General features: G+C 40.4%; 4 protein-coding genes and 1 long non-coding RNA gene across 5 annotated transcripts; all 5 read right to left on the bottom strand.

Annotated features, from left to right (window-relative positions):
* Nucleotides 1-23,707: 23,707 nt before the first annotated feature.
* On the bottom strand, nt 23,708-27,696 carry LOC112178844 (protein SAR DEFICIENT 1). The gene is made up of 7 exons (XM_024317089.2): nt 27,466-27,696; nt 27,248-27,323; nt 26,550-27,111; nt 24,873-25,033; nt 24,588-24,785; nt 24,354-24,450; nt 23,708-24,263 (listed from the first exon to the last, which is right to left on the bottom strand). The coding sequence occupies exons 1-7, from the start codon at nt 27,555-27,557 to the stop codon at nt 23,971-23,973; spliced, it is 1,479 nt and encodes a 492-aa protein (XP_024172857.1). The 5' UTR covers nt 27,558-27,696; the 3' UTR covers nt 23,708-23,970.
* Nucleotides 27,697-28,963: 1,267 nt separating this feature from the next.
* LOC112176293 (glycosyltransferase BC10) lies at nt 28,964-39,125 on the bottom strand. Its single transcript, XM_024314135.2, has 2 exons — nt 38,422-39,125; nt 28,964-29,797 (listed from the first exon to the last, which is right to left on the bottom strand). Exons 1-2 carry the CDS (start codon nt 39,055-39,057, stop codon nt 29,156-29,158), a joined length of 1,278 nt encoding a protein of 425 aa, XP_024169903.1. The 5' UTR covers nt 39,058-39,125; the 3' UTR covers nt 28,964-29,155.
* Nucleotides 39,126-42,548: 3,423 nt separating this feature from the next.
* On the bottom strand, nt 42,549-44,715 carry LOC112180122 (glycosyltransferase BC10). Its single transcript, XM_024318627.2, has 2 exons — nt 43,948-44,715; nt 42,549-43,545 (listed from the first exon to the last, which is right to left on the bottom strand). The coding sequence occupies exons 1-2, from the start codon at nt 44,503-44,505 to the stop codon at nt 42,889-42,891; spliced, it is 1,215 nt and encodes a 404-aa protein (XP_024174395.1). The 5' UTR covers nt 44,506-44,715; the 3' UTR covers nt 42,549-42,888.
* Nucleotides 44,716-54,379: 9,664 nt separating this feature from the next.
* On the bottom strand, nt 54,380-56,333 carry LOC112175476. Its single transcript, XR_002926461.1, has 2 exons — nt 56,274-56,333; nt 54,380-55,334 (listed from the first exon to the last, which is right to left on the bottom strand). It is a non-coding gene; the product is annotated as an uncharacterized LOC112175476 (long non-coding RNA).
* A 12,683-nt stretch (nt 56,334-69,016) lies between these two features.
* On the bottom strand, nt 69,017-71,721 carry LOC121050587. The gene is made up of 4 exons (XM_040511261.1): nt 71,684-71,721; nt 69,413-70,884; nt 69,226-69,298; nt 69,017-69,111 (listed from the first exon to the last, which is right to left on the bottom strand). Exons 2-4 carry the CDS (start codon nt 70,424-70,426, stop codon nt 69,017-69,019), a joined length of 1,182 nt encoding a protein of 393 aa, XP_040367195.1. The 5' UTR covers nt 70,427-70,884; nt 71,684-71,721.
* Nucleotides 71,722-72,089: the final 368 nt, after the last annotated feature.

Here is a 72,089-nt window from a genome sequence, read left to right as displayed (position 1 = left end):
GCATTCCAAGATATTTTCCCAAGTCTTGAGCCAAAGGAGCACCACAAACTCTACTGATTTTCCTAGCATGCCTTTTCTTAATATTGGAGGAACAATAAAGTAGTGATTTCTCAAAGCTCACCGATTGTCCAGCCAAGTTGCAGAAGATATCCATGCATTTTTTTCAAGTCACGAGCTTGAGAGGCGAAAGCTTCAGCAAAGAGAACCAAGTCATCTGCAAAAAAAAGATGAGAAATAGCTAGACCAGATTGTGAGGACTTAATAGGTTTCCACTCACCAACATCTACAGCAGAGCATATAAGATGAGATAGTTTTTCCATACAAAGCACAAAAAGATAGGGAGATAAGGGATCTCCCTGCCTTATACCTCTTTGAGCTGTAAAAGATTTAGATAAATCACCATTTAGAACAACTTGGAAAGAAGTCGAGGTAACACAACTCATGATCAAGTGAACTAAATTCTCAGGTAGCTGAATTTCAATTAAAACTTTCTCAATGAATTGCCAGGATAGTTTATCATAGGCTTTAGAGAGGTCAACCTTCCAAATCATGTATCCCTTCCGAATCTTAGTATTTCTGCACTTATGAAGAAGCTCCTGGGCTATCATTATATTGTCTGAAATGTGGCGACCTGGCACAAACTAACTTGGTGAGGACTGATAAGATCGGGTAGAAGAGGCCTCAATCTTGCAACAATCACTTTGTAAATAATATAACAAAGGCTAATAGGTCTAAAAAGGTGCATGAATTGAGGACAGGTGGATTTTGGAACTAGTGTAATAAGGGTATTGTACATACTGGGGAGTCTCAACTAAGTTTAGCACTAGCCTCTGAGCCCCATCGATACTCCCAGGTACTATGCCATGGGCCGGGTTCACAACCCACCATGGCGGGCCTCACATGGGATGCCACCCAGGGCACCCAGGGCCAGGGGCAAGGCCATATCAGCCCATCTATTTACACAACAAGAAGGCTGATATGACATCAGAAGAACAACCTGTGTCCCACATCGAGGATAGGGGAGACCCCTTTCCCATGCTTGAGTATAAAGACATTAGCACAACCACCTTTTACGGGTAATAACTCCTTTATCCACAATTTACTCTATACACCTCTATTAGTTTCTCACTCAGACATTGGAGAGGCATAAACCGTCCGGTACGGTTTATCCCTCTAACGTTGTGTCCTTGATACAGGATTTAGGAGTTGGATCGGTGCCCCAGACGGTATAGCATTCTGTGTGAGGTACCCGAAGAAAGCCACCAGAAACATTGGCGCGCCAGATAGGGGATACGGACATGAATGAGCCAGAAGTGACAGGAGAGGGGAGAAGTGTCGCCCGGGCACTGGTATTCTCTCCGGGAACTTCGTCAGTAGCGGTGCCAACTGTTCAGGGAGAAATCCATGGTCTCGGATCCTTGGACCCGATAGTCCCGGATCAGGTGACTCCGGTATCGGAATTGGAGTCTATGCGAGCTGAGATCGCAGCCTTCAACGAACAATCCAGGATCGATCGGGAACGACAGAGTACCGATAGGGAAACAAACCGCCTCACGCAACAGAGAATGCAGGATTTGGAAGATGAAAACACGGCGCTGGCCCGAGCACTGGACAGAAGGCACCAGCACAACGAGGCACTCACTCAGGCCCTGGCTAGAGCATCCCAGCTAGCAGGCGTGAACGCTGCCCCGATAACAGGAGACACCAGCACCGCCCCAGCACCTCCTACGGAGGGCAGTCAAAGGTTAATCCAGGTACCGGTAGACTTGTTCCCGGAAAGCTTGAGGTATCTACCACCACCACCGTTACCACAACCAGTTCACAATATCCCACAGGTAACTGACGCAAACACGGCATTACTCGTACAAATGAGCAACTCCTTACATGCCCTGCAGGCAAGGGTACAGGCCACAGAAAATAGAGACACCTGGAGAGCTATGAACAGTTACGAGGACCGCCCGGGGCCTTTCACCCAACAGGTTAAAGGAGCCATTAGAGCGAATACATCGAAACCACTGAAGATTGACTATACGGGAGTTGGAGACCCCTACCAGCATCTACAAGCTTTCTGATCGCAAACAAACGCCAAGGGATATACGGACGAAGTGTGTTGTAATATGTTCCAGGAAACCCTATCAGGGGAGGCTTTAAGTTGGTTCTACGAACTGCCGGTCGGTTCTGTAGGGAACTTCAAGGAGTTGGCTGAAAAATTTGTCGCTCGATTCATCTTACGCACTGATGGGATACACACACCAAAGGGCCTGTTAAAAGTCTAGCAGGGAGAAGATGAAACTTTGAAGTCTTTTGTAAATCGATGGCAAGCGGCTACCGCTAAGTGCCGGGACCTGAACAAGGAACTGGCTAAGCTGGCTTTCAGGAGGGGCTTAAGGCGCGGAGAATTCCTCGACGGGATCAACCATAATCCTCCAGCTAGCTACGACGAGCTGATGGCCACTGCCATCAGACACGCTCAGGCCGAATTCGAAACATATGGGGACACCCCCAGACCAGAGCTAAGGTTTTCCACACCGGCCTCGACAATTAGGGATGAGCCACGAAAGAGGGAGTGGGTCCACACTCATGACAGGTCACCCCATACCTAGAACAAAAGAGGCAAAGAGTCCTCGTCCTGGTCAAACAGTTACGAGACAACCCACCCTCACCGGGAGCCGAGGGCACAACAGGTCCCAAGGACACCACCACCACCCCGGTATGAGGTGTTCACAATCCTGAACGCTTCATACGAGACAATCTGGAACGAAAACAGGGATGAGATCCCCGGCCCACCCCCAAGGAAATTCCCGAAGAGCAAACTTACCCAGCAGGACACCGGAAAATTTTGCACTTATCATGAGGATGTCGGGCACAATACCAATCTGTGTGTTGCTTTGAAAAATACTATCGAGTCCCTCATCTAGAGGGGCAAGCTTCAACGATACCTACCTGCTAAGGAGATAGGAGCCGTAGATATGTACGGCCAGATCTTCACGATCCATGTAGGGGGCCCGAAGGAGTTGCCTCCACAGGGGAAGAAACGAAATTCTAATTTCGGCCGTCCGGAAGTTTTCAACTTCCACAAAGCCCCGCAGCAAAACAGTGGCACCAAGTGGACATCGGTGACATTCCTGCAGGAGGAGGAAGCCGATGTGAGTATGCCCCATGATGATCCCTTCCTAATCACACTCCAAATGGACCACTATATAATGTCCAGGGTGCTCGTAGACACTGGGGCCTCAGTTAGTGTATTATTTCGCGATGCATACAAAGCTTTGAACAGAGGTAGAGCTAAGCTGTCACAGGATAATGAGCCCCTCATTAGTTTTTCAGGAGATATCGTCCAACCACTCGGATCAGATTACCTATCGATCACGATAGGGGAAAGTCCGAATTGTTCAACCATCAAAACAGAATTCATCATAGTGGACTGCGTCTCGTCCTATAATGCTATCCTGGGCCGTCCGGCACTTTGGCATCTGAAAACCTTCATAGCAGGTCACATGTTGATGATGAAAGTGCCGACCCCGGCCGGCACAGCTACGATCCGGGGTGACCAGGCCGCTGCAAGGAAATGATATTCTCTAACTGTATCTCGCGGCAAGGGAAAGTCTGAAATGTTGCACGTAGCTACTAACCCTCTGATTGGTAGGTACGAGGATCCCAGGGCCGATACCGACTCGGACGAAGAACGGCCCGGTGCCGTAGAAGACATTGAAGAAGTGGTGCTATCAGAGCAGTTCCCGGACAGGACTGTTAGGATTGGTACAAGGCTGTCTCCGGTTATCAGGGAGGGATTGATCTCGTTTCTCCGCTCTAACGCATCTGCATTCGCCTGGTCCTATGAGGACATGCCCGGTATACCGCCAGAGATAGCCACGCACAACCTTAGTATTGTTCCTTACTCAACACCGGTACGACAAAAGCGAAGGGCCTTCACACACGATAAGTACCGGGCTATCCAAGTTGAGGTAGAGAAGTTGATCGCCATCAACTTTGTCAGGGAAGTAACATACCCCCGGTGGTTATCCAACGTGGTAATGGTACCAAAGAAATCTCCGGGATCATGGCGCATGTGTGTGGACTATACAAACCTCAATCGGGCATGCCCTAAGGATAGCTTCCTGCTCCCGCGAATTGATCAATTGATTGATTCCACTTCTGGGTACCGGTTACTCAGCTTCATGGATGCGTTCAGCGGGTACAACCAGATTCGAATGAACCCGGCAGACGAGGAGCACACTGCCTTCACTACAGACAAAGGTCTCTATTGCTACCATGTCATGCCTTTCGGGTTAAAGAATGCAGGTGCCACTTATCAGCGACTTGTCAACTCCATGTTTGAGAAAGTTATCGGTACTATCATGGAGGTATACGTGGACGACATGCTGGTAAAAAGTTTAACTCTGGAGGATCATGTAGCCAACTTGTCAATCGTCTTCACCATCATATTGCGCAACGGGATGCGGCTTAACCCATAAAAATGCATCTTCGGGATCGAGGCAGGAAGGTTTCTCGGGTACATCATTAGCCACAGGGGAATTAAGGCCAATCCAGAGAATGTGCAAGCTATATTAGACATGGTATCCCCAACCTACCGGAACGAGGTCCAATCTCTTATAGGCAAGGTGGCCGCCTTGTCAAGATTCATCTCCAGGCTGACGGACAAGTGTACTCCTTTCTTCAAATTGCTAAAAACTCAGCACGTCGAGATGATAGCCTGGACAGCGGAGCACGAGGCTGCTTTCTTTGGCTTGAAGTCGTACTTGTCAGAGGTACCTCTACTCTACAAACCTGTTCCCGGAGAAATGCTCTACGTATATCTGGCGGTATCGTCAACTGCTGTGAGCTCAGTCCTGATTAGGAAAGACTCCGATTGCGAGTACCCAGTGTACTACGCTGGAAAAGGTTACACTGGTGCAGAATCCAAGTACCTGGACATTGAAAAAGTAGCACTGGCTCTCCTGGTATCAGCCCGGAAGCTCAGACATTACTTCCAAGCACATTCTATCACCGTTTTCACTAATCACCCATTGAGGCAGGTTTTGCAGAAACCAGAGACATCGGGCAGGTTAATTAAATGGGCCATCGAGCTTGGGGAGTTTGATATCAAGTACCAGCCCCGGACAGCCATCAAAGGCCAGGCAGCGGCAGATTTTATTTTCGAATCAATCCCTTCCCATGACTCAAACAAGGAACCACCTGAACCACTAGCCGCGGATCCACCTCCGCCAAGCACTTGGCGATTATACGTTGACGGAGCATCCAACAAGAAAACTAGCGGAGCCGGCATCCTGCTAATTAGCCTGGAAGATCAAGTCTACGAGTACGCCGTCAAATTTGCCTTCAAAGCATCTAACAACACCGCAGAATACGAGGCACTCATAGCCGGCCTGCAGATCGCCCGGGAACTAGGGGTCCACCACCTTCATATCTTCAGTGATTCTCAGTTGGTCGTAAACCAGGTGAGCGGTAACTTCGAGGCAAAGGAGCCCCATATGTCATCCTACCAGGCCTTGGCCCGGGCTTTAGTTCAGAGGTTCACCTCCTACATTTTTACCCAAATACCGAGGGCAGAAAACGACAAGGCAGACGCCCTTGCTAAGCTCGCATCAACTTCTCCAAACCCTACCTATGGGGCCACTAAAGTCGAAATACTCGAGGGACCTAGCACTTCCAAAACGGTGTCAGAAATATTTTCTGTGGATCACACAGCTTCATGGATGGACCCAATTTTGAAATACATGGTTGACGGCCTAGCACTAGAAGATAAGGTCGAGGCCAGAAGACTACAGCTAAGGTCAGCTCGATACAGGATCATGAATGGCCCGGTACTCTGAGACCCACCGGCACCAGACTTGGTCGCCGCCTCCCGATCCTTCTTCTTTTTCTCCAGAAGACCCCGCTTGAATTTAGCTTCATCTAAATATCCGGCCGCCACCCACTCCTTGAACTTCATGATGACAGCCTTATCTTGGGCAGCAGCCAGCATAGAGATGAGCTCTTCCGAGGACTTGTACTCCTCCACGGCCTCGTGCTTCTCCGCGGGCAGGCAATCCTCCAGGTGGTCTGCCTTCTCCTTCCATGAGACGGCAGACTCTACAGCCTTTTTCTCAGAGTCCCGGGCGTTTTTTACCTCTTCCCGGGCCTCAACAACTTCGCCCTCAAGCCCCTTGATCCGCTGCTTAGCGGCGGCCAGCTCCGCCCTCAATGCGTCCCGCTCCTTCTCCAGCTTGGCCTTCTCGCCATGAAGATACTTCACCTGCCCGGAGAGATTGCTGACCTCCTCCTTCAGATGAGTATCCTCCTCGCTGGCATCAATGGCGTACACATTGAAGAGTGCCTGCAGATACACCGATTAGAACGTATATAACAAATAAAAATAGTGAAAACGAAACAAGATGTACCCGCATCATTGATTCCCGGGCAAGACGGCGATTCTCCTGGGGAGTATTATCCTTGGCCCGAACCCGGTCGAGGACGATATCCTTCAGATCCCCAAGCATGGACCGCACGAACTTTTCATCGGCAACCCCATACTCACTCAGCAGCTGCTTGATGGGCTTCTTGGGGATTACCGGAATGGCAGGAGATAACAGGCCAAGAGAAGGTGACGACTCTGGTCCCGGGTGATCTTTCTTCTGCCTTTTCGCACCAGTACCTTGGACATCCCGGCCAGTGTACGTCACCTCCTTATCAGGTCGATGCCGGTGCCTATGGGATCTCTTCTTCTCACCAGGGAGTAGAGCCTCATCGCTCCCAGTGGAACGAGAGGAGATAGGCACCGGGGCCGGTACTTTTCCCATCCCGGTGTCATCTATCGTTATAACATCGGCCATGGAGGGCTGCGCGACGTGGGTCACGGGCGCGTCGGAGTCAGGTTCACCATATCCCTCGTCGATGATCTCCAGAAGGGTTTCTTTAATTGACCGACTCGTACCCTTCGACCCTAGGTCGACGTCGATGTGGAGGGCGTTTTCTCGCTGGCCCATCAGCATATCCATCAGTTGGGCATCATCCATTCTGTCCTCCTCCTTGCCTTTCCGGGGTTTCCTCTTCGGCGCTTTCACTGCAATCAGTTCAAGGATTAGTCGAAAGTAAGAAGGACGAGTGACACAAAACAAAAAAAAAAAACAAAAACTATATGTATATTATTTTAATCCCTTACCGGGGAGCCACCCTAGCCCTAGCCTATAAAGTATAGAGTGCCGGATGAATCTATAAGAGCTCCTCTCTTTCTCTGACCAAACGGCGTATACCCGGGCTATCCTCTTCCTTTCTACTTCGGATAGAGTATAGGACTGGTCCCCGATAGCTTGGAAGGTACCGGTCAGCTGATGCGCCTAAAGCAAGCGCATAATTTAACCCTGAAAATATCGTTAGTAGTATAAGCAAATAGGGATCGTTCTATCCGGGGATTGAGGGTACACTTGTAATTGTGAAACAAATAAAGAAAAGTATTATTTACAAAATAAAATAAAGAATATAAATATATACAATTGTATAAACAAATAAAGAATTAAAATAATAAAGTATTATTTACAAAAATAAAATAAAGAATAGAAATATATACAAGTAACAAAATAAAAAGGGAGGGGGGTTTAAGAATTATAGAATTGAAAATTAAGATAAATAAAATAAAGAAAATGTAAAAACATATATACAAGGCTGGATCGCAAGGAACAAAGATCAAAACCACATCCATATGTAAGAAATCCAATTACAATTCCTATAGTTGATTTTAAATGTCATGAGAGAGGAGTTGATCATGTGAAACATTCGAAAGCAAATGATTTCCCATATTTTACTTTTCAATGCTAATTAACCTAAGCGAAAACACCTAGATTAATCCTATCAAACATGCAATCAAGCCCTAGAAAGCTAGTCAATCATGGCATGTTCAACGCATTAGACATAGAGAAAGGCTATCAACTCAAGTGTACAACTTAGTTATGGAAAAGTCCACCTAATTGCAATCCTCTTCAATTAAATTCGATTCTTGTCCAGAACCTTTACTACTTTTGATTCAAGTTACACAAAACGAAAAGTCGATTTCATGTTCTTAAACCTAGCACCAATTACATGCAAATCCTATAAGTGTCGACCCAAATAAGATAAACATATAAAAGTTTTCTGTAAAGCAAATTTAATCGAACAAACTCACATAAGCAACTTAGAATCACAATTATAGAATTCGAAAACTTTATTTAAACATAGAAATTGGGCTTAAACTTTGCCCTAAACGTTAGGTTAACTAGAAACAAGTTCATACGAAATCAAACAAGGAAACCAAAAAGGTTACAAGGAAAAGGAACGAATTACACCGTGAGTGGAGATGGAGATGGAGAGCTAGATGGTTGGATCTTGAATCTTGGAAGCAAGCCTTCAAGGTATCCGATGGAGGGTATGATCTTCACGGCTCCTTCTTCTTCTTCCTCTCCTTGCTTGAAAACGCAGAACTTTGCAACTAGAGAATGGAGAAGGAAAATGGAAAGGAAATGGAGAGACAAAGAAGATGAAATGGATGAAGAAATTGGTAGGGAAAATGGAAAGGAAAATGGAAAGGAAATGGAGAGACAAAGAAGATGGAATGGATGAAGGAATGTGTGACTAAGGAAAATGGAGAGGAAATGGTGAGACAAGGAGATGAAATGGATGAAGGAATTTTGTGTTGGAAATGGTGACTAAGGAAAATGGAGAGGAAATGGTGAGACAAAGAAGATGGAATGGATGAAGGAATTGGTAGGAAATGGTGACTAAGGAAAATGGAGAGGAAATGGTGAGACAAGGAGATGGAATGGATGAAGGAAATGTTTTAGAATGAGAGGAGAAGGTGTTTATATAGGGAAGAAAAAGAAGAGTGAAATGATGAGTGGAAGAAAAATAATGAAAGTGGAGTATGAAAGTGATTTGTAAAATATGGAAAAGAAAGAGAAATGATGAAATGAAAGCAAAGCATGAAGGTGCAACAACATGGAAGTGATGATGATCTATTAAAGAGATTGTAGAAAAAATATATCCAAGGAAAAAGAGAAAAGCATCTAGCTTTCTTCATGTGGGTGGGAAACATGAATATGTGGTGTTGAGCTGTTTTCAGGTCAGTTTCTTCCCCTTTATTCCTTCAATTATTTCTCCAACAAGACTTCATTATATGCCTTCGACTTCTTCATATGAAATGTTCCACTATGAGTGTAGATCATCCTGACAAATTTTCAGAGCTTCAATCCATGTGGTTGGGCCGAAAATGCTACTGGACCTCTTACAGGTCCAGTTTTCCGGTTTTGCTTCTGTAGAAAATTGGGCTGATTGTTTGAAGGCCTTCCACTCATATTTTTCTCTGGAACTCTTCATAAGAAATGATCCTTTGGGTGTCTAGAATGGATCTGGAAGGTTTCAGCTCATTTGAAGTTCATTTGGTCAGGCGGCCGCTCCTTCTTCTTTGCTTGGCTTGGTTTCTCCTAGCCGGAGTAGGAATATGTGTAAAATTGATCTTTTAGTACATTTCCATTTTTCTCCATCATTTCCAGGTAATTATGGACCTAACGCTCATTTCACCTTCATTTAATCCAATGTACCTAAAAATAGAAATTGAATTAAAAATCGATTCAGTTAAGGAATTAACTAAGCAAAATGTGAGGAATTAACTATTAAAATACCGCATTAAAATGCTCCTATCATCAGCTGCCACTTCTTATTTTTAATCTGCCACCGCCCCCCAGCTAGGAAAACCTTGTTCCTCCACCTTTTGCTCATCGAGGTAGGCATGTCGGTAACTAGTGGCTCGAAATCCCTAGCGGCGAAGGTAACCGTACCCGCACAAGACTGCTTCCTTGAGTACAGTACCCGGTGTACCGCGCGGAACTCGTTTACGGAAGGCCACCCTTGTTGGCACAAGTCCCACATAGCCATCATACTGTATATCTGGCGAACAGCATTCGGGGTCAGCTGCCCCAGTGACAGGTTCAGCATCCGCAGCAGATACTGTAGGCACCGGGGCAACGGTAGCGATAAGCCTTGGTGGAATTGATTCTCGTGCAGCGCCACCCACCCCGAGGCAGGATTTGCGGCCATCTCTCCATCCCTAAGAGGCCTAACCTCCACCGCGTCCGATATCCCCCACTTCAGTCCCATGTCGATGATCTCCTTCATCGTCATACTTCTCGCGGGTTCGTCGCATACGGTCCCGTCCGCAAGTGTGTACCTCGGCTTCGGAATGCCCTCGGGAATGGCCACTGTGACTACCGGGGCCTCCGCGGATCCACCCTCGCTCTCACCCTCGTCGGACTCCTCACTACTCTCCGAGAACACCCCAGTTTTAGACCCCGTGTTCTCTGCTAATTGATCTACCCGGGCTAAGTACCGGTCGATATCTACCTCAGCTTGCCTGGCAGAAGACTGGTACGACGATCCCGTATCCCCACCCCTGGCTTCTGATTCCATCCTAACTACGGTACCGGGGACCTCAAATCTTGCTATATCTGGAACCAGAAGCACAAGGGTTAGCCTAGCCAAAACCCAGAAATTCAAGCCAAAACCCAGAAACTTCAAGCAAAAAACCCAGAAACTTCAAGCCAAAACCCAGAAATTCAAACCAAAACCACTTCGAAGCACGGATTACCCCCCCCCCCCCCCACTTCAAAGAAAAACCCAGAAAATGAAACAAACCTAAAAAATCTAAAGCAAAAAGACAACGACACTAGCATTGTTCGTTTCTATCTTTATGCAAACAGGAGGAACAAAAACACAAACTGCCATGGCGGAAAACAGAAACAGTAGACCTAGCAAATAAATAAGTAAAATCGCACAAACAGAGCGAGAGATCTAACCTTTTCTTCGGCAGACGGTCTATCTATCACTCCACAGGCACGCACACTTCTCCCTTGGCTCTCCCTTTCTCCTCGCTGCAAATCTTCCAAGTCTTCTGAGTTTCTTTTTCATGAAAGTGAGGGAAAACAGTCGATTTCCCTCTTAAATTCAGTCTCCAATGCATCAGCGCCGTCGAAACCGAAAAGCCCTCAGCCATAGGATCGCTACACGTGTCCCACGCATTCCCCCATTTCTTGAAGCCTTGGAAGGTGAAGGGACGGCCATATTTATTGCACAACCCAGTCTGCCCCACGTGGCCGACATGCACCGCCTACCCCATCGGGTATCAGAGCCAAGCCCTCTCTTTGCCCCATTGGGTACCGGAGGCTCAAAATGTCTACCCCATCGGGTACCGGAGGCTCATATTTTCTACCCCATAGGGTATCAGAGCCCAGCCTTCTCTTTGTCCCATTGGGTACCGGAGGCTCAAAATGTCTACCCCATCGGGTACCGGAGGCTCATATTTTCTACCCCATAGGGTATCAGAGCCAAGCCCTCTCTTTGCCCCATTGGGTACCGGAGGCTCAAAATATCTACCCCATCGGGTACCGGAGGCTCATATTTTCTACCCCATAGGGTATCAGAGCCCAGCCCTCTCTTTGCCCCATTGGGTACCGGAGGCTCAAAATCTCTACCCCATCGGGTACCGGATGCTCATATTTTCTACCCCACAGGGTATCAGAGCCAAGCCCACTCTTTGCCCCATTGGGTACCGGAGGCTCAAAATATCTACCCCATCGGGTACCGGAGGCTCATATTTTCTACCCCATAGGGTATCAGAGCCCAGCCTTCTCTTTGCCCCATTGGGTACCAGAGGCTCAAAATGTCTACCCCATCGGGTACCGGAGGCTCATATTTTCTACCCCATAGGGTATCAGAGCCAAGCCCTCTCTTTGCCCCATTGGGTACCGGAGGCTCAAAATATCTACCCCATCGGGTACCGGATGCTCATATTTTCTACCCCATAGGGTATCAGAGCCCAGCCCTCTCTTTTCCCTATTGGGTACCGGAGGCTCAAAATGTCTACCCCATCGGGTACCGGAGGCTCATATTTTCTACCCCATAGGGTATCAGAGCCAAACCCTCTCTTTGCCCCATTGGGTACCGGAGGCTCAAAATATCTTCCCCATCGGGTACCGGAGGCTCATATTTTCTACCCAATAGGGTATCAAAGCCCAGCCCTCTCTTTGCCCCATTGGGTACCGGAGGCTCAAAATCTCTACCCCATCGGGTACCGGAGGCTCATATTTTCTACCCTATAGGGTATCAGAGTCAAGCCCTCTCTTTGCCCCATTGGGTACCGGAGGCTCAAATTCTCCACCCCATCCAGTCCCAGGGACCCAACCTCATCTTGTCCCAGGGAGGTGGCTTACCTACAGCGTAGCCCGCTCAAGATTTCTCTTCTGAGGGAACTTGGGGGACTACCTATAGGCACACTAGTGCCAAACCTTGAGACTAAATAATAATAATAAGTCCCCACCCAAGAAATATCTTGAACGGGAACTTGGGGGACTTGTACATACTGGGAAGTCTCAACTAAGTTTAGCACTAGCCTCTGAGCCCCATCGGTACTCCCAGGTACTACGCCATGGGCCGAGTTCACAACCTACCATGGCGGGCATCACATGGGATGCCACCCTGGGCACCCAGGGCCCGGGGCAAGGCCATATCAGCCCATCTATTTACACAACAAGAAGGCTGATATGACATCAGAAGAACAACCTGTGTCCCACATCGAGGATATGGGAGACCCCTTTCCCATTCTTGAGTATAAAGACATTAGCACAACCACCTTTTACTAGTAATAACTCCTTTATCCACAATTTACTCTATACACCTCTATTAGTTTCTCACTCAGGCATCGGAGAGGCATAAACCGTCCGGTACGGTTTATCCCTCTAACGTTGTGTCCTTGATACAGGATTTAGGAGTTGGATTGGTGCCCCAGACGGTATAGCATTCTGTGTGAGGTACCCGGAGAAAGCCACCAGAAACAGGTATGATTTAGGCCCTCAGGAATTTTACCAGAGTGAAAGGCACCAGACACAATAGCAAAGACATCGTTAGCAACAAGACTCTAGTGCTTCTGATAAAAACTAGTAGGAAACCCATCAAAACCAGGCGCTTTGAGTCCTCCAATACTAAACAAGGCCTTTTTTACTTCATCAGGGGTCACACAATTACCCATGAGTTGCAACTCCAAAGAATCAATGCATGGAAAGAGCATAGGAATGTGAAATCTCATATCATCCCAGTTCGGAACAGAGAAGTGATTTTTGAAAAAATCAACAGCAATTGATTTCATAGAAATAGGGTCAACACATTCATTACGTCCACTTGAAAGCTATACTAGCATTCCTTCATCTATAAAAGGAATGCCTCCTCCCACAACTCAACACATTCATTACATCTCTTGTAATCTTGTTAGGCCGCAAGGCTCGACATACTAGTATAGCTTTCAAGTGGACGTAGTCTCCCGCTCATGCGGAGGCGAACCACTATACATCTTGTGTCACTCTCTCTCTCTCTCTCTCTAAAGCTAACTAGAGTCCCCTCGGATTCTAACGTTAACATTGGCGCCGTCTGTGGGAAGCCGACACGCAAAGGCTTCGTCACCTACCACGAACTTCGACCCGAAAGTATCGAGTCAACGCTCATTCAACATCAAATAGGGGTCGGTCAACGCCCGGCGGAAGCGGTCAACGCCCAACATGGTCGGTCAACGCCCGGCGGAAGCGGTCAACGCCCAACATGGCTGGTCAACGCCCGGCGGAAGCGGTCAACGCCCATCAGGGCCGGTCAACGTTTGGTCAACGCTGACCAAGGTTAGTCAACGCTGAACCTTAAAAAAAAAAAAAAAAAAAAACTGGGCGGCAAAAATTTCTCTGGGCACCCAGACATTTTTTCTGGACACCCATCTTCTTCTTCGCTGGGTTCTCCTTCCTCCGCTAGCCAGTTCCGCGTAGCCCTGCTCCGCTGAACTTGGAGCTCCGCTCCGCCGAAATCAAAGTGCCGCTCCGCCGGACTTCGAACTCGGTCCGCTGCAGACGCAGCTCCGCCCCGCTACGGAAAACCTCCGCTGAGCAGCACCTCCCTGAGCATCAGGCCTCCGCTGAGCTTCGAGCTCCGCCGAACTCAAAACCTCCGCCGAACACGCTCAACTTAGAGCACACTTCACTCATCGCCCACTCTTCGGCGACCACTGCAGTTCCAGTTGATCAAAATGAACTTTGAGGTCTTCGCAATTGATTGATCGGCCCTCAATTACCTACGCAAATATCCAGTCCAAAGATAAGCTCCCCTTAGCTCTGACTGGTTTCTTATTGGTTTATATGCATAAGTCACCACGTGCTATGGTATAACTTGAGCACCTAACACACGTGCCCACCCCTACAAGCATGCATCTCACCTTGGCATGCATAGCTACGTACATAACCTACACAATGTCCGCTAGCCACATTGTTTGCTTAGTTACTTGCTTACACATATGTTTAATTGCTTGCTGACAGGTGGTGTATATAGCCATCTCTACTCCACATATATACATTCATCAATTCTATAATCTCAAATACCTAATCAACTTCATGATATATGTGTGCCCCCACCGCCCAGGAGCCATTGAAATCTCATGCTTCTGACCATATCAATTGTGGGCACCAACTTATATACACATATGTTTAGCCTATTGCATGATTCTGTCAAGATAATTTTTGTCGCTTCGGCCATATACATTTACATGTAAATGCTGCCATCACGGCCATGTTTCAATTACCATCACATATAATAAGAGTTTGTATATTTCCTGCAAATTCAACATTCAAAATAGATATGTATGTATGCAAGTTATTTGTCATCAATTATGAATTTGTGTATACACTTTGCTTACAATTTTATCAAAAGTACATATGCAAATTATCTATATTGATTTTACAAATCCACATATTAATCATCTATTTTGGCTTAAGGAAATTCAACTATTTCTTTCAAGCATTCGACCGCAACTACGATTCGACGGACATTATCGGAGTACTTTATCCGCCACAAACAATGAACCTCAAATCGGCATAAGATAAGTGCCTTCCTCTTATCTTTACGCTCTTACAATTTGAGCTACCGCCGATGCCATGACTATACATGTCTCTATAACCCTTAAGCATGCCTATAAAATGTTATTAGCAACTTTACTACAAGTACATGCTACACACATACATGCTTAAATTCAATTACTTGTGACATGCATCTAGAAGCTTGTAACACTTATGACTTAATTAAACATGCTCGGATAAATGACTTGTTCGGGTTTCGACTCGCTTGGGTATCGAGTATGGCCACGACTTGCGCTTGGGCCACGCCTCGCATGCTCGCACAACGCCTACACACTCAACTACACCCAACTTGCTCGAACAACCCAACTTGCTCGATCATGTCCAACATGCTTTACTTAAGCCCCAAGTTCACAAACGCTTCATACGATGTCACCGGGACTACTCCCACAAATTTATATGGACACCCATTACACTTGCCACTATCTATTGTGCGTGTTATATGGCCATAAGATCCACATATACAACTACCAATATTTTACATGTTCATACACATTAATGGAATATTGAGTTTTTCTACCATTTGGTATTCGCTACAAATCGAATTCTTTTCGCATTCCATTAATACGAGCGATAACCAATACAACAAGCATTCTACATATGCGCGTTTTTTTCATTGTGTAGGTTAAAAGAGTCCCTTCTTGCTTACGGAGCTCGGGGACTTGTAGGGGCTCCGTACCGCCCGGTTTCTTATGCTTGGTGACATCATGTGTATAACTCCCCAACCAAGAAGCTCCTCTTGCTTGCGGACTTCGGGGACTTGTAGATACCTCTACTAGCATGACTAGTTTGCTATCTCACCAAGCATAATTAACACCCACTTTGGGACATCCACGAGACATGGTGAGGCCCAACCGAGACATGCATCGTGTAGCCCTATGTTCAGGCTACGCGGCGGTATCCGGAAGTCGCAAATCCGCCACCGAGAAGCCACCTTTCCGCCCTTGCCAAGATGCCCCCATAACATAGCTTTCTACATGTTAAATAGACTAGAATAGTAACTTTACTTGTCCCACATCGAAAACAATGTAAAGGAGAAGCATTCCTTCATCTATAAAAGGAATGCCTCCTCCCACAACTCAACACATTCATTACATCTCTTGTAATCTTGTTAGGCCGCAAGGCTCGACATACTAGTATAGCTTTCAAGTGGACGTAGTCTCCCGCTCATGCGGAGGCGAACCACTATACATCTTGTGTCACTCTCTCTCTCTCTCTCTCTCTCTAAAGCTAACTAGAGTCCCCTCGGATTCTAACGTTAACACAAGTTATCAATAGATTGATCACGAGTATCATCCCTGTTAGCTACATGAGAGTCATGTTTGGGGTTGTCAGAGGAATCCTGACCATTGTTGCTAGAAATCACCTGTAAACCAGTCTCAGCTAGTAGTATTATCCAAGATGTCATTCTCAGGGGGACAATGACCAAAAGTAGCTGAGCTATTGGGAACAGGTGGGTTAGGAGGAATATTGTTAACAAGGGAGGCAAGACCAGGGAAGGGAACTTTGAAATCACTAGAGTTGGTAGTAGGAACTTTCCTTGTCTTGCTTGTAGAAGCGGTACGGTAGAGCAGTTATGTCCCCCACTGGTTTTGTGGTGACCCGAAAGGGGAGTCCCACAACGCCGCGACCCCGAGGCAATAAAAAACCGACATGTCACGAATAACATCCCGATAACTCATCAACCAGAAATCGCAAGGCCTTTTGGGTTTAGATTGTTGGTCTACAAAACACTTTCTTGGAAACATCATTCTAGCAACCAAACAGCACAATTTCAAAAGCGGAATTTAAAGTGGGCTAAAGGATTTGGGATTACAATCGAAGCCCAATTTGCAAAAAAAAAAAAACAACAAATCACTAAGTAAATACAGGTATGAGAGACGCGCCCCAGGGTTGCGAGTCTCTCGAAATTTTGTAAATAAGCGAATAGGAAACAAATAAAAAGTAAATAAATAAATGACTTCAAAGTCCGATTAAGGACCAAAACCTTTTTTTAATAAAGTTAAAGAGAAATGCGCCAAGCCTGGCCATGTGCCTCCCCTGGAGGCTTCCTGACCACATGCTCGAAACTTGCACACTATTGTAGGGGTGAGCTTTCATCCTCGTATGCTCAGCAGGGGCCGACCCAACCATGCTAGGTTTGAAAGATAATATACTTGAAAATATTTACTACATAATATTGTGCAAGTTTATGGGAAAATACTTTAAAAAGAGGCAACCACAAACATTTATTTTCTTTTATAAAACATATGCAATATGCTTCATACAACTTGGAGCTCCGAGATACTTACCTGCAGGCTAAAATAAAACAAATCAGTGACCAACCCGGTTCGTCATCCTTCGAGAACCGGCCAACTACTCTGTATTCCTAGTGACTACAAGTAGCGAAAGTGTCCATTTCCTAGCCCTGAGTCTCCTATGACTGGTTCACTGTCTGTACTCACCCTTCCTCGACAAACATAGGAGCACGGCCCCTTCCGGAGGTTCACGGTTATCGACACCATGTGATCCCTAGGAATCTACGCGTCTAGGTCCCGTTCACTTTCAGGTCACAAGTACAAACATATAATGGGGTACAGTATCTCAACATACAAGTCTACCATCGGTTTTCACAATTAGCATATATCAGTTATGGAAACATAGATATCACGAGGCATCGACTAATGAACAACCAAAAATGTATTTAAAGGCAACATACTATTTTACTAGTGCATTCCACACATAGAAAAGCCTTTAACAAGGAAGGGACAGCTCACCCTACCTGGATATGGAGTGCTTGTCCACATTCGGGTTCGTTCCTGACTTTCGATCATTTGTCCAAATCCATGTGCACACGCTCGAGTCCTTTGAAATAAAATTAAATCAATGAGTACATTGACTACCCTATAACTCAATTAACCTTGCAACCAAAGCATTTATTTAACTTCTTTGAAGTCCATCGAATTTTCCTTTAGTCGTTAAAACCTATTATCCATTCCCAAATAATCCAAATGATGTAGCATTTGAATCATTTAGGATATGGTGATTATACTTAGCACTTTTGACCCAAAAATTGTTTAGCATTACTACTATAAGAAAACCAATGACGATTATCATTCCCGAACGATTCACTTAATGTAGTAACGCTCATTCGGTATATGGTGATCACACTTCTTTCCATGTTGAAGTTTCGGTCAACAGTTTGACCTCATTTCATTTAGCTTTTAAACCTTAAGCAAATTAAATAACAACAACCACCATTCCCAAATAATTTCATTTTGCGGTAAATCCGGGATATGATAGGTTTAGAATATTTCTATTCACGGACCTTAAATTGAACATCCCACATAATAATTCACTTATCAAAATCCGGTCCATTCTTATTTACCACTTTTCTCATGCATTTGACCAAACCACCGATTCCATTCTTATTTTACATTTCGATGTGGATAACAAATTCGTCCTTTTAATTCTGAAGATAATTCTCCTCTATTCAATAAGCCGATTCATACTTAATCATGCCAAGTTTCCAACATAACTGTTAATTCACAAAATCCTTTAATCACTCAAGTACCACAACCAAATTTATATCACGCATACTAAATAAAACCATAACTTTGATGATCAGTACAAACAGTACACGGCCAAACAGATTCCAAAATACTCAGTCCCTTTCCATTCTTCTTTTCCAAACATGGATTCGATTCAAGCCAGCTGCATTCCCACTAACAGTCACTCGAATTCCTGGCAAGCAGGACAAGTTTAATAATCCAATTCTTAACCAAATTCATATCCAACACAGAGTTCCTAACCCTTACCTCAATCCATTTTCAATGGAAACTGACCCAACAGTTCTTCTTCTCCAAATCTTCAAACTCCCATATTCCAAAGCTCAGGATTTCCAAAATCTCTCAAAGCATAGAATTCCTCAAACCTCATACAAGCCAATTTAAACAACATAAATTAGAGCTCTTGGGTCTAAATCAAATTGGGGGCTTCAACCGAGAATAAGATGACGTAAATTACCTAACAGAGACGATCCAGCGACCGTGAGCGGCGGAGCTACAATGGTCGACGCGCCAGCGGCAGCACGTGCAGCTGCTCTAGTCAGAAAATGAGGTCGGGTGTTTGGGCTATTGGAAAACGTGAGACGCTGATTCCAACCATGGAGGTGGTTTAGCTCGATTCGCGCTGGAGATTAGAGAACGAAGGCATGTAGAGCCTCGAGTTCCAGCGAGCTTGCATGGCGTTTTCCGGTGGTCAGAGTTTGAGGCTATGGTTTGGGTTTTTCTCTCTAGGGCTTGGTGCTTTAATTTCTGGTAGTGATGGTGTGAATCAGCAACTGGAGATCAGAGGAGTAAGGATGGCAGTGGTGTCGCAGGTTTGGTGGTCGCGTGTGGAGGCTAGAGTAGATGCATGGAGGTGCTGGGCTCGGGTTTTGGTCTGATTTGGGTGCTGGTTCGAAGGGTGGAGGCAGTGTTAGGAGGTAGTGGCCGGAACCGGTGGTTGCAGAGGGAAGAAGAGAGAGTGTGCGAGAAAGAGAGGTCGGAGAGAGAGAGAGGACGCGGCCGAGAGTAAGGGAGAGAGTGTTTTTGGGATTTTAAGGTTTCCACTTTCCTATTTATACCCATGTCCGTGAAATACCCATTTTACCCTTGCGATTACGGAACTCTCCTAGCTAATTGCGTTCGGTTTTTGGGCTCGTAACATTTCTTTTATTCGTTTTTGGTCGAAAACTTTCTAAGTTGTTTCTCAACTTCGTCCTAGGCCCAAAACAAAGGACTCTGGCCCAAACTTAAATTATGAGGCCCAAATCGTGATCTTGATACCAAAATAATTTCCAAAAATCAATTCCTTTACTTAAATCACCCTGTGTAAACCTCATTGGCGAAAAATTACCTTAAAAAATTAAACAAAAATTTTCGGGGGCTCACAGATTTTACCATTAGTAATGTCCTTGAGGGGCTTCTTTTTTTATTTCACGACTTTATGCTGAGTAGTAGAAATAGGTTCTAGTTCAAAAACAGGTAGCTCTTCTACATATTCAACAGCAATAGAGTCACGAGTCTGCATCTTTCTCTGAACTTGCTTCCGCATAGTCACAATTTTTGGATCACTGGTTTTAGCATTTATAGACGTTGCAGCCACAGGAGAGCTTTGGTTATTATTAGTAACATTAGCTTCATCATCCCCAATCTCATCTTGCAACAAGGAAAACGAGAACTAGAAGTATTGTGCATTTTACCATTGTTTCTAGGTTGATTACCATGCTTCTTACTCTTATAAGACATGAGCATCCAAGGACCATGACCACCATTGTAGGACTGAGTAGCAGGAGGTGTAGGCTCAGGGATTGAATCGTTAGGAGTGCTAGTATCCATGTCAGTACCATCAGAGTCAGAAAGGGATTTTCTCACAGCCTCCCCTTGGCTAGTTGTATTGCCAGAAGTTTCAGGAGGGGAGTATTGTTTGTTGGAGCGAGATGTGGATATGAAGCTTTGGGATGGCCATAGCAACCATAGTTGAAACATATCATTGATATACCTTCATACACAACATTGTAAGCTATACCTTCAACTTCAACAAAAGGCAAAAGTGGTTTTTGTAAATCAATTTCAATACAAAGTCTGCCAAATTTGCCACGAGCCTGACTCAGAGTGAGTTTATCCATTTTAACAACAATACCCAGCATCTTCCCAATTCTCATCATAGTAAAGTCCTTATAATATTGGAAAGGAAGCCCCATAATACGAACCCACATAGCCTATGAGTTATCTTATCCACAAAAGGGTTGAAATCAGGCTTACATTGTTGCACAACAAGCGTTTGGCCAGCTATAATCCAAGGCCCTCCACAGAGCGCAATATTCATGTCAACCACAAGCTGGCACTTGACCACAAAGCAGTCATTAGGTAGGTCGATTAGCTGCCATGGGCCCTGCAACTTCCATTTCCTTGTTAAACTATCAGCCATAAACTTCATAACATTTGTGGAATTAGGCTTACCCATAAGCTTGATGATTACTGCACAGCGCCACTTGAGGTCAAGTTTATCATTCACTCGCTTAGAGAACGAAACATTTGGTAAAATTTTTCCGTGAGAGTAGATGTAATCATCGTTTGTCATCTCAAAATCCTCAAAGGCCGCATTACCATAGTGGCTCAGGGGAGGTAATAGCTTCGTAGCGTAGCTCTGTGATTCCTTGGTGCCTCGAGGCAAGGGCTATTCCGGTTCCGTCGAGGTAATTTATCGCAGAGCTAATCGTTCATCCAAATTCATTTGTGGTGATACACTGGACTCAAAACCTCTCCGCCACTCCCCATTGGGAGGGCAGAGAAGGTGAAGATCTGGTAGTGCTCCGTCACAGATGAAACAGCAAGAAACTTGCCGGCCAAGATGAACGGAAAGGTACAGTGGCTACAAAGAGACGTGTAAGGATTGTCTGCTGGAAAGAGGCACGTGAGGTTTGGTGGTCAGGAAATAACTTTTATTGCTTCTTAGTTCTTACCCATCGGCTACAAATATATTGGTACGGTCCTTCCTCATCTGGAGAGCTTACTGCCAAAATTGCTTTTGAATTTATTAGAGAAAGTGTGTGGTCAAAATTTATTCTGCTGATAATGTCGTTGCTAGGGTACATTATGCGTGGTGGGTATAATGGTTGTTTTTCGAGATTATCAAGGTCATATTCAAGGTGTTTTTGCTTCTAATTTGACATCTGAGCTCGGTTGTGACAGAGGTAATGGTGGTAATTAAAACAAACTATTTTGGGTGAGAGATTGGAAACATGTTTGGCTTAGATTTGATTCTTCTCTTATTCTTTAATCTATACCTTCTTCTGTCTCTTTCTTTGGTGCCTTGGTAACTTCGGGACTAATTAAATAATTATCTATTCATATTCCTAAATGTATTTCCATCTCATATATATTGTGAAGGAAATTATGTTGTGGATGCATCAACTAACTATGGTACATCTTCTACTTATTTTGTCTGGTGAATTATAACTCTTCATTTCATTGCTTGAAATTGTAATGAAAACCGCTTGAGTATTCCGGAATTTAGATTTCGTTATATATTTTATAGGGTTTTTGTCCATTAACCATAAGACTCTAATAAGGTCTTTCCTAATACTCAATTAAGTTTTTTATTTTTGAGACTATTTTACCATTACTCATTTGTTACATACATACATATATACATATATATATATATATATATATATATAAAGAGAGAGAGAGAAGCCATAAGAGACTTCGCCGGAGTCCCGTCACCAGCCGTGGGACTCCGGTCACAATCCAACGATCTCCGAATTCCAATCATCGGCTGTCGAAATCAGGTCGCCTGCTACCGCCCACCAGACTTCTCTAAAAACCTCGCCAGAGGTCCCTAAAGAGGTTGTCAGAAATCCCATAGGTCACCGAAAAAGTTTATTGCGCCCCCCAATAAATCTCTATTGAGGGGCAATAAAGGTTTATTGCCCCCCCACCTTTATTGGGGGCTATTTGGGGGCAATAGAGGTTTATGAAATCTAGCCAGAAGTCTCCAAAGAGGTTATCGGAGATCTCGTATGAGACCGGAGAGGTTTATTGCTTCCCAATAGACATTTTGATTGCCGAAATTGGAACTAATCTCCTTAAAATTAGATAAATAAAAATTTAATGAAAGACTTTTTTTTCTTTTCCTTCTGCCCCAGGAAAGAAATGTTTGATATCAATCCACCAAAGCAACAATATTATATATACTAGCAACGCAGTGGAATGATCCTCGAAACCTTGGTACGATTTTAACTTCCAATTATGCACCCAAATTGTACCATCACATGCTGACTGGGTATTGAATATGAATCACACAACTGAACTCCTTGCACCCCTTAATGGGCACTATTAGAAAGAAATATTCAATTGTGGGTCGCATTCACCCGTTTCAAGGAAAAAAAAAAAAACATTCACCTTCTGTTCCTCACTCCCAAACACCACGTAACAAGGAAGAAATATTCTTTCTTCCAAATTCACACACCAAACAAACATCTGAAAAAGCAAAACCGGCCGTCACTGAACATGCACATGAGTGTGCTAAGAGGAAAACCAAGTGTATTTGATACCTGAATAAGAGGAAGTTCACCCTGAGAGGACAAGAGCAAGGGTTCATAGGGTCCTGTATTGGATAAACCCAGATGGGTGTTTGTCCAACAGCAATTTCACCAATTCAACTAAGCTTGATAGAACTCTACACTCTTATACACTGAAAGAATCTAAAACACAAGAAACAAAATCACAAACGACTCCAAGACCTCCACTTTAAAATTATCTCTCATCTCCCAAACCGACCCAATCCGTGACGCGAGGCTCAATTTTCAGAGGCAGAAAGTTCAGACTTCGCCGGAATTTGAAAGTGAATCTTGATCGGATGTGAAGAGCGGGTCGGGAAACATGAGCATCCCCTCCACCGTGAGCATCGGAAATAGCAGATCGTAGAATGATCGAGTCGGAGTTCGCCGGCAAGGTGACGACGTCGACGGACGCGATTTCGCCTTCGCCTTCAACGACAATAACTTCTCCGACCAGTTCTCCGGATCGAGATCATGGTCGGCTCTTCGAGGAGTGATAGAAAGACAATGAGTGGCAGTGTGTAATTTTATAATTCTTCTGTGCCTAAAAATGAGTGGCCCAGTTATGTTTTTAAATTATTTTTTTCTGGCCCAAGTCTTCTACTCCAGATTTTTTTTTTTTTTTGAAACTGAATAATTTATTACTTGAGGGAATTAACCCTCCATAGAAATTAGAAAGTACATCACTAAGCATTTGAAATTCTGTTGGCCCATAATTTACAACTATATATTTTTACAAGGGCTACCCGCTACCTTATAAAGAGAACAAGGAAAAAGAGTCGAAGTACATTAATTTTCCTGATACATGCATCACCATGGTGGCCTATATATTACACTATAAGCGGCTCCATATATGTGTATATATGTACGACGAAATTATATAGATGCAGATAGTGAGGAATCTAATTCAGATGGCATTGATTAGAGACCCTGAGATCCTAAATCCCCATCTGAAGATGATGAGTCTGCTGAGGTGCTACACTTGATGACACCAGTATCCATCAATGGGCTGAACGACGAGTATGGTGAACTGATCTGCCAATTATCACTGCACTCAAACCCCATCATGGTGTTGCTCTGTGGATAACCAGCAGCTCCAACATTATTGATACACTTAATATCCGCTAGCTGCTGCTGCTGCCCATTATTGATAACTTGATGATCCAATGCTCTTACCATCATTGTCTGAGGATAGTGCTGATCCTCTACATGACCTAATATCCAACATTCCCAAGTTAGTTTATGCAAATTTATGAATAGAGAATCGAGTAATAATGAGCAATTACAAACTATATGATATATACCTTGTGTAAGTAAGGCAGTCTCATTCGACATTGTATCAACCGCCTCCAAGGAATTCCAGTTTGCATGCGCTTGCCTTAACAAGTTCTCAATATAGTTCTGCATCAGCACCACAATATTAACACAAAGATATGTATAGATATCATAACATTGGATCAAATAGTACGTCGAAACAAATAAATGATTATGCATATATTTATTTATAGATCATGAACATAATATTCATGCATACGTACCCTATTAACGTAGTTGCTTAGGTCCCGAGCAGGAAAAGTCTGCCCATTGATCACAGCCTTCATCACTTGACATATTGGAGATAAGAGGAGCTCGAAATGAGGACCCCGGAAAATGTACATTTTGTTACCCATCACGCATGTTCTTGCATGCTTCACTGTTACTTCCCACATCTTTTCTGACATTCCAACCCCTAATATCTGCAGTCAGATTAAGAATAATAAGGATAATTAAGTAGCTTTATTAAGCTAGCTATCTGCAAGAGTGTGTTAAAAGGATTATTTTACCTGTTTAAGCTTCGATCGGTCGACGACCAACATCTTCAAGAAGTCTTGAACTGTATGAATGTTGTCAGCAGCTAACTTCCTGTGAAAAGCTCCATCTTTCCCAATCTTCTCCAGCCGCCAAACTTCGTCTTCCAACATTGGTGGATGATGCTTCTTGTACACTGCATGCGCCCAAAAACATTTCTATCATTAGAGTTTTCAACCGCTAAATTCAATCGTTGAAAAAATCAGTAATGTACATGTACGTGTAATAGAATTTTAGTGGTCAAACGCATACTTTATTAATTCAAGGTGTGCAATATGTAGGAGTTTAATGTCATATTACAACAAAATTCCCAACGACAAAGAACAACTTATTCTCACAAAAAAAAATTAAAAAAAAAACAAAAACAAAAACGACAGAGAACAACTTGAACCCACTTGAACAAAGATTTGACTTGACTAAGGGGTACGTAATTAGAAAGCTACATTCAGATGGGGAATGGGAAAAGGCATAAAGGATTTATTAAATGAAGTTTTGTTCATATTCATGATAGGATTGTTTCCAATACCATTGACTCATGAAAATCCATTGACCCAAGTCATGCAGGCTACCGCATTGTATGCACAAACAAATTGTTTCAAATTAATTTGGACCATATAAGCTAATTAAGAATATTTTTCTACAATTCATACTAGTCTAGGCTGTTTTGTTGACTCAAATATAATTGAATTGATTCACTTGTCTTCTACCTTTGATACGAGGCATGAACATGAAATGTTTAGTTCAGTTTATTAATATGCAGAAATGGGAAATGCCCTTTCAAGGCCCCAGTGATTGCTCTACTTCACTTTAAGACGTACGCAGCCTGTATGACTCATTGCTCATTGTGTGAACGTGATCTTTTCTGGTATGCATGTTGACTTCAGTAAACTATAAAGGAAGGGGGGGGGGGGGGGGGGGGGGGTGTTTGTTTTGATGATCATATAAGATTCTTAAGATATTTGTGGCATTTAATTTTAACTATTGTTTTACAGAATTAGAACGAAACAATTATGTTTGCGATGACCTAGTAGAAATCAACCGGTGTTTCAATTTGACTACACATCACACCACAATTTTGATTTAGATTGGAGAAAGATTTCGAGAGATTTTTAAGCTTATAGCACGTACTGTATATATATATATATAAATTTTTTTTTTCCAGTTATTCTACAGAAAAAGGCTTTGAATTACAATATTTGACAAAGAATACTAGTTAAGGAGTTTTCAATACTATATATATGGATAACCAACATTGCTAAGCTAGCTAGCTCATGACGATAAGTTTCTTATATTTTGTTTTCTAGAGAAATCAAATATATTTGTAGATGGAGTAGCTAATAGCCTATATTAATTTGTAGCTTAGATACAGCGTATATTAACTAAGAAATCAACTAAAGGTTCAGGCTTCATGTTTAACACTTGAGGTCAACTAATTTTGGAGGAAAATTCTCATGATAATTGCACATATAGCTAGTTCATTGCTTTTATATGTATGTTAAACAACCGTGAGCAATGAAAATAGCACTTATGGACATGCATAATATACCAAATTATCAAATTCAAGGCATTAAATTTAGACATGCATTCATAAGCCCTCGTACAAGTGAAATCACATATTATATGCACCGAAATAATGAAGATGTAATACTTACACTCTCCACGATGATCTTTGACAACGAAAGCATCAGTCATGGCTTCCCGAATCCTCAGACCCTGATACCCCGTCCCAGGAGCCACCCTTGCACCAAGCCTAAACTTCCTGCTCCTGATCCAGCTCGAATTGTCTGTAAACTCAATGTCCCCGATCGTCGCACACCCATCTCTCACCGTAACATTCACGTCTCCGGTGAGCAACGGCCTCTTGCCGGTTCTCTCCTTCAAAACATTGTTGTTGAATTCCTGACTCGTCCAATTCTCCCGATCTCCACTAGGGAAGTCACCGTCCAGAACAACGATTTCTACTTTGACCGGATGTGGAAAAGAGATCGAACCCATTTGGTGGCTACCACTGATCCTGTTCTTGTCCACAAGAAGGATTTGAATTTGGTTGTTGTCTTCGTCTGATATCTTGCTTGCAGTGAAAATTGGGAGAGAGGGGCTCTTGGCAAAGACTAGATATAAGCTCGATGGCTCGAGCGCTTGGATTCTCAATGAAGGCGACCTTGTTAAAGAGCGAGAGCCCCGCCTTAGAACTTGATCAACCTCTTCACTCACCTGAAACAAACGCACGAACGTGCATTAACTAAATAGCTAGGGTTTCAAGTAATTAACGGGGATAAAAAAAAATTAAAAAAAAAAAGCATTTAAGCACAAAATAATAGTTGAAAACAGCTAGCATGTGATTAAGTACCACTCTTCTAAGCAAAGGCTCCAAGGATGAGAAAAGGTTTTGCATGGAGTTGACCATAACCACTTCTCCAATCACACTGTAAGATAGAGCAATATTCAAATCAGAACTATATATTTAGGGTTTTGCTGGGAAATCAATTATCAAAAAAGAGGAAGAACTTATGAAAGAACATTTGTACAGTAGGATTAATATACTGCTAGAGATCTAAGAAGACATACGAAGCGAAGGAAAGTCTTGGTCTCTTCCGGTTATTATCATTGAGCTGATCTTGGTCGGATTCTGAATCAGTTAAAAACCGTTTGGCGGCCATTTTCGAATCAAAATCGGATCTCAGAGAGAGAGAGAGAGATGGAGAGAAAGAGATGAGTGAGGGTTAGAGATATCGATCAGAGTTCGTAGCTTTATCCACACACAAGGTAGCTAGGGATCGATTCAATTTACAGGATGGAAAATTGACAGGCTAATTATAGTAATGGAAAGGAGAAGTTTCTTGGAATGAAAAGGGAAACAGCTAGGTAAGAGCTAGTGAGAGAGAAACCTAGCTTAGCTAGTCATGGTGACTTATATCTGACACTCGATTTTGACGTCAATTTAGTTTTTTTTTTTTTGTCTCAATTAGAACGTATATACCTCTCTGGATTTGACTCTACTTTTTGGTCAATGGATGCATTTCCCAGAAAGATCTTATATTTTATATGCACATGTAAGTAGGACCCTAAAATAGTGGGTTCAAAACTGAGACTCACCATGACACACCAACCCTTAACTATGCAAAATTAGTGGCTTGGAACTTAATTAATTTGACTACTTGCCCCATGGGAAGTTAAGACCAAGAACTGATCAATTAGATTAGCTCTTATTTATTATGGCATAATTACTAGTTATTGAGGTTAGTTAATCAATAAATACAGTTTTAATATACTATCGTCTTCTCATAAAAGTAATTCGAGTGATTTCATAGGGAGATCACTATGTTGATGAAGTTTGGTGGTACTTTCCGCAAGCAGAGAGCACAATATGGGTCGCTCTCCATTTCTCCAAAACTGCAATGGCAAATTCGAAAAAGACGATGAAGTTCGCAGAAACATCCAGGCCAATTCCTTCGGCTGAATATTCAATAGTTTGTTTGGTACCTAATGTTCAATATTTAATCGGGTCCAAATCACCAATTGGTTTTGTAAATTCTTTATGAATTACAAATTGGAACAAAAGCCGTACGTAATACCCTGGTAGTCTGCGTAGTTTGGGCTTGTCCTACCTAAATGTAAATTGGGCCTGATCAGCCCAACCCACGCGTGAAAATAGTTCTGCTTCTTCTGTTTCCCGACCTAGTCTCTGGTTCAGGAATAGAGTCTCAAGGTATGTTAATTCCGACTTGGTACTCCTTCCGTTTGGCTCACCAAATAAAAATGATCTGGTTTCTCAGGTATGTTAATTCCGACTTGGTGCTCCTTCCTTTTGGCTCTCCAAATAAAAATGATCTCGTTTCTCAAGAAAATATAGACGTAATAATTTATTTCGATACCTTTTTTTTTTTTTTTCATATCATCATGTTTAAATTTGTAAGTGGCGAACCAAATCAATAATTATTGATCGTATTTGATGGGTTATAGGATCATTTTAGGTAAGGATTGCGTTACCATTTTCATACATCATGTAATTCAAAATCAACTTCTGTCACATTTATCTTCAAAAAAATAAACTTACACACCTTCCTTTTACCCTAATAAATTTGAACAGTTTCTACGTTCATGCCTCTAATGTACTGAATCCACTATAATACTCAAGAGTCAGGGATAAGAAAACCCTCAAAACCAATGATTGAACCAACCATCAACTTAACGGATTGGTTTACAGAGAAATGAATGATCACCACCAAGAGCAAAAAAAAATGCTCCTTCACAAAAATCAATCGAATTGCATGAGCTTGGGAGCAAACCTCAAAAGCCTATCCAAAGTGTTAGGCATGAACTTTCTTGCAAACAAATGACATATGTTAGTGTTGTTCCCATTGTACTCGCATGTTGTTCCAAATCTCATCTTGCTCAAGAACTCATGAGTCACATCCGTCCTCTGATACCTCGACGGATGTGGCCCCCCTCTCGACCAGTCAACCCAATGCAAAGTCCGGTTCGAGTTTTTCTTCCAAAATTTGATGCTCATGTAAGTAGGCAAGTAGTGCTCATCCGAGTAGCACGAGGGGACGCAGTACTTCTCAAACAGCGGAAAATACCGTCTGTCCGAAACCACCTCCAGTGCCAACTGGCGGTCCACCTCGAACCACTGCGACCCCTTCCGCCATTGCTCAAGCTTGATTGTTGGGCTCATTTGTTTCCTGTATCTGTCTCGGCCCACTGGACCGGGCAAGTCGTAGGCCTCCACAAATGTTTTGGTTGAGTCCATAACGTAATCATAGACCGTTTTGAAGTTGAATAGTGGTATGCACGACTCCGAGAGAAGAATGAAACGTTGGTTGGACAAGTCCAGCAGTGCATTGGCTAGCAGGCGGCGCTCTGCTTGCACCATGTTTGGCTCACCCCACGTCACATTCTGCAACATTAATTCAACAAATTAAGTACAACATAATCTGCAACATATCTAATAAGAACATGATCAGATGTTCATATGTTCAGATCTAACATTCTAACAAGAACATGTTCAAATGTTTATTGCCAACTACGCTAATATGTTCAGATGTTCATATATGTTCATATGACAAAACATGTTTAAGGTCTATGAACCATCCACTATATGTTGATATCTAATAAGAAAGGATTACTCGTTAATGCTGATATTCCGGATATAGTTATAATTGTGTAGGAATTAAAATCCAAAGTCTTAAGAAAAGGGTTTTTTAGGACTTTTCGAAGGGTCTCAATTCTCAACCAAGAATATGATGTGTTACATTTTGCAATTTACCAACTTGTGCGTTGTAACTTCCTAGCTACTTAAAGGAGGAGATTAATCACGTCCAATTTATATAATCACGTCCCTTCTCTCTCTAGCAGCCGCGACTGAGAGTTAGGGTTAGCCTTGTTGGGGTGAGGCGGCGGTGTCCTTGGTGACGGTGTTTTCTTCCATCCTCGCATGTCCTGTTTCCCTCCGTTCATTGTTAAGGGGTGGGATTTCATCACAAAGAGGCTTCTCAGTATGGAGGAGATGCTAGGGGGCTTTGTTAGGAAGCTTGCGTTGACGGAGTCGGAGGCGATTGAGGTGGCTTTACCACAAAAGAAGCAGAAGAAACAATCAAACAGTTTCTTCCTCGTTGGAGAACTTTTGACGGAGAAACAGTACCGAATGGAGTCGTTGATTAGCACGCTGAGGGGCCTTTGGGTGCCGGATGCAACCCCGGCAGATCGGTCTCGTTTAGTGGTGTGTCAGATTGCGGGTAGTCGAAGACTGCTCTTCTCCTTCTCCTACGCATCGGATCTACATTGGGTTGTTACGAGAGCGCCTTGGTCCTTCGAGAAGGCACTCTTCGCTGTAGCGGTGACGGACGGCATGGTTGATCCGTTGAAAGTATCCTTACAGATGCAGTTGTTCTGGATTCGAATCAGAGGCCTTCCCCCACTGTACATGGATGAAGAAACTGGTCGAGGGATAGGTGAGGCTGTGGGGACCTATGTAAAAACCGGAAGAGATAAAAATGGGAGCTGTCTGGGCAAATTTCTACGGGTTCGTGTGGGAATTGATGTTCAGAAACCTTTGAGCAAAGGGGTGAGTATTCCGGGGGCAGATTGGTCGGGAAATAAACTGTTCGAGCTTGAATATGAAAGGCTACCTCACTTTTGCCTGTTCTGTGGGTTAATCTCTCATACGGGTAATGCTTGTCCTCGTAGAGCGTCAGGTGAGATCACTGAGCATACTTACGATGTGTTGCTCAATGCTGAAAGAAAGGAGGCATGGTTAGCGAGGCAGGAGAGGCTACGGAAGGAGGAAGGGGTGGGTTCCGGCGGAGGAACACGTTTTGGCTTATACCCGGCGCGCAAAGTGGGGTGGACAATGACGGCCCCGGAATTTCCGAATATTGGTCTGATCCGATCCAGGGAGGAATGGGAATCAGATTCTGCTCTGCCGGATAATCAGTCGGAGGATGCTATGGAGATTGAAGACATTGGCGGGGAGGCGGGGAGACTGGCGGAGTCCGCCTCCAAGCGACGGCGATTGGAGGAGCGGCGGGGGCCGGTGCGTACGGGGGAGGAGGGTCTACTGGTGGATGTACCCATCCTGGAAAGTACGGAGATGGCGGCAGCATTGATTCAAAGAGATTCAGTCACGCAGTTAATTAAGGGGTCACCAATGAATGTAGATCCTACATTAGTGGAGTATGAGAAGTCTACTCCCATATCTCAGGGAGTCATTACTGCTGAGGAGTTAATGGGGGAATTACGGCTGTCACGAAACCAGCTAGGGATTTGTCAAAACAGATTGGGCCAGCTGATGTTGTGGGGGGCGTCCAAAATATGGCCCAGAATGAGAAATTAATCAAGAATTCAAAGGGTGGTCAAAAGCGGGCCGTTTTGATCTCCATGGGTGATAGGCCTAATGAACGTGGTTCATGCATGCATGGAGAGAAGAATAATTATGTGCAGAGAGAGAAGACTAATTATCTGCATGCAAGGGAATCCAAAGAAAGGGTTTGTGATTCATGCATGCATGGGGTTTCTAAGAAAGGGTATGTAGTTGGTAGACAAAATAGTTTGGTGGTGGCTAGAGTTCCAAAATCGAGTCATGGGCGCACTCCGAAGCGTCCTACCGTGATGGGTCCGGTTCTGGCCCATCACGAGCCATGACGATCCTATGTTGGAACTGCCAAGGGATTGGGAACCCTTGGACAGTTAACGCATTAGTAGGGTTGGTGTCCCTAAATTTTCCCAAGTTGGTGTTCTTATCGGAGACTAGATGTACAGTTGGTGAAATGAATTCTATCCGTAAAAAGCTTGGTTGGCGTAATGCTTTTACAGTCAATTGTAAAGTGGTTCAAAAAAAAAAGGGGAAGAGAAGTAGTAGAGCTGGTGGTCTTTGTCTACTATGGAATGATGAGGTTAGTGTTTCTCTCAAATCGTACAGTCCGAGTCACATTGATGTTTTGGTCAAAGATAGGTTGGAGCAACATGTATGGAGATTCACGGGGATTTACGGTCAACCCAAAGCGGAAAACCGGCACCTCACATGGTCCTTGATTAAGAACCTTGGGAGGCAAGGTAATGATCCGTGGATTCTCGGGGGAGACTTTAATGAGATCACCTCATCAATGGAGAAAGAGGGTGGTCCTCTGAGAGGGGAAAGACAGATGGATGGTTTTCGTGATGCTCTGAGGGTATGTGACTTGAAAGATCTGTTTTTTTCGGGTCCTCAATTCACTTGGAGGGGGGTTCGAAATGGTGAGGAGATTAAAAGCAGACTGGATCGTTTTGTGGCTAGCCCTAACTGGTTGAAGCTCTTCCCGACTGCAAGGGTGATGCATTTAAACCCCAATGAATCCGACCATCTCCCCATTCTCTTGGATATTAGACGAAAAAGACCAAGAAGGAAAAAAAAGAAAAAAAGGTTTCGTTTTGAAGACTTTTGGCTAAGGGAGGATGATTGCAAAGAAGTGGTTGCATCTGGGTGGGAGAGTGCTACGGGGACGTGTCCGTTTACAAAAGTTTGTAACAAAATTTCAAATACAAGGGAGATGTTGTTATGCTGGAGTAGGTCACGGTTTGGTAAATTGCAGGAAGAGATAAGACTCATTAGAGAAAAGTTGGCAGTCTTTTATGATACTACAATGTCCTCTCCATGTTCTGGGGAACGGATTGCATTAGAAAAAGAATTGCAAGAGTTGCTGCGTAAAGAGCAGATTTTCTGGCAACAACGATCCCGAGTTCTTTGGTTGGCAGAGGGAGACTTAAATACAAAATATTATCATCAGAAGGCAAGCAACCGGAAGAAAAAGAATACTTTAAAGGGCCTCTACAACGAGGAAGGAGTTTGGTGTTGTGAGGAGTCTGAAATGGAGGGTATTGTTCTGCGTTATTACAACAATTTGTTCACGACGTCAAATCCTGTGTTGGGGGACAGAGACCTGAGTTTTGTTTCTAGTGTTATTTCTGAGGAGGCAAACCAGCGTTTAAATTGTGATATTACGGGGGATGAAGTACTTAGGGCTTTGAAACAGATGCACCCCTCAAAAGCTCCAGGGCCTGATGGTTTTTCGCCAGCATTTTACCAACATTTTTGGGATGTTGTAGGCTCTGATGTGGTGGAGGCAGTCAGACAATTCTTGAATTCAGACGAACTTCTCAAACAGGTTAATTGCACATGGGTAACCCTAATTCCAAAAGTGAAGACTCCGGAGTTTGTTCACCAACTTAGACCGATAAGCTTATGTAATGTTATCTATAAGGTTGGTTCTAAAGTTTTAGCTAATAGATTGAAGCCTTTTTTGGACGACATCATTTCTCAACAACAGAGTGCTTTTGTCCCCGGAAGATTAATATCTGATAACTCCTTGCTTGCCTTTGAAATTTCTCACTGCCTGAAGCGTCGCAGAAGGGGTCATGTAGGTTATGGTGCCCTCAAATTGGATATGAGTAAGGCATATGATCGGGTTGAATGGACATTCTTAGAGGCAGTTTTGTGCAAATTGGGATTTGGGACTACTTGGGTCAGATGGATTATGGCCTGTGTGCGTACGGTGACTTACTCATTCCTTGTAAATGGAGAACCTTGCGGTAGTATTAATCCCTCTAGAGGGCTTCGGCAAGGTGATGCAATTTCACCGTACCTTTTTCTTATATGTGCTGAGATACTTTCAAGGATGATTATGGAGGCTGAGAGTATTGATCTAGTTCATGGAGTTAAAGTGTGCTCGGGGGCACCTGCCATTAGTCATCTCTTCTTTGCGGATGATTCATTTATTTTTTCAAAAGCAGATGTTACTGATGTGTTGTGTCTGAGGGATATATTTCAGAGGTATGAACAAATGTCTGGGCAGCAGATTAATTATGAGAAGAGCTGTATTTCATTTAGCAAAAATGTTCCGAGGTGGAAGCAAGATGAGTTGGCCTATCTGTTGGGTGTAAGAAGGGTGGACAAGCATGACAAATACTTAGGGTTACCAACGGAACTCAGTTATTCAAAGGATGAGGCCTTCAGGTACCTTGTTGACAGGGTAAGGAAGAGGACTCAAGGCTGGAGAGACAAGACCCTAAGCACAGCAGGGAAGGAAGTTTTGATCAAGGCAGTGGTGCAATCTATCCCAACGTATGTGATGAATTGCTTTGAATTACCTAACCATTTGTGTAATGAGATGCATCGACTAATGGCTCAATTTTGGTGGGGGGAATTTGGTGAAGAGAGGAAGATCCATTGGGTGGCCTGGGAGAAGCTTTGTGCTTCAAAAAAAGAGGGAGGTTTAGGGTTTAGAGATATGCACTTGTTTAATATTGCTTTACTTGCCAAGCAGGGGTGGCGATTAATTTGCAGGCCAGATTCTTTACTTGCACAAGTACTGAAGGCACGTTATTTCCCCCAAACTGATTTCATGCAGGCGGAGTTACATAAGGGTGCATCGTTTACATGGAGGAGTATTTTAAAAGGGAGGGATTTGTTGAGGAAAGGTTTGAGGTTTCAGGTGGGTAATGGGGAGAATATTTCAGTTTGGAACGATCCTTGGGTGCCTCTACCCTATCGCTTCAGACCTTTCTCTCTCCCCATGCAGGGGACGGAAGAGTTCAAAGTAGCAGATTTTATTGATTCAGAGGCTGGGGTATGGCATGAATGGTTCCTAGAAGAGTTGTTTACGCCAATGGAGGTGGCGAATATCTTGAAGATCCCTCTTAGCTTAAATGGGGGTGATGATAGGCTTGTTTGGCATTTTGACAAGAAGGGGAGGTACAGCGTAAAAAATGGGTACCATATTGCAAGAGTTAGTGACAACTTGGAAAAGAAAGCTTCAGGCTCAAGCTCGGAGACGAGTTGCGCAAGGTTGTGGGGAAAGCTATGGAAAATAAATGTACCACCTAAGGTACGTATGCATGCATGGCGTTTGGTAAAGGGAATCTTACCTACTAGAGCTGCCCTAGCTAAGAGGGTCCAGCTCCCAGACGTGAGTTGTGTGTATTGCTCTAATGGCGTGGAAGATAGTTTGCATTTGTTCAAAAACTGTGATGCATTGAAGGCTTTCTGGCTGCATGGCTTGTTGAATTTACAACCTGGTAAGCACCCCACTACTCTTTTTAACATTTGGTTTTGGGACATGATTGAAGCACTTGATGGGGAGAAGCTTGAATATTTCTTGATGGCCCTTTGGGTGGTTTGGATGGAACGAAACAACATGGTCTGGAAGGGTTCTTATTTTAACATCATTAACATGCATGCATGGGCTACTTCATTCCTTGATGACTACAAAAATTTACACAAACGACAAGGACATAAGGCAAGGAGGACTCCAATCAAGTGGACTCGTCCACCACGGGGAAGGCTAAAAATTAATATAGATGGGAGTTTTTGTGCTGATACAGGCTCCGGAGGTGTGGGTGTTGTGGTTAGAAATTATGAAGGGACGTGCATGGCGACCTTTTCTCGAACGGTCCAATATGCACAGTCTGCAATTCATATGGAAGCAGAAGCCCTTAGAGCAGGGTTGTTGATTGCAATTCACCAGGATTGGAAAGAAATTGAGGTTGAAAGTGATTGTGTGAACTTAGTGAATGCATTACATGTTGATGGAGATGATTTGTCGGACATCGGAAGGATCTTGGATGATTGTAGAAGGTATGTTAATGCATTTAATTTTTTTAACTTTCAACATATATGTCGCGAAGCAAATGGTGTGGCTAATAGATTAGCTCACCTTGCTAGATGTGGGAATTTAGATGAATTTTGTTTAGAGGAGACGCCTGTTATCATTCAGGACGTTCTCTATGAGGATCAATGTAATCTTTCTTATGTAGCTCGGGGTTCAGGTTATATGTCCCCCCCGATGCAAAATTTTATTTCAATAAATGGAACCGGGCGTGGGGCTGAGCCTCCCAGTTAGGCTGGGTTCCAAACCCCTTTCAAAAAAAAAAAAAAAAAAAAAAAAAAAAAAAAAAAAAAAAAGGAGGAGATTAAAGGGGTCTTTTGCTTCCTTTCTTGACCTAAATAGTAAATACTTTGCACATGCCTCACAAACAGACAGCACCAAGAAAGGAATGTAGAAAGGTGATGACGGTTCTTTGTAGGAACAAAAAGAGTAGAATCCAAGCAATGCATTGCTGAAACAAATTGAATCCACCACTCAATGCAAATGCCCAATTTAATACATGCACTAGTGCACCGGAATTCTTGCTGAGTGTAATAATATTGGTTTGTGCAAATGTAAAGCAGACTTAAAGGAAAGTGAAATGCATGGCCAAAAGAAAAAATTAATAGGAACACGCATGACGTTATAAAGTGGAAAAAAAAAATAATCATTGTTAATCAAATATAAATTTCCGATAAAAAGAAAGATGGAGAAAGACATCATATTGAGACTGTCGGGGTTTAGGAATCTGCCAAATAACTCGTGTTATGTTCTTCTATAGCCTAGGTCTTTTCATTACAATACGTATGGGAATTTTCGACCCAATGATATAATCCCCCAAAATAATTTTCTAAAAGATACAAGTACATAATTAAGGAGTTGATAAGTTTCCACCAAATTGAAGTTGATTTGTTTAATAACCAGATCAATCCCCATACTGTGTTAGGTGTTTTCTATTCCTTTTTGACTCTTTCAATCTTTTCATTAACTCAAGCAATTTGTCTAGATACATTCATATACGTGAAGCTCCTCACGACTACTTCATAATTGTATCCTAGTTATCAATTTGTCAAAACCATCACAACCTCGGAATTCATATAGACAGGTAATTTCCATGTTGTTCTGTCCAAACATTGCTGGACATGTCTAAGTGAACCTAATAATTTAAAGGTTTAGAAGTTTTAAGTTCTGAAAATGAAATAAAATCTAAAGAATATCTACAATGTTATTCTTTGAAGATTGTATATGGGGAAAGAATTAAGAATGTCAAAGTTCATATTAATCTATAACTCAAAAGTAGGCACTGTGCTGCAATGCACATGCAGTTGGAGCATTTCACATGCACCGAAGAGATTTATTTTGGGTCTATGAAGCCTTTGGATTTCCCTTGACAAAGTAAAAAAAAACATATAATACAAAATCACATATAGATATACTCAATGCTGATAAAGAAATGATAATTTGGTCTTTTATACAGTATTTATCTAATGCAATAACGCATGCCCATAATACTTATAAAAGAAGGGTATGAAATTTTTCCCACTACATGAGGCAAGTCTAGGAATTTCCTATTAGTATGACCTCAAAGCAAAATCAATTCGATTTGCGTTCCCCTAAAGGGTGCAGGTGTGTAGCCGTAGCTAACTAATTAGTGAAAAAAACAAAATGATCTATAGTGTTTCGTTTCTCTTTTTGACTATAGATATGACTAATGTGGACAGCCTAAAGCATTTCTAGTCCCCATAATCTGCGTATTGTTAGTTTATGTATTTGTAGTTTTAGTCTCAGCAATCAACTTCAATATGTTATGAATATCGTCGATAAGGTCCCAAGTTAATTTTCAAAAAAAAAAAAAATTAGTATTGTCTCATTTGACTCACTGAACAAGTTAATTGCAATTTTTTTTTCAATACGAAAGTTATGAATACAAAATATTGAGATAGCCGGATCAAAATGAAAAACCAAAAATTATTTGCCCCTCAACTAGGACAGTTGTAAAGCTAAAACCGAAAGGGTAAAAAACACAAACAAAATCTATTTTCAATCAAACAGAGGTAAACGTAGAGTAAACTAATTAAAGCCACCTTTCTTTTCTGTTCTCCTTCGTTTGAAAAATCAAAGCTATTTTAGGTGCAGTAAATAACACTAGTGGAGTCGAATATAACGCATTCCACATTTCCACCCCTCCCCATCAGTTAGAGCCCCAGAGAAAACGTTTAGGTTTCAGAATTGGGATATGATTTTATTTCTGAATTAATTACTATATACCTTAAATAAAAATAAAATCTCATTCCAATAAAAACAAAATCCTATTCGCATAAAGATGCTTGTGAAATAGCGTGAATGCTACTAAATCTGAATCCTACTAGAATGCAAATTGTGAAAAAGAATAATAATATCTGACCTTACTCGGGACTCTTCTGCCGTGAAACACAGAATTTTCCGGCATTGTCTCGCCGGAAGTTGGACTGGCATGGACGTAGATAGAGTAAAGCCCTTCATTTCCTTTAAAGAAACGTTCCCATAAAGGAGCCAAAGCCAAATCCCCTCTGGTCAAAAACATGAAGGCCACTTTTGGCTTGGTGTTCTTGAATGGCAATGCCCCACTTCTTTTTGGCACCATCGAAGCTCTCCACAATAACTCAGAATCCTCCATACCATGCATGGCACTTGGCACCTTTACGTAATTTTTCAACTCGACTGGCGGAGGTGGAGAAGCCGGCGGAGGAGGCGGCGGTGAAGAGAGGGGTTTGGTGGTGATATTGGTTTCATTTTTAACAGGAGAAGATGGTGGTGGTGGTGGGGGAGAATCTATAGGGACTAATTTGTATATGGTGGAATCGAAATTGGTTTTCGCTTGCGCTAATGCAGTGTAGATTTGAAGAGGGGTGTCTTTGATGTAGAAGCTTAGGGTGATTCCAAGGGCAAGGCCAGAGACAAAGATGAGGAAAATAGAGATGATCTTGTTGATTTGCATTTGAGCCTTGACGAAGTGTTTGAGAAAACAGGGTGGTGGGTTTTGTTGCTGCTGGTTCTTCATGGTATATCAACTCCGACCACAGAGAGGAAGAAGAAGAAGAAAGGGAGAGGGAAGCTGAAGTATTGGTGCTGTTCTGTTTTTGGAAGCTTCACCAACTATTGGGGCTCCTCTTTTCCTCAAAAGAATCTCAAATTTGGTCTCATCACTCAAAGACTCAAATACAAACTAGTATTGTTTTTTTTCTTTTTAATTTCTGTGAAAACATGAAAGGTCGGGGGGGGGGCATTTACATAAAGCCAAATCATAATTATTTGTTTTTTTGTTTTTGAAAAGATCATAATTATTTGTTAGTGTTGAATAGAATTGCACAAAAACATGAGTTGGACTGTAATCAATCAACATGCACGAGTCAAATCTGGATTCATTGATTTTTTTTTTTTTTTTTTGAAAAGGGATTCATTGAATTATATGCATCAAATTTTGTGAAATTAAAATCCAAGAAATTAAGGAAAATAATCAAAGTTGGGTCACATTTACCTGTATCAAAAATTATTTGTAAAATATAAACCACGCGATTTTCCATGGCTACCAATTTGGTAGAGAAATAAAATATTTTCTAATTAAAACTTTTTGTTTCTAATTTTTAGTTCCCATTGAAGCAAGCAAGGAAATTAGAGGTTAGCATATATCTTATTCTGGTGCATTTAAGAAAAGCATATTTTGGGGGACTCATCATGGAATCATGATTGGTATAATCCTCACTACTGAAAATATCGATTCGATAGTTTTCTATTACAAGCAGAACTCTAATTTAATTGAAATCATATTACAACCAATATTATTAAAAAAAATTAAAAACAGTGGGAAATAAATGGAAATAAAATCAATTGGGCCACACAGATAAGGTTGTATGCAATTAGGAGGAGAAACAGTAATAAATTTCACAAGCCAATTCAAGTGGCGGAACCAATCTGACCGCTTTGATAGTTTGGGCTGTCATATGAAAAACATGGGTTAGGACTTTAGGCTGGCAATGCATGAATAGCAGACCTGGCACACACTACTAATTTGGCAGTGATTAGTGTTTTTAATTCAAACCTAGATTTATAATCTCATCACTTCTAGTGAGACATGTGTAAAAATGCATCAGTAATTATGCTTTAATGTATTTTATTTTTATTTTTTGGTAATAATTGCTTCTTCTTCTTCTTCTTCTTCTTCTTTTGACGAGATAATAATTGCTTTTATTTAAACAAGTTGGATGGTGAGTCCTCATTGGTCATTTGGAAAGTTGGGATATTGCATGCTCTGGAAGTTGACTATATAATTGGCGGCGATGAATGAGCAAGTGAAGGAGGTGTCCTGTGTCTTAGATTTCTCAATCCAGTCACTGAAGATTTTGAAGAGTGTCCCACAAACAAAACAAAAGAAGACTTTGAAAAGTAGTCCCCGCGTGATGTTTTTTCTTTTCTCATATTTGTTCATAGAGCCACAATTGTAATGGAAATTATTCTATGCTAAGATATATTAATTGAAAATGTTATCATTTTACAAATTACAAAAGCTGGTGTATTAACATAATAATAAAACTTTGCTAGAGATTGGAAGTATGTATGGTTGGAGGTAAATTCTTCCTTTATACTCATTTTTCTCCGTTTTCCTCATTTGGTGCCTTGCAGGCTTCGTGTGCAGTGGAGCAATTGCTTGCATCGTATCCCTCAAATGCATTTCAAATCTAGCCATATCTTTCATGAAGGCAATCAAGCTGCTGATGCCTTGCTAACTATGATGCTTCATTAGATGGCTTCACTTAGTGGGATTCAACTCCAGATTTTATGGTGAGTCATTGTAATAGGGATCGTTTAGGTCTTCCTAATTTTCTATTTTCGTTAATTTGTGTTCTTTTGATAGGAGGTTAGCTGCGTTTTTTACGCTTGCCCTATCTCCTTTCTCTTTGTAACCTTCTTTTCATTAAATAAATTTCACTCGCTTGGTCGACTTTAAAAAATAAAAAATAAAGATATTTTCTTTGCAAGTAAAAATGACTTGTAAGTAAAAAACACATCAATATCTACCAATTGAAAAGTGAAGCTATGAAGCCCGAGGTACATTAATCTTTGCAGATTTTTTGTCTTAGATAGTGATCATAGGAATCCTATCTCCGCCTAAAATAGTGACATATATGCTCGGGGTCGATACACAGTTGCTAAGGATTGGAATAAGTCAATGATCATTGTTGTTGCTTGCATAAAGTCATTAGCAACAGATGAGTATACTACTAACCAAAATCATGATTCACAATAAAGTTCAAAGCTTGTAAAAAGAAGATATGAAGGAATTATTAATACTATGTTAATGTAAATATGATTATGGACTCATTCACAACACTTCTTCTAGCCATAACTTTTCTCTGGGTCAGTTCCCTAACCTACAAACTGACCCAGCGACCCAAATCTAACCGGTGGAAATAAACATAAAAAAGCAGTGAATATTTTCTGACCCAATGACCTAGTAACTCTTACCCAGTGACCCAACGGGTAATTTGTTGGGGTCATTTTGTTTTAGTATATATATAAGTTGGTATTATTATTAAAGGTGGCATTACCATTTACCATTCACACACAATGGACAAGATCCATCAAAGTTGAAGTTAAGATTTTGAGGATTTGAAGCAAGTTAGAAAATTGAAGAACGTACTTTAAAAAGAAAAAAGAAAAAAGGATGGGTCAGTTTTATGACATTTTACTTTATTATAATTTGAATCCCTCTGTAAATTAGGAGGAATGCAAACAATTTATTCCACACAATGGTTACAATACCATAATAGTGATGTTAGTTAGAGCATCTTTAGTAATGCTAGCCATTTTTTAGTCAAATTTTAGCCAAAGTGGCTAAAAAGTTATTTTAGCTAGTCACTTTAGAAATATGTCTGCATCAATGCCCTCTATTTTAACTAGTTTTAAACTTATATTATTTTTTTAAATAGTTTAAATGTATTTGTAAATTACATAAAATAACTTAAAATGAATGTTTTAAATTATAGAGAGCATCATCTCGCTCTCTATATTTAAGAGCGACATAGCTAAAAGTTATAATAGAGAGCCACTTAGGAGTCTGGTGCAGCTACTAAAATAGATAAAAAGCTAAACATGCTCTCCAAAATAGCTAAGGAGCCAAAATAGAGAGTATGCTAAAAATGCTCTAAGAGACTTTAAAATGAAGAGTCTAGCATTTTTCTCATATAAAATGAAGAGCTAATTTCATTTACCTCCCCAACCTTTACACGTTAAATCAGTTGTGGCCCTGCACTTTTAATTTCATCACATGTGTTCATGTGCTCTCCAATTTAATCATGTCTAATCATTAGTTTTTTTTGTCAAGTGTTTTGTAAATTGAAAATGTGGGTCTAATGGGCTCTCATGTATGATGATGATTCACTAATGTGGCATGCAAAATTATATTATATGTCACTACAATTTCAAAATACATCACACAATAGTTGGCAAGAAAGCTAAGGATTAGACAAAATTGATTGAAATTGGTAAGTACAGGGGCACAAATGATTTAGAGTCTAAAGATCAGAGTGGTAAAATGAAATTTGCCCTAAAATGAATCTTAAATACATCGTTTTTTATATGTAACGAAACATGTCATCTTAAATACACATGTAATAAGTCTAGCATTTTTCTCGTATAAAATGAATCTCATTTTACAATATCTAATTGGGCTATTTACTATGGACTTCTTTGGCAAAAGTATAAATGTAACCCTCAATCAACCCAAGTAACGGTCCTGTTTGAGTAACATATAAACTGAATGAAGAAGGATATGGATTGTCCAAAAAAAGGTAAAAACAAAAGAGGACTATACGGATTTATCATATTAGTAAGACTATTGAGAAATGGAACCTAGCAACACGGGTGCAATTTGCAAGAGAGGTTGCAGAGTGTCCGGCATGAACTTCCTAGCAAACAAAAAGCACATAGAACTGGTTGTATTAACATCACCATCACAGGTACCATTAGTACCAAACCTTATTCGATTCAGCAATTCATCTGAAACACCATTCCTCCCAAATCTTCCAGGGTGCGGACCACTCTTGGACCAATCAACCCAAGTAACGGTCCTGTTTGAGTTGTGACCGGGGCCGATAATGTTCACTAGGGTAGGGATGTAATGCTCATCCATGTAGCAAGGAGGACTGCAATACTTTTTGAATATGGGGTAGTACTTGGTATCTGATATGATCTCTATTGCAAGTTTGCGGTTGACCTCGAACCATTGTGACCCTTTTCGCCAATCTGATATTGTTACTGTAGGATCCATTTGGGGATTGTATCTGCCACGGCCAACTTTCCTTGGATCATCATAGGAAGCTAAAAAGCTCTTATTGGAATTCATGAGGTAGTTGTATACTGTAGTGAAGTTGAATAGTGGGATGCAAGTCTCGGACAACAACACGAATCGTTCATTAGAGAAGTCAAGGAGGGCACTCGCTAGTAGACGTCTCTCGGCGTCAATCATGGTTGGTTTTCCCCATTCAACTTGCTGTAATAAGGCAAAAAGAAGAAGAAGAAGAAGAAAACAAGTTACAAGACGGAAATGCTCGTTGTGGTCAAATATGTTACTAAAAATTAATAAGAGTGTGTATAGCGGAACGCGTATGCAACCGCCCAAAATTCCTATGAAAAGTCTTTAGATAAATGGCTCTACAAGTGCAAGAGGATATTCAACTATGCAAGAATACGGCCAGTCCGTTGTTGGCTTGGTGGTTTTGCTTTATTAGCACTGCCCATCAGGACCTAGGACCGATTGGCATAACCAGGAACTATGCGAGAACACGCGCCTTAGCGACGTTTGTCCCCATAGTGAAAAGTTTCTCAATCTATAATTGATAACTAATATACATGCGTGTGAAAGAGATCGAGAGAGAGTCAAAGAGTAACGAACCTTGCTTGGAATTCTTGTTCGATAGAAAACAGAATTTTTGGGCCACGATTCTACATAGGATGGATGAGGGTGAAAATATATGTTGTAAAGTCCTTGATGGTCTTTGAAGAACATTTCCCACAATGGGGCTAGAGGTATAGGACCCTTTGTCAAGAACATGAAAGCAACTTTAGGCACACGGTTATAGGGAAACTCTGTAATCCTCGGAACAAACGATGCCCGCCAAAACAACTCAAGATCATCATCCATATTGTGCACCAGAAGTGTCTGTGCCTCAACATCGGATGTAACGACATCACCGGAATCCAGTAAAGGGATCGGCGCTGGTGAGGGTGGCGGCGGAAGCAGCGACAGTGATGTTGACGTCGGTAGTGTGAACGAAGAGACAGAATCTGAGGTGGTTTGCAATTTGAATATGAAGTTTTTGCAGAATAAGCTGATCATGACTCCAATGGACAAACCAATGAAAAAGAACACGAGATGAAAGGCATGAAAAAACTGTAAATAGGAACCCAAAAGTTTTCTAATTGGTTGGGATTTTCGGTCTCCAATTCCCATTGCTCCTGAGCAGTACTGGAGGAGACGAGGTTAGGCAGAAGAAGACGACCTTAGCTAGAGTAGATACTTAAACTAAAATACTAGGTACCCAGCTAGGAGTTCTAGGACATGCACTAGCTTGAATCGAAAGTTAAGATGCAATGCATGTGTTTTGGTCCGTTCTTGGGTTTCTTGAGTGCTGTTTGAGTGTTGACGAATTCGCCAGCACATATTTAGGGGTCTTGGTCATTAACTACGACGATCTAGCCTACCACATTAGCACTAGTTAATAACTCGAACAATATACTTGATTAAAGAGTTGACTTTTATGGCCACCATTCCACTAGTTTGAGGATTTGGAATTGGGCTTCAAGTTATTGATCTTAAAAATTTGGTATAACGTCACAAATAAGTTTGGGAGAGCGTTTCTGGAGACGATTGTAACAGTCACTCATCTAATTCACTCATTTATATATTTTAATATCAAAAAAATTATATACATTCATATTGCAAGTACCCATGCACTGACGGTGCATGAAATACACTCCCGAGAGTTTCCTCACAAATGTCACCAAGTTGGTATAAGCTAAGCTCCCAAGCTAGGTTTAACATTGCTTCATCTCCTCTTGTTTCTTTAGAAAAAGTACAAGCATAGTTATTAAACCTACCAAGTTTTCAAGCGAGGAAGAAGAAGAATAAGAAATGAAACCCAATGTGAATGTTCACTATGAATGAAAGCTAGGTTTAACATTGCTTCATCTCCTCTTGTTTCTTTAGAAAAAGTACAAGCATAGTTATTAAACCTACCAAGTTTTCAAGCGAGGAAGAAGAAGAATAAGAAATGAAACCCAATGTGAATGTTCACTATGAATGAAAGCACTTGCAATTGCCTTTAGAAGAACTCCAAAAGCCAAGTCAGAAACCAATACGAAACTTAACAATGGTTTTTGACTCGCTTTGCTGTATTGGTTATACGTTTGTGGTCTTGAACCCAACTCTGGACTTTAGACTTCTCCACAGTCCCAATATTTAGGCTCAAATTTGGTATTTAAGCTCAAAAGTTACATGTGGATGGAGTCATAGAATTTGACGGCAACAACTTGATCATCTTTATCATGTAAAGTGTGATTTATATTTTGAATTTGTGGATTTTAATTACTCTTTACCGTCTTTATCGATCAAAAGCCAACTAAGATCGAATTCATGGCCCATCGATTGTATCATTGTATGCCTCAATCAAGAATCAGTATTATTTTGGGAATTGGTATTTCAACCTACTAGTGCAAAAGCCGAAACACCTTAGCAATTGAATTTGTCCCATCGAACTAGAGTTCTTATAAAACCCCACCTTGGTTCAAGGAAAATAAGACCACACCAAAAACCATTTTCGGTTTCAGGGATGTCCGACTACCTTCCTAAAGAAACCACTCGTACAAGTATTAATGGAAAATCAAAAGCTGCAGCAATATCACACTACCTTGTTCCTGAAGAAATCATTCGCGAAATCCTGCTGTGGTTGCCGGCCAAATCTTTATGCAGATTCAGCACGTTGTGCAAGTCATGGAGCTCTATGATCCAACACTCCACTTTCATTGACACCCATCTCAAGCGCAGAGGTCAATACAACAACCGAAACGACATGTTCATCTTCTACTAAGCGCGCACACCACTGCGAGTAGTTGCACGTCGTATGTGATGAAAGACGACGCAATATTGGATGGAGATGAGTGCTATACCAAGTTTAAATATCCTTCATCGGAACATTTAGATGTGGATTTCTGCAGGGCCGGCCCTGGGTATAGGCCCAGCAGGCCTGTGCCTATAGCCCCCAAATTTCATGGGCCCCTGAAATAAAACCTAGTTTTATATATATTTATAGGGTTAAATACTGTTTACTCCCTGAACTTTCTGGGAAAAAACAGTTCAGTCCCTCTACTTTTAATTTCACACGTTTACTCCCTCATCTCTCAATTTTTGACCAATAGGTCCTTTCCGTCCAGTCTCCGTTAACTGCTACCGTTAAGTGGCCCACGTGGCAGGAAATTAAACGCCAACTCAGCTCTTGGCATGCCAAGTCACTGGAAAAATGTCCAGAATAACCCTCCTTCATTTTTCCCCTTCTCCATCAATCAAATCCCTGTAAAATTGATTCTATTTTCCCACCAAACCTCAAAATACCACAAATTGAACTTTGAAAAAAATCTAACAATTGCAATTATGAACTCAACACTTGCAACAGTAAATATGAATCTCACATAAACAAGAACAATTTCAAGCATCATTTCCACAATTCCAACACTTGAATACCATTCAATTCCATTCATAATAATCCATAGCAACATAATCCCTACATAGTTTTTGCAGCATTAGCAAGCCATTAACCAAGCTCTAACTTAACAAAAACAAAAAATTAGAGCATTACATCCTCATTAATTGTTCAAGTATGCATCTAATATAGCTCTAATCATCTAATCAAAAGATTAGAGCTAGCAACCAAATGACACATCAAAAGGTTGCACAAAAAAGGATGTCTAAATTGATCTGATGGGCAGGCTAACACTATGTCCAATTACACAACTATTTTCCATATTCTTTACCTGAGTTTTGTCTAAGCCTCTGAGATGACCTTGTTGGTGCTGCAACGTTGTTGCTTGATCTCCCGACAGCTTGTGGAGCCCTTGAATTAGTGGTGGCAGATGTAGCTTGTGCAGGCCGTGAGTTTGTTGGAGCACTTGTTGCTTGTGTAGGCCGTGAGCTTGTTGGAACACTTGTAGCTTGCTTAGGCCTACCCCTTGTTGAAGCAGGCATGTTTGCTGCCAACCTTGATGCCTTCAATGCAGCCATCTTTTTCTGGACACACATAAACAAGATAAGCAAGTCAATTAAGTAGGGTAGACAAATACAAAACCAATAAACAATTGTTGAGAGTGTAATATTACCCTTTGATATTCAGCTCTTTCTCTAGCTCTCTGCCTCAACTCATTTGCAGTCAAGGGACCTGTTTTGCCTTTCTTGGACTGCAGCAACAATAACCATATCAATAACATTTAAATTTGTAGTTCACTAAACAAAAATAAATTGCTAATGTAATGGTGCAGCATACCTGATTTTCAGAACCTTGTCCTGCTTCACCATTCACCTTCCTCTTCTTAGAAAGAGCAGCAGCCTTCTTTTCCTTTGGTGGCAAGTGCCGGTTACATGTTTTCAGATTGTGTCCTACTTGGCCACAGTTGCTACACCTCAAGGATCTTTGCACTCTTCGAAGTTTAGTACCACTATTTATCTCTTTTTCTGAAGCATCCTTAATCCTCTTAGTTTTTGGCCTCCCAGGCTGCCTTGAATATTGCGGAGGTAAGATAGCTTGATCTTCACTTGTTGACCACATATCCATGCTATTCACAGGCTGTATTAGGTGATTGTAGATACTCAAATAAGTCTTCTTTAGGTAGCAAGATGCGACATAGTCATCCGGGTTTTCCCTCATCCCATATATTGCAGCAACGGCATGCTTACACGGGATTCCAGTCAAATCCCACCTCCTACAACTACATGTCCTCTCAAGCAGGTCCACAACATTCTTGGATCCCTCAATATTCTCCACTTCTGCTTTGTGACCACCATTGAATGTTGCAATGCAGTCTGTTGCAGCCTTGATCTTATTCTTCTCTAAAATATTCCTTGGCTTGGGGCATATATTTCCATGGTAGGCCTCCATTTTATCCCTTCTAATCTGATTCCTCTTCATTAACTTCCACCTTATCTCTTCAAACATAGTCAAAGGTGGCTTGCCTCTTGACTCCAAAATGAAGCTGTTAAAGCTTTCACACATGTTGTTTATGAGGATGTCACAATCGTTACCAGTTGTGAAGTATGCTCTAGACCAATGTTGAGGAGGCCTGTCGGGTTCTGCCAGAATACAACATCAAAACCATGTTAAAACATACACATATAATTGTCATTTAAATATAGGCTAGGTTAAGACAAAACAGCCTCAATACCTGACAACCAGTTATAGGCGTCCTGATCTAGGGACTTCATCTCTTCCATTTCTTTCTGAAAGTAAGGCAAAGTCGTTGCCTTTGCACACTTCCACATCTGATCTTTCATTACTTTACCAGGAAACAGCTTGGTAAAGTTGGTCCACAAATGCCTTGCACAAAATCTAATTCGGGCAGCTGGGACAACCAACTCAAAAGCAGGTATCAAACCTTTTTGTTTATCTGAAATAAATGTCCAGCCTGCTCCTTCTTTGTCAATATCCAAATCCTTCACCAAAAGGTCAAGAAACCAGATCCAAGAATCCTTACTTTCCATCTCTACCATTGCATATCCCACAACCCATGAAGTGTTATTAGCATCCAAAGCTACAGCAGTCAGAAGTTGACCTCCAAAACAACTCTTTATATGTGCTCCATCCAACCCAATCACTAATCTACACCCAGCCTTGAAACCATTCTTGAATGCCCCCAAGCAAATGTACATCCTCCTAAAAACAGGTTTCTTTTCTGGATTGTTGTAGTCGCATTTGATATCAATAGTTGTCCCTGGATCAACCCTCTGAAGCTCTCTCCCATAATCCCTTAACCTTGCATACTGCTCTCTCATTGATCCTTCCACTTCCAACATAGCAGCCCTTTTAGCTCGGTAAGCCATTGACCGAGAAACCTTTGCTTTAATGGTGGCTGACATGGTCTTTGCTAGAGAATCTGCAACATCAACCAGAAACAGCAATTACAAAATAAACCAGAAAAGTAAACTAATGACAACAGTTAGAGACTGATCAGAAATACCTGGACTTATCTCTTGATTAAGTGCTATTTGGTCCTTGAACTTTGAAGTCAAGTATCTCATCCTAACCATGTTGTTATTGAACTTTCTTGTGCATTTGTGTTCAGCCACATATTCCTTGATCATCAGTGTACTTTCGTGTTGCATCTTCGAAGCAAATAAGAAAAATGGGCAGTTTTCCTCCTTGCATACCACCCTCAACCTTGTTTTGTCATTTTTTACGAACACATACTCCCATCCACCTTGAATGGCCATTTCCCTTAAGGCATCTCTTAGCACTTTTATAGTTGCAAACTGCATTTTTAACTTGAAGACAGGATGTTTCATATCTGTGGCCGGATTAAATTCAATTCCCACATCTTCCAATTCCCCATCAGAATTAATGCCATGCTGCAACCTCTCATCATCGGAATATTCTTCCCTAAACATGTCCTCATTATCAGAAAAGTTCAGTAATTCCTCTTGGACACCTGGCCCTACCCCACTACTGTTTCCTGCCTTCAAACCCTTTTTTCTTCTACCCTCTTCCATCTCTTTTACCATCTCACCTTCCACCAACCAGTCATCCTCATCAGTTCCATAATGGTCATATTCATCATCATCGAATTCAGGATCATAGTCCCTATCCTCACTTGTTGCTTCATCATCACTGCCTCTTTCACTTTCAGCTGCTTCTTCATCTCCTAAATCCAAACCACCACCATAGGACTGCAAATAATCCATCACATCCACATCATGCATCAACCCATCCATACCACTTGTTTGCTCCACACCACTCGACCCTTGGCCCACACTGCTTGGCCCTTGACCCACACTACTTGGACCTTGCCCCATACTAGACTGCCCCCATCCACTTGACCTTTGTTCACATCTTCTTTCCTCATTTCCACTTGGATGATACTCTAAAAGCTTCTGTTTCCCCTTTTCTTTTGGATCCAGACCACCAACACAGCTTGCTTGAGTTGGTACATTGTCCTCAAGCTCTCTAATCACTATTCCTTTACTTCTACTTGGCCTCGGCTCATCATATAGCTCCTTTATCACAACACCTGGCTTCTTCCTAGGCTCATCAGGTAGTTCTTCTATAACAACACTACTGGTCCTACCTTCACTAAAGAGGAAATCTTCATATATGAAGATGTCATCATCTTCATCCCCAAATACACCATGCAGCTCCATGTGGTCTAAATACAATATCACTAACCTAAAGGTTGGTATAGCTGTACACATTATCACCACATCCAAATCTGTTTCCAACTTCATCATTGTGTCCTCTTCATCACCAACTTTGTACCAATAATCTATTCTTTGGTCTGCATAAGCCGGATTCAACTGCTTGACCATGTTATCTACCTCCACCAGTGACATCCTATCTCTATCTACGTTATCGTAAAAATCCACTTTCCCTCCAACATAACTTTCATTCCTTATGCATCCTCCATGGTACACCTTGACTGTGAAATAGTCTGGGTGAGCTGCAATAAGATTATGAAAACCATTAGTCATAAACCCTAAACCAGGTAATCGTAAACCAGAAAAATAATCCATACACCATACAAAAAGATGCCTCAATAAATAGGTACAAGACAAACAAAAAGTAAAAAGTAAAGTATGCTTAATGTCTTAAAGTCATTCTTCACACATGGGAGGGAGACAAAGACAAAACAAGTCATTGTTTACACACGAGAGACCAGAAAGTCATTCTTCAAAGCACATGGGAGACACAGACAAAAGCAGTCATAGTTTACCGCATCTTTTGGACCACTTTCTGTAACATATTAAAACCAAAACCAGTTAACTCACCCACAACTTGGCAATATTAAAGGCCATGCCTAACTTTCTCAACAACCACTCACATTTCAGTCTTCGCTTAAATATCACATTTCAAAACTAAAGCAAGCAACAGCAAACAATATCAAATTTCCCAATTCCCTTTCCACCTTATAACTCCTAACCCATGAAACCAATCCTTTCTAAACCAGTTCACAAACAACCCACAACCAATTCCAGAAAAAAAAAAAAAATACCCTAATTTTTTCATTCAAACCCTAGAAATCCAAACAACCATTGCAAGAACACAATCCTTTCTAAATCAGTTCACAAACAACCCACAAACTACTGCATAAACAAACCCCCAATTTTTCCCTCGAAACACTAGAACTGGAAATCAAAAGAAATACCCATTTTCCAGTTACAATCGAAGAAGAGCAGTCACCCGAAATACATGAAATACTCACTATAATGAGGAATATCCGCGTTGTCTCCTTCTGCAGTTCTAGGTTCCCACAGATCTCGGTCTTGCCCAACCATGTCGCCACCTCGATACTTCCCCCCTCCGACAGCTTCGAAATGTCTGGGGAACGATTTGGGTTACTGTTTCGTCCCCGATTATAGAAGATTAAGAAGAGGATTATGTCGGGTTCAGTATTGGGTGAGGGGTGAGTCGCGTTCAGAGAGGAGGCAAGAATCTTTCATTTTTGGGTTCAGCGCGATTAGAATAGGGTTTTTGAGGATGGGAATTGGTCTAGGTCTGAATTGGTTTCGGGTACTGAATTAGGGCAATCTAATCCAGGGTCATATCGGACATTTCACACTCCACCTGGACAACATTGCGCTGAGTTGGCGTCTCATTTCCTGCCACGTGGGCCACTTAACAGACAAATTGGACGGAAAGGACCTATTGGTCAAAAATTGAGAGATGAGGGAGTAAACGTGTGAAATTAAAAGTAGAGGGACTGAACTGTTTTTTCCCAAAAAGTTCAGGGAGTAAACAGTATTTAACCCATATTTATATATGTAAAAAAAAATGTCATATATGCCCATATCGATGTCTTGTCGTTTTATACTTCTTCTCTTGTTCTTACCTCACCTCCATAATCCAAATTCTCAATTCTCAAAACCTAGCAGCTAATTCATCATCAGATCATTGATTCATCGTCGCCAATAATCATCATCATCTGCAATTATTCTTTTATTTTCCTGTTCTTTGTAATGTTTTATTAATTTTTCTGAATTTATGGCAAATTTGAGAATTGGGAAGAAGGAAATAGCCAGTGATTTTAATCTTTTGATACTAATTAACACAACAATTTCTTTAGGCAAGCCTTTAAGTATTCTTTGCAAATTCAAATATTTTTCAATGAATCAATGATTAAGATTTTAGGGTCTGTTTTCTTTATTTTTCTTCTTATTCGATTCGTCTGAACTCTGAACTAATAGTGATTATAACTAATTATGAATTAAGTGCATCTTTGTTATTTGTTAATGGAATAATGGTAGACTGGTACTAGTGCCATAGTGGTATCAGGATGTAAGCTAGAATTTTTTTTTTGATACATAAACCACAGAGCTATACTCTATTATGCAGAGATGCGAAAAAAATCCAAGTGCAGAAGATAGCAAGTTTTGTTGCCTTTGCTACCTTTTGCTCCTGAAATACTGACAATATATATTCAGAAAGTAAAACCAAGACATGAAAGGTCGATCAAACTGACAAACTTTTATAAAAGTAGAGGATTGGTTTAATGGATTATGAAGGCAGAGTGTATTAGTGAGGACTTTAGTAGTTTAGTTGCAAGTGACTATACTACTCAATTGTATTCTTATAGAAACCTGTAAGCCTATTAAAAAGCTGTAAACTTAATAACTTACTTAATTTTAAAGTGGGAAAAAAAATTGTGAATATATTTGAAGGTGGGGAGCCCCATTTTTTTTTCCGCCTAGAGCCCCTGAAAACTTAGGGCAGGCCCAGAAATCATTTCTGTAGTCTGATCGGAATTTGTAACGGCCTCACATGCCTGCATATGGCGACATGCCCAGGACTTCCGAAGTACCCACAATAATTTGGAACCCTTCAGTTTTAAAGATTGTGATTTTGCCTACGCTTAGTATCAGTCAGTCTACAAGTAGTTATCTTTTTTTTTTTTTTTTTTTTTTTTTTTTTTTTGATGAAGGGGTTTGGAACCCAGCTTAACTGGGAGGCACAGCCCCACGCCCGGATTTAATTAAAGAAAAAGAGAAAAAATACAAAAGGGGAAAGGGGGACTAGACCAAAACCTCTCCCACAAAAAGAAAACAAAAGAGAAAAATCCAACCAAATCAACGATAATGGAGGACTCCTAAGGCATCATTACGAAGCTTAGAAAAAATCTCCATTGGAGGCGAAGGGAGCCAGCAAAGAGAAGGAAAGGCCAATCCCAAATTCGCCAAGCAATCTGCCACTGAATTGCCTTCCCTATGAATATGACTGCAATAAAATTGCATCGAATTAAGGCGAGCTAAGCAATTGTGCCAATGAACACGCAGAGGCCAAGGGGGCTTGTAGGTAGAAGACCTCAACCCTTCAATCACACCCATAGAATCACACTCTAACCCAGAGAGTATGCCAACCAAGTTATCTACAAACTCACTCTTTTGGCTATGATGCTGAGAGTGAATGAGTGATGATTATAAGGTTTTAAGAATCCTACTGTCTGAAGATAGATTATTAGAGACAAAACTATGTGAGGTTGAGGTCTACTCATTAGCCCGTAATTCTTGGAAGCGTCTCAGTAGTACTACTTTTCCGGCTTCCTTGCGATCTACTGTATGGTTTACACGTAAATATGTTTTTGTCAATAATGCTCTGCATTGGCCTCAATGCCAAGATTTCGACAAGGACAAGAACATCATTGTCTTCTTTGATATGGCCAGTGAACTATATATTTAGCTAGATAGAGATGCCTGAAGCTTTCTCGGATGAACGCAAGGTCATTTCAGTAGCAAGATATGGAGAGTCCCTTGCCTTGATTGATATGAAATGGGTTATGAAAGAGTATGGTGTGGTGCAATCTTGGACTAAAATATTAGGGATATCAAGTCTAAAGTTTTGTTACCTGTCACTTTTTTATTGTAGAAGCAGTGGTGAATTGGTATTCGGAAAAATAGAAACTGGTCGTCGAGAATTAAACAGGGTGAATTATAAGACCAAACAGCAAGTTGAAAAATTTAGAATAAATGGACGAAAATACATGGGGGTCGATTCTTTTGTAGATAGCATTGATAAGGATCTAGCCCTGGGTATCGAAGAAATTAAAGAAGAAACTGGAAATGTAAAAACAGAAAAATAGAAAGGAAAATATATTTCATTCAATGGCTGCCGAAACCCTATTACATCCTATATATACTCAGCTAAAGGGTTAGGATGGAGCCACGTCTCATCCCACCAAGTAGATCGCAGAAAGCAGAAACTACAATAATTGAGCTAAGCAACAACAATTGAACCGAGTACGTACTGTAATAAACCTAATACTGCCTAATTAATAGTGGCCACGTGCAAACCATGCTAACGGGCAACTATATTCAATCAAAGCTAGTCAAAGTTGACTCGTAACAATTCTTCCTCCACCAAAACAAACTTGTCCTCAAGTTTCATAGCTAAAACTGGAAGTCTGGGTACCTCTGGATAATGTCGTGAGCAAATTCCCATGTTGCCTCGTCAGGGGAGGTCCCAAACCACTGTATGAGCCATTGTGTGGCAGCCTCACCACGTCTTTTCACCATTCTAGTTTGTAGAATAGCTTCTGGTGCCCACCTTGGATTGGAAGTATCATGGATGGCGAGTAATTGAGATTCCACCACAACAGAATTACCAACCTTCTTCTTCAAAAGTGACACATGGAATACATTATGTATTTTAGCTGAAGGTGGAAGCTGCAGTTTATAGGCCACCTCTCCAATTTTCTCAAGCACTTGGAAGGGTCCATAATATTTGGTAGATAGCTTGTGAAACACACTTGCAGGCATAGAGTGTTGCCTATAAGGCTGGAGTTTAAGATAAGCCCAATCTCCAGCTTGAAATTCTCTCTCTGTGTGCTTTTTATCATAGAGCCCCTTCATTCTGGATTGTGCATGGTTCAAATTTCTTTTGATCACAGCTAACAATTCATCCCTATTTTTCAGTTGCTGATCCACATAAGCCACTGATGTAGAGCCGGGAAAATAAGGAATAATGGGAGAGGGTTCATATCCATATAATGCCTGAAATGGTGTGACGTCGCTAAAAGCAAGCGCGCAATTTAACCCTGAAATATCATTAGTAGTATAAGCAAATAGGGATCGTTCTATTCCGGGGATTGAGGGTACACTTGTAATTGTGAAACAAATAAAGAAAAGTATTATTTACAAAAATAAAATAAAGAATATAAATATATACAATTGTATAAACAAATAAAGAATTAAAATAATAAAGTATTATTTACAAAAATAAAATAAAGAATAAATATATACAAGTGAACAAAAATAAGGGGGATTTTGTTTTTGGATTTTCGAAAATAAAACTAAGTTAACAAAATAATTAAAATGCAAAAACATAAAAATAAAATAGAGTGAGAGAACAAAGATCAAAAACCGAAACATATGATTAAAATTGATTCAAACCCTAATATTGTTCATCTAAGTCATGAGAGAGGAGTTGATCATGTGAAACATTCGAAAGCAAATGATTTCCCATATTTTACTTTTCAATGCTAATTAACCTAAGCGAAAGCACCTAGATTAATCCTATCAAACATGCAATCAAGCCCTAGAAAGCTAGTCAATCATGACATGTTTAATGCATTAGACATAGAGAAAGGCTATCAACTCAAGTGTACAACTTAGTTATGGAAAAGTCCACCTAATTGCAATCATCTTCAATTAAATTCGATTCTTGTCCAGAACCTTTACTACTTTTGATTCAAGTTACACAAAACGAAAAGTCGATTTCATGTTCTTAAACCTAGCACCAATTACATGCAAATCCTATAAGTGTCGACCCAAATAAGATAAACATATAAAAGTTTTCTGTAAAGCAAATTTAATCGAACAAACTCACATAAGCAACTTAGAATCACAATTATATGAATCTGAAAATTCTCAATTAATCATAAAATTCCAGAAATTAATATTCATTCAAACACATATGTCAACTAGAACAAAACCAACGAAATCAAAGCAAAGGTTACAAAGGAGAATCGGATTACACCGTGAGATGGAGATGAGATGAACGAATTGAGGATGTGGTCTCTTGAATCTCGAAAGCAAGCTTCAAGGATGGTGATGGAGGATGATGCTCACGGCAATTCTTCTTCTCCCTTGGCCTTGCTTGAAATGTTGAATGCATTAGAGGATGGAGAGAAAATGGAAAGGAAATGGAGAGACAAAGAAGATGGAATGGATGAAGGAATTCGTTTTGAGAGTGAGAGGAGAAGTGTATTTATAGCCCAAAAAATGATGAATGGAGGGTGGAGATGAACATAAATGAAGGGCTAGATATGTTAGACAAATTTGTAAAAAATATCTTCCCACATGTTTATCACTTGTTCAACTTGAATTGATTTTCCTCCTCAAGTTTTTCCACTTGGTTGCAACTTTGATTTTCCTCCTCAAGATTTTCCACTTCCTTGCAACTTTGATTTTCCTCCTCAAGATTTTCCACTTGGTTGCAACTTTGATTTTCCTCCTCAAGATTTTCCACTTCCTTGCAACTTTGATTTTCCTCCTCAAGATTTTCCACTTGGTTGCAACTTTGATTTTCCTCCTCAAGATTTTCCACTTGCTTGGAGGTCCTAAAAAAATAGAAACTAATAAGAAAAATAGAAACTTTCCTAAAATGAAAAATGGCAACTTACTAAAAATGATAAATAGAAACTACAAAAATATAAACTTTCTACAAATAGGAACTTTCCCAATCAAAGAATGGAAACTTTCCTAAACAGGATTTTAATAAGGAAATAACGTAAGAAATGTAGGGAAATGCAGTTAAAACGTCGCATTAAAATGCTCCTATCATGGTGTCATTTTCAAAGCTGAATCGTAGCCATCGAATGACATCGCAGAGGAAAGGAATTAAGATTAAAGCTAAAGAAACTAAGAAGATAAAGACTGATTTTTCATAGATGCCTCAAAATGGCTGGAATACAGAGATTATAAGATGGAAGGTACTATCCTTGACGCTACGGTAGAAAGAGCATTTGTCGCTGCAATCGTCCTACTTGCTGCATCCAAACTGGTGTCATTATACCGAACACTATCAACATCGGAAAATGATGTTTTTGTGTCTGAAGGAGGACTTGAGGTACATATGCAAAGCTCAGCTCTTTGTTTCTGACTTAACCACCAAAATACTTCTATCAGAGTGTTGTAGAACCTCATTCCTAGCCCACATTCCTCATATTTTAGTTTGTCAAAAACACACTCCACCATCTGCCAGTTAGAGTTGCCATCACAGTCTCCCTTGATCATCTCCTCCATCACTTGATGAATATCTAATATCCTATTTGTGAGCATCGCATTCAGCAACTTAGTGACATCATCCCACCAGTCAATCCTTGCATAAACAAGATCTCCAAAACTCTGTTGCCCATTGAACACATGCGGCTTACAAGTCTTCTAAAAAATTGCAGCGATAACCAAACGTGAAATTTCAGAAATTTCAGAAACTGCAATGGTGGTAAGTGCATAGGGCCAACCTTGAAGATTTTCACAGATCATATTAATTTTGGTGGCATGCTTGCAAATGTTTCCTTGCATCGACCACACATAGTCACAAAAGGAAAATTCTAATCCCAAAATCCACACTAGATGTATAATGTTACAGTTCTTCTGGCTTGAAACCTTGGCAAAGAGAAGACTTTTATCATCCATGGTAACAGTAGAATCAGAAATTTGCAGTACCCTGTGCCAAGACTTAGAAGCAATACATTCTTCATTGACGTTTTGAAAAGAACCACATTTATCAGCATATTGGTCTAACCCGTAGCCTGAGTGCAGCTCTGTTGTCAACTTGTGTACTAACGAATGAACTCTTTGGAGTGTTCCAAGATGTGAATCAGCAAACAATTTCACTTTCAACTCTAGGTGATATGCTTCAATAGCACCACATGCCTCCTGATGTGCAATATTAACTACTGGTGTGAAAAGGAAGTGTAAGGCCTTGAGAACATCCACTGTACATTCAACTTGAGGCACAAACAACATAATCTTTGTTTCATTCTTGTGTTCAGAACAACCCCATGTAGAAATAGCTCCCTCAAAATTTTGTACCATGTTGTCCTTGAAGTTTCTCAAGACAAATATAAGATCACAGTAAGAAGAAATTAGGTAATATGCCCATGTACAAGTGGTGTGAGATTGTAGTGATATCACCTTTGCGTGCAGCGAACACATGTTATAGTGAGCCATTTGTGAATCTGAGTTGTTAATGTGCAAGTCTTCGCCAAAATAAAAAACAAGGCTAGTAGCAAATGTTCCAACGGGAGTGATGAGAGATATTATCAAATAGCACAGCAGGCAATAATCAAAGATAGGCTTTAAGAGAAACGTTGTGGCACCAGAGTAAAAAATGGAAATTTAAGAAGTGAAGTGCTCTTGCCAATATTGCTTTTGTCTTCAGGAATCAACAAGAAGCAAGCATGGAAAGTTAGGTGCACAATAGGTTGAATAGTAATTGTAGTCATTAGAACCACTGGACAAGAATGGTACCCCCAAGATGAGAAAGCAAAATTGATTTGGAGAAAATCAATAGCTTCAACAATAGAAAAACTTCTTGGCTGAAAGATTGCTCTAATTATATTCTCAAAAATGACACCCATTTCAATTATAATGATTATTGTACCACGGGTTTGTAACAGAACTATGTCCTTGCACATTTGAACATACCAAAAAACACTAGGTGGAGCAGCATGAGTTAAATTTCTATGAGTCATCCCACAATTAATGAAGGTGGGCTTTACCTTTGGAATCAGCAAGCAAATCATCACAGTGTCAAACCTGAAAGAAACCATTTGTGCCGAGGTTGTTGGCTAACAAGGATTTGCCTTCAACAAGATAAAGTCACGAAACTGACAACTGAACACTTGAGGAATAACCCTTGAATAGAGAGATAACCCTTTTAGCTTTGACATTTGAATGAACATGCAAAGAGGAGGCTGATTTTGTGCACCTTTGACACCAGAAACAAGTTTTTCAACAACTTCTTGTTTGAGCGGCTCAACCACTAGGAACAATTTGGACCCACCTTTATGAGCCACACTGCTAACCTCAATTTCAACATTAGAATCTTCTTTAGATCTCATATCATACTCTTTTTGACAAGGAAAACTATGCAAGAGTTCCTTTGACTCCTGCCCATTTATATTCTCAACTTGAGCACATATAGGATGAGATCGTTCTCCATTGATACAAGGAACAATCTTATCAACTGCCACAATTGCACAGTCCCTATTTCCATTGGAAAGCAATGGAGCCCTCTCAGCTGACATAGATCTTTTATCTATATGTTGTTTAATTGTAGGCTGGGGAAAATTGCCGCCTGACAAGTCTGTTGAATCATCTCCAATATAACCAGTATCAATATCAGTGCTATCATAAAGAAACTCCTGAAATTCCTTGCTTTCATCTGGGTTGAATCCATCTATTACACCTTTTTTTTATCAATTTTCCAACTAGTATTAATGATGCGCCCAAAGCAAGCGCATAATTTAACCCTGAAAATATCGTTAGTAGTATAAGTAAATAGGGATCGTTCTATTCCGGGGATTGAGGGTACACATGTCATTGTCAAACAATTAAACAATTAAAATTAAAACAAAGTATAATATTCACAAAGATATTCACAAGTATAAACATTATTAACGAAAAAAGGGGGGATTTTGTTTTTGGTTTTTTCGAAAATAAATTAAGTAAAGAAAACAATTAAAATGCAAAAACATAAAAATACGAATGGAATGAGAGAACAAAGATCAAAATCGAAACATATGATTAAAATGGATTCAAACCCTAATAATGTTCATCTAAGTCATGAGAGAGGAGTTGATCATGTGAAACGTTAAAAGCAAACAATTTCCCATATTTTACTTTTCAATGCTAATTAATCTAAGTGAAAGCACCTAGATTAATCCTATTAAACATGCAATCAAACCCTAGAAAGCTAGTCAATCATGTCATGTTTAACGCATTACACATAGAGAAAGGCTATCAACTCAAGTGTACAACTTAGTATGGAAAAGTCCACCTAATTGCAATCCTCTTTAATTAAATTCGGTCTTTGCACAAAACCTTTACTACTTTGATTCAAGTTTACACAAAACGAAAAGTCGATTTCATGTTCTTAAACCTAGCACCATTCATATCAAAACCCTACGTGTTTGCAACCACATAAGATTAAAATACAAAAGTTATCTATAATGCAAATTTAATTAAACAAACTCACATAAGCAACTCTTGAATCACAATATATGAATCTGAAAATTCTCAATTAATCATAAAGCAACATAAAAATCAACATATAGAAATCACAACTTTATCTCAAAACATATAAACGGGCTTTAAACTTTGCCCTTAACATTATTTGTTAACTAGAATTCATAGTTCTACAAATCTAAACAAAGAAAACCAAAAGAAATTACAAGGAAAAAGATAGAATTACACCATGAAGGGAGTGGATGATGAAGAGCTTGAGACATTGATCTTGAATCTTTAAAGCAAGACTTCACTATCACGGCACAAGGTGGATGATGACGGCTAGGAGGCTTCATGGCTTCTTCTTCTCTTCTTCTCTTTGCTTAAAAATGCAGAAACTTAAAACTAGAGAATGGAGAGAAAAATGGAAAGGAAATGGAGAGACAAAGAAGATGAGATGGATGAAGGAAGATATGTGTAGGAAAATGGAAAGAAAATGGAGAGACAAATAAGATGAGATGGATGAAGGAATATGTTTTAGAATGAGAGGAGAATGTGTTTATATAGGGAAGAAAAAGAAGAGTGAAATGATGAGTGGAAGAAAAATAATGAAAGTGGAGTATGAAAGTGATTTGTAGAATATGGAAAAGAAAGAGAAATGATGAAATGAAAGCAAAGCATGAAGGTGCAGCAACATGGAAGTGATGATGATCTATTAAAGAGATTGCAGAAAAAATATATCCAAGGAAAAAGAGAAAAGCATCTAGCTTTCTTCATGTGGGTGGGAAACATGAATATGTGGTGTTGAGCTGTTTTCAGGTCAGTTTCTGCCCCTTTATTCCTTCAATTATTTCTCCAACAAAACTTCATTATATGCCTTCGACTTCTTCATATGAAATGTTCCACTATGAGTATAGATCATCCTGACAAATTTTCAGAGCTTCAATCCATGTGGTTGGGCCGGAAATGCTGCTGGACCTCTTACAGGTCCAGTTTTCCGGTTTTGCTTATGTAGAAAATTGGGCTGATTGTTTGAATGCCTTCCACTCATATTTTGCTCTGGCACTCTTCATAAGAAATGATCCTTTGGGTGTCTAGAATGGATCTGGAAGGTTTTAACTCATTTGAAGTTCATTTGGTCAGGCGGCCGCTCCTTCTTCTTTGCTTGGCTTGGTTTCTCCTAGCCGGAGTAGGAATATGTGTAAAATTGATCTTTTAGTACATTTCCATTTTCATCTACTCCAATGTACCTTCATCTTTGCTCCCCTTGGTGTTCGCAAGCTCCTCTTTCCATTTATGAGTTCATTTCCACTTTTTAGCTCGGAGGTCCTGAAAATAGAAACTAATAAGAAAAATAGAAACTTTCCTAAACTGAAAAATGGCAACTTTCCTAAACTGAAAATGGAAACTTACTAAAAATGATAAATAGAAACTACAAAAATATAAACTTTCTACAAATAGGAACTTTCCCAATCAAAGAATAAAAACTTTCCTAAACAGGGTTTTAATAAGGAAATAACGCAAGAAATGTAGGGAAAAGCAAGTAAAACGTCGCATTAAAATGCTCCTATCAATTAACACCTCCCACAACTTCCATACTTTGATCACCACAAACTAATGTAGTAATTGAAGCAGTAGGTGTACTGCCCACAACATGATTCATACTAGCATTATCACTAAATCCCAATATCATATCAGTGGAAGACAAAATCAATTCACAATCGACAGGGGTTCTATGAATAATACCATTATTAGCAGGAATAAGTGATGACAAAGCCTCAGTTGTAGCTGCAATTAATTTGGGTGTTGATGACGGTGGAGTATCAACTTGGCTCGCCGGAGATTGCGACAAACCCCTCAACAACTGTAGCTCTTCCTTGAATTCAGATATGAAGGTATCCATTGAGCTCTTCAAAGATTTCTGCATCTCACACAGCTTAGCATCTGTGTGTTCTTTATGAATTTGATTCGCCGGAACCTCGTGGTGGTGATGGTGGTTTTTCAGCCCTCTTAAGCTTGACCGTAGGCTCAGGTGTGAAAGAGGAGTAGGATGAATCAACAATTGGGACCTCCCAATTATGTACCCGGTCAATTTCAAGAGAAATTCGGTCGTACTCGGGTATGGGACAAAGTGGGTTTGGATCTGCAATTGTATGTGGTTGCTCACAAGGGGGAGGTGGAGGAGCAGAATGGTAAATAGGTTGTGTAGTCATGGTTTTTGTGGGGACAAACTGAGAATAAACACTGGGAATTGATGGTTTATGTGAATGGCTTTGTGAAATTGAATGATGAATCCATAGATTTGGGTTAGGATGAGGTGAGTGGTAAGTTGGGATGTATGGGTCACGAGGAGTGGTGGTGAGAGGCTGCTGAGCAACACTTGGAAATTGATGAGGGAATAAGTGGCCATTGATGATGATTGCAGAATGGTTGAGTTGCAATGGTGGGTAAGGGTTTAGTTGCGATGAAAATTGGGTAAACGCACAGGTAGAGCTACCGTAAGGATGATAAGGAGTGTTGTGATACCTGCCGGAGATCCCACCGCCGTAACCCGCCAGAAAAGTGCCCAGTTGCCGGCTCTGATACCAATTGTTACAATCCCCGGGATCGTAGCCATGAAATGACATCGTAGAGGAAAGGAATTAAGATTAAAGCTAAAGAAACTAAGAAGATAAAGACTGATTTTTCATAGATGCCTCAAAATGGCTGGAATACAGAGAATATAAGATGGATGGTACTGTCCTTGACGCTACGGTAGATCAACACGTGTATTAGGTGATAGGAGCATTTTAATGCGACGTTTTAACTGTTATTTCCTTAATAAAACTCTGTTTAGGAAAGTTTCTATTCTTTGATTGGGAAAGTTCCTAATTATAGAAAGTTTCCGTTTTGTAGTTTCTATTTTTCATTTTTAGAAAGTTTCCCATTTTAGTTTAGGAAAGTTTCCATTTCTTATTTTAAAAATCTTCTATTTTCAGGACTTTGGAATAAATAAGCTGAATTGAGTTCATAAATGGGAAGAGAAGCTTCATGAAGAGAGAAACAAGGAAATGACGTGGAAAATCAGAAAATATAATGGGTGACGCGCTCGAAGCAAGCGCGCAATTTAACCCTGAAATATCGTTAGTAGTATAAGTAAGTAGGGATCGTTCTATCCGGGGATTGAGGGTACACTTGTAATTGTGAAACAAATAAAGAAAAGTATTATTTACAAAAATAAAATAAAGAATATAAATATATACAATTGTATAAACAAATAAAGAATTAAAATAATAAAGTATTATTTACAAAAATAAAATAAAAAATAAATATATACAAGTAAACACAAATAAGGGGGGGGGATTAGGATTCTTAAAATTAAAATTAAAATAAATAAAATAAAGAAAACGTAAAAACACATGTACAAGAATGAAACATAAGAAACAAAGATTAAACCCAAGTTTATCATTGAATTCGAATTAACCCTACATTGTTCTTCCAAGTCATGTGAAAGGAGTTGATCATGTGAAACATTCGAAAGCAAACGATTTCCCATATTTTACTTTTCAATGCTAATTAATCTAAGCGAAAGCACCTAGATTAATCCTATTAAACATGCAATCAAACCCTAGAAAGCTAGTCAATCATGTCATGTTTAACGCATTACACATAGAGAAAGGCTATCAACTCAAGTGTACAACTTAGTATGAATAAGTTCACCTAATTGCAATCCTCTTCAATTGAATTCGATTTTTGTCCAAAACCTTTACTACTTTGATTCAAGTTTACACAAAACGAAAAGTCGATTTCATGTTCTTAAACCTAGCACCAATTACATGCAAATCCTATAAGTGTCGACCCAAATAAGATAAACATATAAAAGTTTTCTATCAAGCAAATTCAATCGAACAATCACACATAAGCAACTTTGGAATCACAACATAAGAATCGAAATTCTTTATTAAATCATAAAATTTCAGAATATAAACTTTGTTCAAACATAAATGTTAACTAAAAACAATTCTCACGAAACTAAGCAAGATTACAAAGAAAGAGGTTGAATTACACCGTGAGATGGAGATGGGGATGAAGGATGAAACGTTATGGATTCTTGAATCTCGAAAGCAAGCTTCAAGGTGGAGGATGGATGATGATGCTCACGGCTCCTTCTTCTTCTTCTTCTCCCTTGCTTGAAACGTTGAATGCACTAGAGGATGGAGAGAAAATGGAAAGGAAATGGAGAGACAAAGAAGATGGAATGGATGAAGGAATTTTGTGAGAGAAAATGGAAAGGAAATGGAGAGACAAAGAAGATGGAATGGATGAAGGAATTGGTGATTGAGAGTGAGAGGAGAAGGTGTTTAAATAGGGAAGAAAAAGAAGAGAGAAATGATGAGATGAAGAAAAATAATGAAAGTGGAGTATGAGAGTGGTTTGTAAAATATGTAAAAGATGAGGTAATGATGAAAGCAAAGCATGAAGGTGAAGAAATGTGGAAGTGATGATGATCTTTTAGGGTAGAAAAATTGTATCCAAGGAAAAAGAAATGCTTTCTTCATATGGGTGGGAAACATGAATATGTGGTGTTGAGCTGTTTTCAGGTCAGTTTCTTCCCCTTTATTCCTTCAATTATTTCTCCATCAAAACTTCAGAATGAGCCTTCGACTTCTTCATAAAAATGTTCCACTATGAGTGTAGATCATCCTCACAAATTTTCAGAGCTTTATTCCATGTGGTTGGGCCGGAAATGCTGCTGGACCTCTTACAGGTCCAGTTTTCCGGTTTTGCTTCTGTAGAAAATTGGGCTGATTGTTTGAAGGCCTTCCACTCATATTTTTCTCTGGTACTCTTCATAAGAAATGATCCTTTGGGTGTCTAGAATGGATCTGGAGAGTTTCAGCTCATTTAGAGTTCATTTGGTCAGGTGGCCGCTCATTCTTCCTTGCTTGGCTCTGATTCTCCTAGCCGGAGTAAGAAAATATTCAAGGTTGACTTTTTAGTGCATTTTCATTCTTCTCCATCATTTCTAGGTAATTATGGACGTAACACTCATTTCTTCTTCATCTACTCCAATGTACCTAAAAATAGAAATTAAGTTAAAAATCGATTCGTTAAGGAATAACTAAGCAAAATGTGAGGAATTAACATTTAAAATATCACATTAAAATGCGCCTATCAATGGGTGGAGGAAATCAAAAGGAGAGATTTTCTTGGGAGACTTTTATGGAAGGAAATATTGTTGGAGGAATAATTTGGTGTGATTGCCAACGTGAAAATCAGAAATAATCAAGGAGATGACGCCAAGAGAGATTCAAGGGAGATATTTATGGAAGGAAAATATGTGTGCACCAAGGAAAAGCTCAAAACATGTCTAGGTGCATCCCTAAATTCCCTAAAAGAATGTTGGCCGAAATTCATGAAGAAAATCAGAATAATTTCAAGGAAATTTGGCAATTAAATATTAGGGAGGTATTTTAGAGAATTTTGATTGGTTGGAACACATCACAAGGCTTACTTGGCATTCTATGATTGGTTGGACCACATCACAAGCTTACTTGGTGAATTATCATTGGTTGAAGCTATGTGGAAAATTCTGATTGCTTTGTGAACCCTAGCCGTGCTCCTATATATACCCACCTCTTTGACGTTGAGAAGGGTTCCACACCTTAGAAAAATTCAGAAAATACACATTGTTGCCGTGAGCTTCTTTCATCTTCTCTCCATCCTTTAAAGCAAGCCATGGAATTCAAGCAAGGCCAACGAAAGCAAGCCACGGAAGGGAAAAGAAGGAGCCGTGATCTATTCCTCACCATCCACCATTGAAGACTTGCTTTCAAGCTTCAAGGATCCCAACGAAAATCATCCATTCTCATTTTCCATCCACTGTGTAATTCGACCTCTACTTTGTAAACTTTGTTTGAATTTCGTTGGTTTTGTTTTAGTTGACATTCATGATTGAAAAAAGTTATTATTTCTGGAACTTTTATGATTAAATGAAATTTTCAGATTCTACTATTGTAATTCGAGAGTTGCTTATGTGAGTTTGTTTAATTAAATTTGCTTTATAGATATCTTTTGTATTTTAATCTTATGTGGTTCGAAACACTTAGGGTTTTGATATGAATGGTGCTAGATTTAAGAACATGAAATCAACTTTTTGTTTTGTGTAACTTGAATCGAAGTAGTAAAGGTTTTGGGTAAAAACCGAATTTAATTAAAGAGGATTGTAATTAGGTGGACTTTTTCATACTAAGTTGCACACTTGAGTTGATAGCCTTTCTATGTGTTTCATGCGTTAAACATGTCATGATTGACTAGCTTTCTAGGGCTTGATTACATGTTTGATAGGATTAATCTTTGTGCTTTCACTTAGGTTAATTAGCATTGAAAAGTAAAAAATGGGAAATTATTTGCTTTCGAATATTTCACATGATCAACTCCTTTCTCATGACTTAGATGAACAATATTAGGGTTTAATCGAATTTGATCATAGTTTCGGTTTTGATCTTTGTTCTCTCATTCCATTCGTGTAATTATGTTTTTAGTTTTCTTTGTTTTCTGTACTTAGTTTATTTCCGAAAACCAAAACCTAAATCCCCCCTTAATTTCGTAATTATGTATATACTTTATTTTATTTTTGTAAATAATATACTTTGTGTCTTTATTAATTGTGTAATTGTCCTACATTGACATGTGTACCCTCAATCCCCGGATTAGATCGATCCCTACTTGCTTATGCTATTAATGATATTTTAGAGTTAAATTATGCGCTTGCTTTTAGCTGCATCATTAGGACCACAACTAAAAATGGGCTGCTCTAAATGGGTTCAGTACTTATGGGCTCATGCATAACTATTGTCCTAGTACTCATTGTGATCCTAATTGTCAGGATCCCTAGGATCCAAGCCTAGAAATATTGGCTCTGTACCATATTTCTTATGGATAAGAATTGTTGTTAGGATCCCCAGGATCCAAGCCTAGAAATGACATCGCAAAGAAAGGGAAATAAAAGAAAGCTAAAGGAAATAAGAGAAAACAAAAGCTTCAATATTCTTTAATGCCCTCTGGTACAAGTCCTATAGTGGTTATTTAAGCAAAGAAAATATCTAGAAGTAGTGGACTCCCGAAACATAAAGCCCAAATAGGCCCATACAAGAATAATGACCCATATAAAAGTATAGAATCATAACATTTCCACCCGCACGAAGAACATGCTTGACCTCAAGCCTGAATTATCTTCCAAATTGTCCTTGCGCCATCATGCAAGTCACCACCCAAGTTCAGTACTTTTTTCAAACCCAAGAAATAAATAAGTGCAACAAACTGATCTATGAGGTCATCCACATTAAGAAAAGAAGAATCTGAAGATATCACATCAGCTCCCAAATCATGCCTTGGTAAAAAAACTCTGTAAACCGCAGGTTGTAGTAGTTCTTGTATCTGTATGCTGACCAAGAGTATTGGTATAGTAGCAGCTTGTGAGTAGAAAGAGTAATAGCTTCTCAGTAGAAAAAGCATGTGTTTTGCAGCTGCAAGAAAAAAGCAAATTCTTGTAAAGTAATGCTTGCCGAAAGAACTCTGAAAATTTGAAGCTTGAACATGGATTGCATTGTAGGACAGTGCTATATGAATTAGCATAATGGAGGTGGGTGCCAAATTCCAAGTAACCCTCACTGATGATAGAGATAGATGCACTGATATAGAAACTCACGAAGTCCCCTTGAAGGTAAAAACAACTTTGCCTACCAATTGACCTCCAGTAGACAATCTGCATTCCATTTTCAGCAAGAACTTTTATATCACAATAGACAATCTTCTCGTTACATTCTTTAGGGAGATAAGTCAACCCTTTTGCAGATACCAAAGCAATACTGAATCTTGTGTTCCAATCCAAAAAATGGTCATCCTTTTTTTTTTGTTGAATATCCATTCATTTGAAGATCTTTTTGCCATGTGCTCACATACAAGAACCCTGTGAAGCCCTTTTGCACAAAAAATTCTCGGCTTGACCAACTGCACATTTTGAATTTTTTTTAATAATAGTAAATTCAGCTCGTAACACTATCTGCCCCTGAAATTTTCCTTCTATCTTTATCACAGCAAGCTGGATGCCATCTGGTAGCTCACCAGGGTGATCTTCTTTGCAGGAACTCAAATTGGATTTCATAGAGGGTTCTGCGAAACCAAGTGCAAAATAATCAAGCTTCGGATATACATAGAGAGTGTCCACTGAACTTTTGGAGGGATTACAGGTTCGGAGTGCTGGAGATTTGCAATTAAAGCGAGAGCTAAGAAGTGAACTTAGTTGGTACTGGAACCAACCATCAAAATAGCACACCAAGTAAGATTCACAATGCTCAGGAAGACTGCAAGACTCATGTGAAACAGAACTTCGTTTCTGAAATTTGAGGAAGGTGATTGAGCCATCCTGGCCTAAAACAGCTGCCCAAAAGGCATTCTGATCTCTAATGCGGGAAATAGCAAATTGCCAAAGTAAGGGTTTACTTTAATCATACAAATTCAATGAATTGGACACTAGAGACACAGAGCAAATCTTTCCACTGATCTATGGAGTCTGATATCCAGTATACAGAACCAAGTCGCTCTTATTGTCCATAGTCATAAGATCACATCCCAATTTATAATCCAATTGCAAGTATCCTGACCAAAGTACAACATGAGGAATATCACAAGTGAGCAATGGAATATACCATAATGTACAATGCATCATGTTGAGATCTTTAATGTTTATCAAGGCGGCACCAAAAGTAGTACCATCATCTGTAGTAAGTTGCCAAGCATGTAGTGGTGCACATAGATGAACACTCACATGAGAATTAGAATTTGACTGCCAATGATACAAATTTTGCATATTAGAAAAGACCCTTAGGGTTTCTCTTTTAGGACTTTGCAGTAGATTGCTTGAAATTTCAAATTCCATTGTCTGGGAATGCATAATTACGGACAACAGGATAAGTAGAAGAGCCTCATTTGAGAAAGCAAGATTGATTTGGAGAACATCAATAGCTTCTTCAATAGAAAAACTTCTTGGCTGAAAGACTGCTCTAATTATATTCCCAGATATGACACCCATTTCAATTGTAATGATTATTGTACCATGGGTCTGTAACAGATTTATGCCCTTGCACATTTGAACATACCAAAAAACACTAGGTAGAGCAGCATGGGTTAAATTTCTGCGAGTCATTCCATAAATAATGGAGGTGGGTTTTACCTTTTGAATAGGAAAGCAAATCATCACAGTGACAAACCTCAAAGAAAACATTTGTGCAGAAGTTGTTGGCTGACAAGGATTTACATTCAACAAGATAAAGTCACGAAACTGAGAACTGAACACTTGAGGAATAACCCTTGAATAGTGGGAGAACCCTTCTACCTTTGACATTTCAATGAACATGCAAAGAGGAGGCTGATTTTGTGCTCTTTCAGTATAGCACTCATTGGTAGATGGTTTTCTATAGATAGCATCAGTGACTTGATTGAGCTTATCGTTTCTAATCATCACCAAATCCCAGCAATTTGACTGTATTAGTTCAGACATCACTTTCCAGATGCCAACATCGTCAGGAAGGTTTTGGTAAATTAGAGTTGCAGACCACACAAAGTAACCTCCAGATCGCAAGACATGATTAAGCTCTAAAGGCAGGTTACCACACCCAACATCCAATATCACGCGTTCAGGAAGAGATTTTTGAATAAAATCATTATTGTGAAGAGCACCATTCTTAAATTGAGTTCCACCCCTAGGGAAATGAAGGTATTCACCAGTTACTTTACCCCAATTTTGGTGACCCTTATCAGTTACACTCATAAATTCTTCCTTCTCACTGCTATCCTCTCCCATTTCATTATCATACGGTATGCTTTCATCTGCACTAGCACTGTTGCCATTGCCACTACCATATTTTTCAAAAGCAATCAAGGAAGCCAAAGTTAGAGTCTTACCCAAAGCCATATCATCTACAAAGATCCCACCATTTAGAGGCTCTGGTTGTTTTTTTTGTATGGAAATTCATCAACATATTGACAAAAGACCCATCACTTTTCTCTTTCCAAAATGGGGGCCAGTCAATAGAATTCTCTCTGCCAACTAACCCACCCATCCCTTCCTTCTGGCGAAAAAACTCCGATTTGATCACTTTCTTGGGGGGTTCTATTGGCTCCAATGCATCGTTTTGGCTGGCATTGTCATCCACCAGCTTGAAAATCTCATCCACCGTGTCCTTATCGGTGGTCACGTCCTGAAGCAACCGAACGTTGGCCAAGTTCTCAGCCGAGCCCTCGAGGTCGACGACATCGTCGTTGTGTTGGCGTTTTTGATGCACTTAAAGCAAGCGCATAATTTAACCCTGAAATGTCATCGTTAGTATATAGTAAATAGGGATCATTCTATTCCGGGGATTGAGGGTACACCTGTAATTGCAAAAACAAATTAATAAAAGTAAAAAGTATTATTTACAAAAGTAAAACAAATAAAAATATATACAAATGAACACAAAAGGGAGTTTTAGGATTATTAAATTAAAAACTAAAATAAATAAAATAAAGAAAATGTAAAAACATATATACACGGGTGGAATGAGAGAACAAAGAACAAAACCGAAACTATGATCAAATTCGATTAAACCCTAATATTGTTCATCTAAGTCATGAGAAAGGAGTTGATCATGTGAAATATTCGAAAGCAAATAATTTCCCATTTTTTACTTTTCAATGCTAATTAACCTAAGTGAAAACACAAAGATTAATCCTATCAAACATGTAATCAAGCCCTAGAAAGTTAGTCAATCATGACATGTTTAACGCATTAAACACATGGAAAGGCTATCAACTCAAGTGTGCAACTTAGTATGAAAAAGTCCACCTAATTGCAATCCTCTTTAATTAAATTCGGTTTTTTTCCAAAACCTTTACTACTTCGATTCAAGTTACACAAAACAAAAAGTTGATTTCATGTTCTTAAATCTAGCACCATTCATATCAAAACCCTAAGTGTTTCGAACCACATAAGATTAAAATACAAAAGATATCTATAAAGCAAATTTAATTAAACAAACTCACATAAGCAACTCTCGAATTACAATATAAGAGTCGAAATTCTCATTTAATCATAAAAATTCCAGAAATAATAACTGTGTTCAACCATGAATGTCAACTAAAACAAAACCAACGAAATTCAAACAAAAGTTACAAAGTAGAGGTCGAATTACACCGTGGATGGAAGATGAGGATGGATGATTTTCGTTGTGATCCTTGAAGCTTGAAAGCAAGTCTTCAATGGTGGATAGTGGAGGAATATGTCACGGCTCCTTCTTCTCCCTTCGGCCTTGCTTGAACTCCGTGGCTTGCTTTAGAGGATGGAGAGAGTTTTTCTAATGTTTATTTTCTAATGGAGAGAGGTGTGTTGTGGTGTGAGGTTGTTGTGTGATGGTGTGATGTGTGTAGAATTGTGTAGAGAATGCTCCTATTTATAGGAGGATGGCAACTTAGTCTCCAAGTCTTCAAGATTTATCCACACAGCATTAGCCAATCAGAGAACGCCACGTCAGCTCTGCTATGTCATCCAACCAATAAGAAACCTCCAATTCAACACCTTGATTTAGGGAGATTATTTTTGA

This window comes from Rosa chinensis, chromosome 7, assembly GCF_002994745.2.
Source record: "Rosa chinensis cultivar Old Blush chromosome 7, RchiOBHm-V2, whole genome shotgun sequence".
NCBI classification, from domain to species: domain Eukaryota; kingdom Viridiplantae; phylum Streptophyta; class Magnoliopsida; order Rosales; family Rosaceae; genus Rosa; species Rosa chinensis.
The sequence above is the reverse complement of the archived record's forward strand: the minus strand, read 5'-3'. Positions and strand labels throughout refer to the sequence as shown.

Excerpts from the sequence above, each read along its gene's own strand:
- LOC121050587 (XM_040511261.1), bottom strand. The coding sequence starts at position 70,426 with ATGGCTTTGGGTAAGACTCTAACTTTGGCTTCCTTGATTGCTTTTGAA. Across the intron at positions 69,299-69,412 it reads TTCTACTTATCCTGTTGTCC|TCAAATTCTAATTCTCATGT; the intron begins GTAATTATGCAT and ends TATCATTGGCAG. Across the intron at positions 69,112-69,225 it reads GCAACTTACTACAGATGATG|GATACTTGCAATTGGATTAT; the intron begins GTACTACTTTTG and ends TACTTTGGTCAG.
- LOC112178844 (XM_024317089.2), bottom strand. The coding sequence starts at position 27,557 with ATGGCCGCCAAACGGTTTTTAACTGATTCAGAATCCGACCAAGATCAG. Across the intron at positions 25,034-26,549 it reads CAAAGATCATCGTGGAGAGT|TGTACAAGAAGCATCATCCA; the intron begins GTAAGTATTACA and ends GGGCGCATGCAG. Across the intron at positions 24,451-24,587 it reads TAAGCAACTACGTTAATAGG|AACTATATTGAGAACTTGTT; the intron begins GTACGTATGCAT and ends GTGCTGATGCAG.
- LOC112180122 (XM_024318627.2), bottom strand. The coding sequence starts at position 44,505 with ATGGGAATTGGAGACCGAAAATCCCAACCAATTAGAAAACTTTTGGGT. Across the intron at positions 43,546-43,947 it reads GAACAAGAATTCCAAGCAAG|CAAGTTGAATGGGGAAAACC; the intron begins GTTCGTTACTCT and ends GCCTTATTACAG.
- LOC112176293 (XM_024314135.2), bottom strand. The coding sequence starts at position 39,057 with ATGAAGAACCAGCAGCAACAAAACCCACCACCCTGTTTTCTCAAACAC. Across the intron at positions 29,798-38,421 it reads GCAGAAGAGTCCCGAGTAAG|AATGTGACGTGGGGTGAGCC; the intron begins GTCAGATATTAT and ends TTAATGTTGCAG.